The 71879-nt window shown below is 46.8% G+C and overlaps 1 protein-coding gene across 2 annotated transcripts; it reads left to right on the top strand.

Annotated features, from left to right (window-relative positions):
- The first annotated feature begins 15004 nt into the window (after positions 1-15004).
- dapk3 (death-associated protein kinase 3) lies at positions 15005-64064 on the top strand. Of its 2 annotated transcripts, none has more exons than XM_086004953.1 (9): positions 15005-15122; positions 23894-24048; positions 42447-42807; positions 47049-47178; positions 51240-51288; positions 52262-52288; positions 54869-55021; positions 55618-55663; positions 56568-64064. In XM_086004953.1, the coding sequence occupies exons 2-9, from the start codon at positions 23963-23965 to the stop codon at positions 57108-57110; spliced, it is 1395 nt and encodes a 464-aa protein (XP_085861079.1). In that variant the 5' UTR covers positions 15005-15122; positions 23894-23962; the 3' UTR covers positions 57111-64064. The 2 variants fall into 2 exon arrangements, with proteins under 2 accessions (XP_085861079.1, XP_085861080.1); XM_086004954.1 differs by lacking the exon at positions 15005-15122 and adding an exon at positions 15127-15214.
- The last annotated feature ends 7815 nt before the right edge of the window (positions 64065-71879 follow it).

Genomic DNA, 71879 nt, shown 5'->3' with positions numbered 1-71879 from the left:
CTGTAAAGCGCTTTGGGATGTCCTGAGGTCGTGAAAGGTGCTGAAGGAATCTTTTTTACTTTTAGAGAGTGGTTAGTCTGTAGAACTTGCTATCACAAGGAGTGGTTGAGTGGTTTTCAACAGCACCTCCCAAACCCGCGACCTCTATCACCTAGAAGGATAAGGGCAGCAGGCGCATGGGAACAACATCACCTCCAAGTTCCCCTCCAAGTCACACACCATCTTGACTTGGAAATATATCGCTGTTCCTTCATTGCTGCTGCAGCGAAATCCTGGAACTCCCTCCCTAACAGCGCGGTGGGAGTACCTTCACCACACGGACTGCAGCGGTTCAAGAAGGCGGCTCACCACCACTTTCTTAAGGGCATTTAGGGATGGGCAATAAATGCTGGCCTTGCCAGTGGCATCCACGTCTCATGAACGAATAAAAAAAGTGAATAGCATAGATTCCTTTAAGGGGAAGCTAGATAAGAACATGAGGGAGAAAGAAATAGAAGGTTGTGCTGAGGGTTTGATGAAGTGGGGTGGAAGGAGGCTCGTGTGGAGTATAAACACCGGCATGGACCAGTTGGGTCAAATTACCTGTTTCTGTGCAGTGAATTATTTGTAATTCTACAACTTTAGGACGTACTGAGGATGTGCAGCTTTTTCCTACTGTGTATTTTACAGAGCTGCAGTACCATCACATTTTTGCCAGAAGTAGGGACTTTGTGGTACTGCAGCTTTTCATAACAACAACAACTTGCATTTATATAGCACCTTTAACGTAGTAAAATGTCCCACGGTGCTTCGCAGGACCGTTATCAAACAAAATTTGACACAGCCACATGAGATATTTGGGCAGATGAACAAAAGCTTGGTCAAAGAGGTAGGTTTTAAGAAACATCTTAAAGGAGGAAAGAGAAGTGGAGAAGCGAAGAGGTTTAGGGAGGGAATTCCAGAGCTTAGGGCCTCGGCAGCTGAAGGCACGGCCGCCAATGGTGGAGCAATTAAAATCGGAGATGCACAAGAGGCCAGAATTGGAGGAGCACAGATATCTTGGAGGGTTGTCGGGCTGGAGGAGGTTACAGAGATAGGGAGGGATGAGGCCATGGAGGGATTTGAAAACGAGTAGAATTTTAAAAGCGAGGTGTTGCTTAACCGGGAGCCAATGTAGGTCAGCGAGCACAGGGGTGATGGGTGAATGGGACTTGGTGCGAGTTAGGATACGGGCAGCAGAGTTTTGGATGATGGGTAACATAGAATCATACAGTGCAGAGGGCCATTCGGCCCATCGTGTCTGTGCTGGCTCTTTGAAAGAGCCATTCAATTAGTTCCACTCCCCTGTTCTTTCCTCATAGCCCTGCAAATTTTTCCTTTTCAAGTATTTATCCAATTCCCTTTTGAAAGTTACTATTGAATCTGCTTCCACCACACTTCAGGTAGTGCATTCCAGATCAACTTCTCACCTCTCTCCTGGCTCTTTTGTCAATTATCTTAAATGATTTAACAACAGAAAATGCTGGAAATACTCAGCAGGCCAGGCAGCATCCGTGGAGAGAGAAACAGAGTTAACGTTTCAGGTCTGGGACACTGTTAACTCTGTTTCTCTCTCCACGGATGCTGCCTGGCCTGCTGAGTATTTCCAGCATTTTCTGTTGTTATTTCAGATTTCCAGCATCCGCAGTATTTTGCTATTATCTTAAATGATTTTCTTGTTTCAGGAACAATATTACATTATTGTGAATTATCAATTGCATATCGTTTACTCTGAACATTTATTTACAAGAGTAATAATTGCAATTATCATTAAACTGAATAACACAGTATAACACCGTGCTGTTTTCTGCCTTTTGGAGATGGTAGGTAGACTATGTAACCTCTGATACAACGTATGTTGTTAAAAGGGAATTGGTAATCTTGTGCCATGAAACTGCCATTAATGGCACGCATAAAGGAAACTGCATTTTGTAATGAACATGTATAAAGAGAGCTGATAAAAGCCCAAATTATAACAGTCACATCTTAAGGTGTCACACTTCCAGTATTACACAGTTGTAGGGCAAAAAAATCTAACTCTGTAACCTCCAGCACTACATTACAACACTAACTACATTTCAAAAGTACTTCATTGACTGTAAAGCACTTTGGGATGTCCTGAGGTCATGAAAGGCGCTATATAAACATATAAGAAATAGGAGCAGGAATAGGCCACTTGGCCCCTTGAGCCTGCTCCGCCATTCAATAAGATCATGGCTGATCTTGGGCTCAAAGCCACTTCCCCGCCCGCTCCCCATAACCCTTCACTCCCTTATCTTGCAAAAAGCTGTCTATCTCCACCTTAAATGTATTAATGACCCAGCCTCTGCAGCTCTCTGGGGCAGAGAATTCCACAAATTTACGACCCTCTGAGAGAAGAAGTTCCTCCTCATCTCAGTTCTAAAAGGGCGACTTTTTATTCTGAGGCTGTGTCCCCGAGTTCTAGATTTCCCCACGAGGGGAAACATCCTCTCTGCATCTTACATGTTTCAATAAGATCACCTCTCATTCTTCTAAATTCCAATGAGTATAGGCCCAACCTGCTCAACCTTTCTTCATAAGTCAACCCCCTTATCTCAGGAATCAACCGTGTGAATAGTCTCTGAACTGTCTCCAATGCAAGTATATCCTTCCTTAAATAAGGAGACCAAAACTGTACGCAGTACTCAAGGTGTGGTCTCACCAATATCCTGTACAGTTGTAGCTGGACTTCCCTGCTTTTATACTCCAACCCCCTTGCAATAAAGGCCATTTGCCTTTTTGATTACTTGCTGTACCTGCATGCTAATTTTTTGTGTTTCATGCACAAGGACCCCCCAGGTCCCTCTGAACTGTAGCATTTTGTAATCTCTCCATTTAAATAATAATTTGCTTTTTTATTTTTCCTGCCAAAGTGGATAACCTCGCCCTTTCCCACATTATACTCCATCTGCCAAATGTTTTCCCACTCACTTAGCCTGTCTATATCCCTTTGCAGATTCTTTGAGTCCTCTGCACAACTTGCTTTCCCACCCATCTTTGTATCATCCGCAAACTTGGCTACATTACACTCGGTCCCAGCACCGATCCCTGTGGCACCCCACTAGTTACCCTTTGCCAACCGGAAAATTACCCATTTATCCCGACTCTCTGCTTTCTGTTAGTTAGCCAATTCTCTATCCATGCTTATATATTACCCCCAACTCCGTGAGCTCCTATGCAGTAACCTTTTATGTGGCACCTTATCGAATGCACCAAATACACCACATCCACTGGCTCACCCTTATCCACCCTGCTTGTTACATCCTCAAAGAACTCCAGCAAATTTGTTAAACATGATTTTCCTTTCATAAAACCATGCTGACTCTGCTTGACTGCATTATGATTTTCCAAATGCCCTGCTACTGCTTCCTTAATGAAAGACTCCAGCATTTTCCCAACAACAGATATTAGGCTAACTGGTCTTAAATAGGGGTGTTACATTTGCAGTTTTCCAATCCGTTGGGATTTCTCCAGTGTCCAGGGAATTTTGGTATATTGCAACCAATGCATCCACTATCTCTGCAGCCACTTCTTTTAAGACCCTGGGATGCAGGCCATCTAGTCCAGGGGACTTGTTGTCTTTTAGTCCCATTATTTTACCAAGTACTTTTCCTTGGTGATAGTGATTGTCTTTAGTTCCCCCCTCCCTGTGGCCCCTTGATTATCCATTATTGGGATGTTGTTAGTGTCTTCTACTGTGAAGACAGATACAAAATATTTGTTCAGAGTCTTTGCCATTTCCCCGTTCCCCATTATTAATTCCCCAGTCTCATCCTCTAAGGGACCAATGTTTACTTTAGCTACGCTCTTCCTTTTTATATACCCGTAGAAGCGCTTACTTTCGGTTTTAATATTTCTTGCCAGTTTACTCTCATAATTCATCTTTTTTTTTTAGTCATCCTTTGCTGGTTTAAAAATTTTTTCCAATCCTCTGGCCTCCCACCAATCTTGGCAACATTGTATGCCTTTGTTTTCAATTTGATACCATCCTTTACTTCCTTAGTTAGCCACGGATAGTGCTCCCTTCTCTTAAAATCTTTCTTTCTCACTGGAATATATTTTTGTTGAGAGTTATAAAATGTCTCCTTAAATGTCCGCCACTGCATTTCAACTGTCTTACCTTTTAATTTATTTTTCCAGTCCACTTTAGCCAGTTCTGCCCTCATGCCATTGTAATTGCCTTTGTTTAAGATCAGGACACTGGTTTGGGATACAACTCTCTCACCCTCCAACTGAATTTGAAATTCAACCATGTTATGATCACTCTTTCCTAGAGGATCCTTTACTATGAGATAATTTATTAATTTTGCCTCATTACACAGAACCAGATCCAAGATAGCCTGCTCCTTGGTTGGTTCCATTACATACTGTTCTTGGAAACCATCCCAAATGCACTCTATGAACTCTTCCTCAGGGCTACCATGGCCAATTTGATTTGTCCATTCAATATGGAGATTAAAATCACCCATGATTATTACCGTACCTTTTTTACAGGCCTCCATTATTTGTTGATTTATACTCTGTCCAACAGTATTGCTACTGTTCAGGGGCCTGTAGACTATGCCCACCAGAGACTTTTTCCCCTTATTATTTTTTATCTCCACCCAAACCAATTCTACATCTTGATCTTCTGAGCCAATATCACTTCTCACCATTGCACTGATCCCATCCTTTATCAACAAAGCCACCCCACCTCCCTTTCCTTTCTTGTCTATCCTTCTGAATTGTCAAATACCCTGCAATATTCAGTTCCCAGCCCTGGTCACCTTGCAACCACATCTCTGTAATGACGATCAGATCATACCCATTTGTATCTATTTGTGCCGTCAACCCATCTATCTTGTTACAAATAGAAAAATAGAAGATAGGAGCAGGAGTAGGCCATTCGGCCCCTCGAGCCTGCTCCGCCATTCAATGAGATCATGGCTGATCATCCAAATTCAGTACCCTGTCCCTGCTTTCTCCCCATATCCCTTGATCCCCTTAGCCTTAAGAAATATATCTAACTCCTTCTTGAATATATTTAATGAATTGGCCTCAACTGTCTTCTGTGGCAGCGAATTCCACAGGTTCACCACTCTCTGGGTGAAGAAATTCCTCCTCATCTCAGTCCTAAATGGCTTACCCCTTATCCTTAGACTGTGACCCCTGGTTGTGGACTCCCCCGCCATCGGGAACAGCCTTCCTGCATCTAATCTGTCTAGTCCCGTTAGAATTTTATGTTTCAATGAGATCCCCTCTCATTCTTCTAAACTCTAGCGAATATAAGCCTAATCGACCCAATCTCTCTTCATACGTCATTCCTGCCATCCCAGGTATCAGTCTGGTGAATCTTCGCTGCACTCCCTCCATGGCAAGAACATCCTTCCTCAGATAAGGCGACCAAAACTGCACACAATAGTCAAAGGTGTGGTCTCACCAAGGCCCTGTACCACTGCAGCAAGACATCCTTGCTCCTGTACTTGAATCCTCTCGCTATGAAGGCCAACATACCATTTGCCTTCTTAACCGCCTGCTGCACCTGCATGCTTACCTTCAGCGACTGGTGCACAAGGACACCCAGGTCTCGTTGCACTTCCCCTTTTCCCAATCTATTGCTGTTCAGATAATAATCTGCCTTCCTGTTTTTGTCACCAAAGTGGATAACCTCGCATTTATCCACATTATACTGCATCTGCCATGCATCTGCCCAATCGCCCAACCTGTCCAAATCATACTGGAGTTTCTCTGCATCCTCCTCACAGCACACACACCCACCCAGCTTTGTGTCGTCTGCAAACTTGGAGATATTACATCTAGTTCCCTCATCTAAATCATTAATATATATTGTGAATAGCTGGGGTCCTAGCACCGATCCCTGCGGTATCCCACTAGTCACTGCTTTCCACTCGGAAAAAGACCTGTTTATTCCAACCCTTTGCTTCCTGTCTGCCAACCAGTTTTCTATCCAAGTCAGTGCCTTACCCCCAATCCCACGTGCTTTAACTTTGCACGCTAGTCTCTTATGCGGGCCCTTATCGAAAGCCTTCTGAAAGTCCAAATACAGCACAGCCACTGGTTCTCCCTTATCTATTCTACCAGTTACATCCTCAAAAAATTCCAGTAGATTAGTCAAGCATGATTTACCTTTTGTAAATCCATGTTGACTTTGTCCGATCCTGTCACTGTTTTCCAAGTGCTCTGCTATTACATCTTTTATAATGGACTCTAGCATTTTCCCCACTACCGATGTCAGGCTTACCGGTCTGTAATTTCCCGTTTTCTCTCTACCACCTTTTTTAAATAGTGGGGTTACATTAGCTACCCTCCAATCCATGGGAACTGTAGAATTTTGGAAGATGACCAGCAATGCATCTACTATTTCTAGGGCCACTTCCTTAAGTACCCTAGGACGTAGATTATTGGACCCTGGGGATTTCAATCCCGTCAATTTCCCTAACACCATTTCCCTACAAATACTGATTTCATTCAGTTTCTCCCTCTCGTTTGACCTTATGTTCCCTGACATCTCTGGGAGTTTATTTGTGTCCTCCTTTGTGAAGACAGAACCAAAGTATGTATTTAATTGGTCTGCCATGTCTTTGTTCCCCATTATAAATTCCCCTGATTCTGACTGTAAGGGACCTACGCTTGACTTTACCAATCTTTTTCTCTTCACATATCTATAGAAGATTTTACAGTCAGTTTTTATGTTCCCTGCAAGCTTACTCTCATACTCTATTTTCCCCCTCTTAATTAATCCCTTTGTCCTCCTTTGCTGAATCCTAAACTGCTCCCAATCCTCAGGTTTGCTGCTTTTTCTGGCCAATTTATATGTCCTCTCCTTGGATCTTATGTTATCCCTAATTTCCCTTGTTAGCCAATGTTGAGTTACCTTTTTTGTTTTATTTTTATGCCAAACAAATTCTGTAGTTCATCCATGCGATCTTTAAATGTTTGCCATTGCCTATTCACCGTCAACCCTTAAAGTAACATTCCCCAATCCATCCTAGCCAACTTGCGCCTCATACCATCGTAGTTTCCTTTATTTAAATTCAGTACCCAATCTCTGAATCAACTACTTCACTCTCCATCTTAATGAAGAATTCTATCATATTATGATCGCTCCGCCCCAAGGGGCCTCGCACTACAAGATTGCTAATTAATCCTTTCTCATTACATAATTCCCAGCCTAAGATGGCCTGCTCTCTAGTTGGTTCCTCGATATATTGGTCCAGGAAACCATCCCGTTTATACTCTAGGAATTCCTCTTCCACAGTATTGTTACTAATTTGGTTAGACCAATCTATATGTAGATTAAAGTCAACCATGATAACTGCTGTGCCCTTATTGCACGCATCTCTAATTTCCCATTTAATGCCATCCCTAACCTCAGCATTATTGTTTGGGGGTCTGTATACAACTCCCACTAACGTTTTCTGCCCCTTGGTGTTTCTCAGCTCTACCCATACAGATTCCACATCATCAGAGCTAATATCCTTCCTTACTATTGTGTTAATCTCTTTAACCAGCAATGCTACCCCACCGCCTTTTCCTTTTTGCCTGTCCTTCCGAATATCGAATACCCCTGGATGTTGAATTCCCAGCCTTGGTCATCCTGGAGCCATGTCTCCGTAATCCCAATTATATCATCTCCGTTTACATCTATTTGTGCAGCTAATTCATCCACCTTATTACGAATGCTCCTCGCATTAAGACACAAAGCCTTCAGGCTTGTTTTTTTAACACTCTTTGACCTTTTAGAATTACTGTTTACTGCAGCCATGTTTGATTTACACCCTTGATTTCTCTGTCTTCCACTTTTGCTTTTCTCCTTCCTGTCTTTTGCTTCTATCCTTGCTTCCCTTTCCTCTGTCTCCCTGCACAGGTTCCCAACCCCCTGCCATTTTAGTTTAAACCCTCCCCAACAGCACTAGCAAACACTCCCCCTAGGACATCGGTCCCGGTCCTGCCCAGGTGCAAACCGTCCAGTTTGTACTGGTCCCACCTCCCCCAGAACCGGTTCCAATGTCCCAGGAATTTGAATCCCTCCCCCTTGCACCATTCTTCTAGCCACGTATTCATCTGAAATATCCTTCTATTTCTACTCTGACTAGCACGTGGCACTGGTAGCAATCCTGAGATTACTACCTTTGAGGTCCTATTTTTTAATTTACCTCCTAACTCCCTATATTCAGCTTTTAGGACCTCATCCCGTTTTTTACCTATATCGTTGGTACCACGACAACTGGATGTTTGCCCTCCCCCTCCAGAATACCCTGCAGCCGCTCCAAGACACCCTTGACCCTTGCACCAGGGAGGAAACATACCATCCTGGAGTCTCGTTTGCGGCCGCAGAAACGCGTATCTATTCCCCTTACAATAGAATCCCCTATCACTATAGCTCTCCCGCTCTTTTTCCTCCCGTCCCGTGCAGCAGAACCACCCATGGTGCCAGGAAGTTGGTTGCTGCTGCCTTCCCCCGATAAGCCATCCTCCCCAACAATATCCAAAGGGGTATATCTGTTTGAGAGGGGGATGGCCACAGGGGACCCCTGCACTACCTGCCTGCGCCTACTACTCTACCTGGCTGTCACCCATTCCCTTCCTGCCTGTGCAGCCTTTACCTGCGGTGTGACCAACTGATTAAATGTGATATCCACGACGTCCTCAGCATCCCGAATGCTCCAGTATGTATCCATTCGCAGCTCCAGCGCCGCAATGCGGTCTGCCAGTAGCTGCAACTGGCTACACTTCCCGCACACATGGTCGTCAGGGATTTCCCACATAGTGCAGGAGGAGCATGCCACGGGGCCAAGCTGTCCTGCCATGACTTACCCTTTTATTAATTTAACTTAAATCAATACCACCAATTATACTACAATTAAATGATATACTCAAGGGCCCTTGTTTCCTAGCACTCCCCGCTGCACAACAGAGACCTTAGAAAATATAACTACAAAAGTAAGACCTTCTAAACTTTATAAACTAAAAACCTTAACTGTCAAACTATAGAGTAGTATAAGTACTCACCCAATCAGCTGCTTCCTCCTGCCCGTGTCATGTTTTGAATCGTGATGTGGCTGTGGAACCACGCCCCCGGTCTGCAAGATTGGTAAGCCTGTGAAAGAAAGCCCGCAAAAGTGAGTTTAAATACTCACTGAGTCTCCGCTCTCACCGCTCCCGACACCAGCCTGTGAAAGAAAGCCCACGAAAGTGAGTTTAAATACTCACTGAACCTCCGCTCTCACCACTCCCGACAATGGCCTGTGAAAGAAAGCCCGCGAAAGTGAGTTTAAATACTCACTGAGTCTCCGCTCTCACCGCTCCCAACAATGGCCTGTGAAAGAAAGCCCGCGAAAGTGAGTTTAAATACTAACTGAGTCTCTGCTCTCACCGCTCCCAACAATGGCCTGTGAAAGAAAGCTCGCGAAAGTGAGTTTAAATACTCACTGAGTCTCCGCTCTCACCGCTCCCGACACTGGCCTCTGTAAAAAAAAAAAAAAAAGCCCACGAAAGTGAGTTTAAATACTCACTGAGTCTCCGCTCTCACCACTCCTGACAATGGCCTGTGAAAAAAAGCCCGCGAAAGTGAGTTTAAATACTCATTGAGTCTCCGCTCCCAACAATGGCCTGTGAAAAAAAGCCAGCGAAAGTGAGTTTAAATACTCACTGAGTCTCCGCTCTCACCGCTCATCTAGAGAGAAAACGGGGAATTATAGACCGGTAAGCCTGACATCGGTAGTGGGGAAAATGCTAAAGTCCATTATAAAAGATGTAATAGCAGAGCACTTGGAAAACAGTGACAGGATCGGACAAAGTCAACATGGATTTACAAAAGGTAAATCATGCTTGACTAATCTACTGGAATTTTTTGAGGATATAACTGGTAGAATAGATAAGGGAGAACCAGTGGATGTGGTGTATTTGGACTTTCAGAAGGCTTTCGATAAGGTCCCGCATAAGAGATTAGTGTGTAAAGTTAAGGCACATGGGATTGGGGGCAAGGTACTGGCTTGGATAGAGAACTAGTTGGCAGACAGGAAGCAAAGTGACTAGTGGGGTGCCGCAGGGATTGGTCCTAGGACCCCAGCTATTCACAATATATATTAATGATCTAGACGAGGGAACTAGATGTAATATCTCCCAGTTTGCAGACGACACAAAGCTGGGTGAGCGTGTGTGCTGTGAGGGGGATGCCAAGAAACTCCAGTATGATTTGGACAGGTTGAGTGATTGGGCAGATGCAGTATAATGTGGATAAATGCGAGGTTATCCACTTTGGTGGCAAAAACAGGAAGGCAGATTATTATCTGAACGGCAATAGATTGGGAGAAGGGGAAGTGCAACGAGTCCTTCTGCACTAGTTGCTGAAGGTAAGTATGCAGGTGCAGCAGGTGGTTAAGAAGGCAAATGGTATGTTGGCCTTCGTAGCGAGAGGGTTCGAGTACAGGAGCAAGGATGTCTTGCTGCAGTTGTACAGGGCTTTGGTGAGACCACACCTTGAGTATTGTGTGCAATTTTGGTCGCCTTATCTCAGGAAGGATGTTCTTGCCATGGAGGGAGTGCTGCAAAGATTCACCAGACTGATACCTGGGATGGCAGGAATGACGTATGAGGAGAGATTGTGTCGATTGGGCTTATACTTGCTGGAGTTTAGAAGAATGAGAGGGGATCTCATTGGAACTTATAAAATTCTAACAGGACTAGACAGACTAGATGCAGGAAGGATGTTCCCGATCGCAGGGGAGTCCAGAACCAGGGGTCACAGTCTAAGGATAAGGGGTAAGCCATTTAGGACAGGGATGAGGAGGAATTTCTTCACCTAGAGAGTGGTGAACCTGTGGAATTCTCTACCACAGAAGGCAGTAGAGGCCAATACATTAAATATATTCAAGAAGGAGTTACATATATTTCTTAAGGCTAAAGCGATCAAGGGATATGGGGAGAAGGCAGGGACAGGGTACTGAGTTTGGATGATCAGCCATGATCTCATTGAATGGCGGAGCAGGCTCGAGGGGCCGAATAGCCTACTCCTGCTCCTATCTTCTATGCTCCCGACAATGGCCTGTGAAAGAAAGCCCGCGAAAGTGAGTTTAAATACTCACTGAGTCTCCGCTCTCACCGCTCCCGACACCAGCCTGTGAAAGAAAGCCCGCGAAAGTGAGTTTAAATACTCACTGAACCTCCGCTCTCACCGCTCCCGACACCAGCCTATGAAAGAAAGCCCGCGAAAGTGAGTTTAAATACTCACTGAGTCTCTGCTCTCACCGCTCCCGACAATGGCCTGTGAAAGAAAGCCCGCGAAAGTGAGTTTAAATACTCACTGAGTCTCTGCTCTCACCGCTCCCGACAATGGCCTGTGAAAGAAAGCCCGCGAAAGTGAGTTTAAATACTCACTGAACCTCCGCTCTCACCGCTCCCGACACTGGACTCTGCATGCATTCAGATATAGAGCTTTTAACTTTGTCTTTTTACCATTTCTCCTTGTTTTGGCCCCATTTTCTGTTGCACTCTTATTTTTAAACATTCTGTCCCTTCCTGTCACACTCTGGTTATTATTTCCCCCATCTCTATCCTGCTCTATTGTTTTCTCATTTCTCATTGACTTTTTTAATTCCCGCTCACCTGGACCCTCACCCCCACTATTTAAAGACAAGTCTTTCTTTTTACAACCCTCCCCCCAACTCTCTTTTCCTCTGACTGACCACTTGTGCATTCCCCCTCCCTTTGCCCGCTATTGCCCCTGCCTTTCAGATGCCCAGATCGCATGCTCTACAATTCCTCCGTAAACCCTTCCCCCCGTCTCTCACCTCCTTCAAGACCCTCCTTAAAATCCACCTTTTTAACCAAGCTTTTGGTCACCCCTCCTTCTTTGGCTCAGCATTCATTTTTACTCCTTTTGCCTCTGTGAAGTACCTTGGAAGCTTTTTTTCTACATTTTTCTAGGTTCCTTGCTTTTTATGGTATATATCAATGATTTAGACTTCAATGTAGGGGCCATGATTAAGAAGTTTGCAGATGATACAAAAATTGGCCATGTGGTTGATAGTGAGGACGAAGGTTGTAGACCTGAGGAAGGGATCAATGGACTGGTCAGGTGACAAATGGGATTCAATCTGGAGAAGTGTGAGAAGTGCATTTGGGGAGGGCTAACAAGACAAGGGAATACACAATAAATGGTAGGACACTGAGAAGTGCAGAGGAACAGAGAGACCTTGGAATGCATATCCACAGATCCCTGAAGGTAGCAGAATAGGTAGATAAGGTAGATATGGGGAGCACGGTGGCATAGTGGTTAGCACTGTTGCCTCACAGCGCCAGGGACCCGGGTTCGAATCCGGCCTCGGGTGACTGTCTGTGTGGAGTTTGCACATTCTCCCCGTGTTTGCGTGGGTTTCCTCCGGGTGCTCCGGTTTCCTCCCACAGTCCAAAGATGTGCGGGTTAGGTTGATTGGCTATGATAAATTGACCCTTAGTGTTAGGGGGATTAAATACACGGGGATAGGGTGGGATATGTGTTGGTGTAGGGGTTACGGGGATAGGGTGGGATATGTGTTGGTGTAGGGGTTACGGGGATCGGGTGGGATATGTGTCGGTGCAGGCTCGATGGGCCGAAATGGCCTCTATCTGCACTGTGGGGTTTCTGTGATCTGTGATAAGAAGGCATACGGGATACTTTCTTTTATTAGCTGAGACACAGAATATAAGAGCAGGGAGGGTATGTTTGAACTGTATAAAACACTAGTTAGGCCACAGCTAGTGTACTGCGTACAGTTCTGGTCACCACATTACGGGAAAGATGTGATTGCACTGGAGAGGGTACAGAGAAGATTTACGAGGATGTTGCTAGGACTGGTGAATTCTAGCTATGAGGAAAAATTGGATAGACTGGGGTAGTTTTCTTTGGAACATAGGAGGCTGAGGGGAGGTTTAATTGAGTATATAAAATTATGAGGGCCTAGATAAAGTGGATAGGAAGGACCTATTTCCCTTAGCAGTGAGATCAATAACCATGGGGCAAAGATTTAAAGTAATTGGTAGAAGGATTAGAGGGGAGTTGAGGAGAAGTTTTTTTACCCAGGGGGTTGTGGGGGTCTGGAACTCATTGCCTGAAAGGGTGGTAGAGGCAGAAACCCTCATCGCATTTAAAAGTACTTGGATATGCACTTTAAGTGCCGTAACCTACAAGGCTACGGACCAAGAGTTGGAAAGTGTGATTCGTCTGGATAGCTCTTTTTCGGCCGGCACAGACACGATGGGTCGAATGGCCTCCTTCTGTGCTGCAAACTTTTATGATTCTATGATTAAAGGCACTGTATAAATGCAAACTGTTATCATATAATTTAAGCTATTAAGTGAAAATTGTGAGCTAGCTGCATTTGGAATTTATTTTGTCGCTGAAGGGGACAAGTGTTTGGGTCAGGGCAAGGAGGAGGAAGAGGTATTTATGAGGTGCTTGGATATTGTAGTCAGTCAGCCATGGCAAATGGCCACCTGTCCAGAATCATAGCAAATGAGCAGCAAGGTGTTGGTCATTGGATACTCAACAGTGGCAAAAGGCTTCCTAGGATCGTCCAAGGTAAGTAAGCGGAACAAAAGATACCTTTTATAATTATGTAAATTGTAAAAAAAGGAAATTTTTAGGGAGGGAGAAGAATAAATTAACAAATAAAGTACATACATCTTAAGTAAATACTACAAATCCATTGTAGCAGGCAGAATTTTAGAATGTAAAAGACTGGGCGCATGAAGTTTTAGGGAGGAAGGAATAAGTAGCTATTGACATTGAGCAAGTTTTAAAGAAAGAAAAGCCTTGCATTTCTATAGCGCCTTTCACGGCCATCGGACGTCCCAAAGTGCTTTACAGCCAATGAAGTACTTTTTTAAAAGTGTATTCACTGTTGTAAAGTAGGCAACGTGGCAGCCAATTTGTGCACAGCAAGCTCCCACAAGCAGCAATGTGACAATGACCAGATGATTTGTTTCAGTGATGTGGATTGAGGGATAACTCCCCTGCTCTTCAAAATAGTGCCCTGGGATCTTTTATGTCCACCTGAGGGGACAGGCGGGGCCTGAGCTTAATGTCTCATCCGAAAGACGGCACCTCCGACAGTGCAGCGCTCCCTCAGTACTGCACTGGAGTTCAGCCTAGATTTTTGTGCTCAAGTTTCTGGAGTGGAGCTCGAACCCACAACCTACTGGCTCAGAGGCGAGTGTGCTACCTCACAATTGTAAAACAGTGGGTAAATGGTCTTAAAAGATAGCACTGTTTTTGGTATCAGTGAGGTACATAATACTTTTACCTCCAATGTGATATGTTGCTTCAGTAGCACGACACCAGATCTAAATAAAAAGCAAAAAAGATCTGAAAATGCTGGGAATCTGGAACAAAAACAGAATGTTGGCGATACTTTTCCCCTTCCCTCCACTGTGTTCTGATCCTATCTGAAAGCTTGTCCATGTTTCCAGTTCACACTTCAGCCTCTCTCTTCTCCCCACAGAGGTTGACCAGCCTGGGTGTCTGCAGCTTTTTAGAACAGATCCCCTGGTTTATGAATTTACTACACTGCCTACCCCGAAGCAAACGCCCAGAGACCGCTTTAAAGCAGAACTTATATTGAGGTCTCAGGCCCCAAGCTTCTTTCTTGACATAATTCACGCCCTTGAACTACAGGGTGACATCATAATCGACCAATCACAGAGCATAATTTCCCCCCTTGCGGCCAATTAGAAGAGAGATGCTCAGTTAACGCCTTACGTCATTTCGCTCGATGATTGGCTTGAAAGCCGTCCTATCAGAAATGCGTGAGAGGCGGGGTCTGAGTTAACTGCTGTACGTCATGCTGCCGGAAGGCCGACTACATGATTGACGCACAGCGCAGCCAATCAAACGGGTATCTGTCGGGTGAGGAGGCGGGGCCTGAGTTAATTGCCTTACGTCATGCAGCCGGAACGCCGGCTACTTGATTGACGCGCGGCACAGCCAATTAGGCGGGCGTCGAGCGTCGAGCGTGTGACGTCAGTTCCTGCCGGTTGCTGTGGCCGGTCTGGGAGTGTGAGAATGGCGAGTGAGAGCTGAGTAATCTGGTGCTGAGTCTGGGGTAAGGCCATTGATCATCTTCCCTCCCCGACACCACACCGCACATGGACGGACAGGCACCAGGGAAGCGCTGAGTGACCCATTCCTCTCCTGGTAAAGCAGTGGTTTTCTCCTCCTTTGGGTGAGCAGTGAGTGTGGAGGCAGTGAGGATGGGGCTGAGCAGGAGCCCAGGGCTCCCAGCTCCTCAACCCTCCCCTCCTGGGCAGTTTTCAGTACTCAACCCTCTGTGAATGTCATAAACTGCAAGTGTCTCAGAGGAAGTGTGGACATTGTGCTGTTTGTTAAATATAATTTCAAATTTAGTTATTAATTTATATTGGAAAAATACCAACCTCCGGACTACAGAATTGGAATGGGGAGAATTCTGACTTGAGTTACTCGAGGGGAAAGGGGAGAGAAAGGGGCTGTGCTTTTGTAGAGTAAATTTTAAATTGCCATTGGAATGTGTGGTATGTGGGGACCTAAAATGCTTCTAGAGCCTGTGATGTGATGCACACATGGGCTGGGCTTTATTCATGGAACAGTGTATATCTATAATGGATGTTTCATTGTCCTCAAAGTTCATAGTTATGTCTTAAATGCTTCAAAATAATCTAGGCTTGGCCCAGATTAATTTATTTTAAAATAATGGCAAAAATGTAACTATATTAAAAAAAAAAAAAATCAGTGATTTTGTTGAAGCTGGTTAGGTTTTATTTAGAGATTCATTTTAAATCCAGGGTGTGCTAATATTATGTATGGTGTGAAGGCTTTTGTTAATGGATACCATGGACTGTTTGTGTGCTGTATTATACAGTGTAACAAGCTGTTGTAGCTATAGACATTGTGGCGTGATGAAAATTGGGGATGCGCAAGAGGCCTAACCTGGAGGTGGCCAGAGATCTCTGAGGGTTGTAGAGCTGGAGTAAGTTACAGAGATAGGGAGGGGTGAGGCCATGGAGGGATGAGATTTTAAAATTGAGGCGTTGGTCAACCTGGAGCCACTGTAGGTCAGCAAGCACAGGGGTGAACGTGATCCTGACCAACGGATCCACCACAGACCCAATTCACGTACGGACCGGGGTCAAGCAAGGCTGTGTCATCGCACCAGTGCTCTTCTCGATCTCCTTGGCTGCAATGCTCCATCTCACCCTCAATAAGCTCCCCGCTGGAGTAGAGCTTCTCTATAGAACAAACGGGAAACTGTTCAACTGTCGCTTCCAGTCCTGATCCAAGGTTGTCCCATCCTCTGTTATTGAATTACAGTATGCAGACGATGCTTGCGTCTGCGCACACTCGGAGGTCGAACTCCAAACCATTGTCAACGCCTTCACCAAAGCATATGAGAACATGGGCCTTACACTAAACATCCGTAAGACAAAAGTCCTCTACCAACCTGCCCCCGCCACCCAATCCTGCTCCCCGATTATCAAAATCCATAACGAGGCCTTGGACAACGTGGACCACTTTCCATACCTCGGGAGCCTACTGTCAACAAGGGCAGACGTTGATGACTAAGTCCAACACCGCCTTCAGTGTGCCAGTGCAGCCTTCGGTCGCCTGAGGAAGAGAGTGTTTGAAGACCAGGACCTCAAACCCAGCACCAAGCTCATGGTCTACAGAGCAGCAGTGATACCCACCCTGCTGTATGCCTCAGAGACATGGACCATGTACAGCAGGCACCTCATAGCACTGGAGAGGTACCACCAACGCTGCTTCCGCAAGATCCTGCAATCCATTGGCAGGATAGGCGCACCAACGTCGGTGTTCTCGCTCAGGCCAACATCCCCAGCATCGAAGCTCTGACCACGTTCGATCAGCTCCGATGGATGGGTCTCGTCGTCCGCATGCCTGATACGAGATTCCCAAAGCAAGCGCTCTACTCTGAGCTCTGACACGGCAAGAGAGCCTCAGGTGGGCAGAGGAAACGCTTCAAGGACACCCTCAAAGCCTCCTTGAAAAAGTGCAACATCCCCACTGACACCTGGGAATCCCTGGCCCAAGACCGCACAAAGTGGAGGAGAAGCATCTGGGAAGGTGCCGAACACCAAGTCTTTTCGCCGGGAGCAAGCGGAAGCCAAGCGCAAACAGCGGCAGGAGCGCACGTCAACCCAAGCACCCCACCCACCCGCCCCTTCAACCACTGTCTGCCCCACCTGTGACAGAGACTAGGTCCCGCATTGGACTCATCAGTCACCTGAGAGCTCATTTTTAATGTGGAAGCAAGTCATCCTCGGTTCCGAGGGACTGCCTAAGAAGAAGATGATGGGTGAACGGGACTTGCTGCGAGTTAGGATGCGGGCAGCAGAGTTTTGGATGAGCTCAAGTTTATGGATTGTGAGAGGCCGACCAGGAGAGCATTGGAATAGTCAAGTTTAGAGGTAACAAAGGCATGAGGGTTTTGGCAGCAGGTGAGCTGATGCAGGGGCAGAGAGGGGTGTTAACCAGATGGAAGTAGGTGGTCTTGATGGAGTGGATATGGGGTTGGAAGCTCATCTTGGGGTCTAATAGGACGCTACGGTTGCAAGCGGTCTGGTTCAGCCTCATAGTGGCCAGGGAGAGGGAGGGAGTCGTGGCTAGGGAATGAAGTTTGTGGCAGCGAACTAAGACAATGGCTTTGATCTTCCCAGTATTTAGTTGGAGGAAATTTCAATCATCCAGCACTGGATGTCAGACAAGCAGCGTGACAGTTCAGAGGCAGTGGAGGGGTCGAGAGAGGTGGTGGTGAGGTAGCCCCACTGCAAGTCACCATTTTCAGCAAAGGAGACTAAAATAAAAATGGTTGTAACTCATAGCTCAAAATGCTAACACAACACCAATAAGCGTACGGTTACCTTCCCTTATAACACTGAGGTAATGTTGAGCAGTCAAGTAGATAATGCTCCCCTTTTAATTCTTCCAGGAATGGTGTATTGAAAATGAAAAGACAGTGTTACTAAAGCTGCAACCTTGCTGTGCTACTCTGTTGCAAGCTGAGTTTATGCATGTTGAGGAAAAATTTAGACAGAGTTACAAGATATTTCATGGGCCAGAGGAAGTACTTTTAATCTTTAGACTGTTTGCTGGCCAGACTGTGACCCTGAGCTCATTAAACCATGGCCTATTCTACCTGTTCTGCTTCAGGTAGCTGTTAAAGATCCCATGCCACAGTTTGAAGAAGGGCAGGGGAGTTCCCCCATGTCTTGGCCAACACTCAACTGGTCATTTAAAGATGTGATGAGGCAAGCCTTTTCTTTTACAGTTTATTTTGGAGGTGTCATAAAATTGAATAGAATTCAATATTGAATTGATGAGCTTCAGCCTGGATGTGTAAAAACAGTGAGCTAGCAAGGAGCTCCACCGAGAGTATATGGTGTCCACCCCAGGAACCCTGCAGTACCTGTCAGTAAAATTCATCCACAGTTGATGCATAATACTCTTCCTTCCCACGCCCCTCATCTCCCTATTGAGAGAAATTTATAATTAGACTGTAACTTGGGGCTGTTAGAAGATGAGAATTTGAGGTGCCGTTGAACCTCCCGAGACACTCAGTTAGTACTGGCTCTGGCTTGAGCTTCCAGATTGGGGATCTGTGCACATTTTCTGGGTTTTTTTTTCTGGCTAATTTCTCCACCTCCCCTGGCTGAGGGGTGCTGTCCCTGTCAGTGCTGCTCTGGCTAAGATCACCTAACCCAGCACAGATTGAGGAATGAAACGTTCTGGTCTGGCTGACTTAGCACAACATCAGCTGGCAATTGGGTGAACGTCTATGCTTTTTTTATTTGTACACGCACATCTGCAATTGCCATTCCCATCCTGGACCAGCACTGGGTGCTTCAGTTTTTTATTAAACGGTGAATTATCTGAACTGTATACCAATATGTAGCAAAAGCATTTGCAAAACTGATGGAGTTGTGTATCTGAGTTTTATTTAACATAGTCAGACTTGATCTCCACATTTTTGAGGCTGACAGAACCTGAAGCTGTCATTAAGTGCAGTTAATTAGGTAAATCTTTAGGTTAAACTGTAAAAGGATGATGGGTTTTTAAGGGTGCATTGTGTTCTTTATGGTTATGGCTTGTGACTGGGATGTGGTATTGTGATTCTGCATTGGAATGTGTTTACTTTGAACATCCTCTCTAAATGAGTTATCGAAGGGAAAATAATTCCAGTGTTGTCGTTGGAATGTGATAGGTCAGTACTGTGAGATGTGATGGAGTGTACTGGAATACTCTCCACTTGCCTGGATGAGTGCAACTCCAACAACACTCAAGAAGCTCAACACTATCCAGGACAAAGCAGCCCGCTTGATTGGCACCCCATCTACCACCTTAAACATTCACTCCCTCCACCACCGGCGTGGCTGCAGTGTGTACCATCTGCAAGATGCACTGCAGCACCTCCCAAACCCGCGACCTCTTCCACCTAGAAGGACAAGGACAAGGGCAGCAGGCGCATGGGAACACCAGCACCTCCAAGTCACACACCATCCTGACTTAGAAGTATATCGCTGATCCTTCATCGTTGCTGGGTCAAAATCCTGGAACTCCCTCCCTAACAGCACTGTGGGAGTACCTTCACCACACGGACTGCAGCGGTTCAAGAAGGCGGCACACCACCATCTTCTCAAGGGCAATTAGGGATGGGCAATAAATGCTGGCCTTGCCAGCGACGCACACATCCCGTAAACAAATTTTTAAAAATATGGGAAGTGTGCAATGAATATATCACCCATAGATGGCACAGACACGTCTTGTGCTGCTATTCAGTGCATGTTTCATTGCAGGTTAGGTTGCTGGGATGCGAAACTGAGTAAAAGTTCTCCCTGAATTAGAGGTGGGTAATAGCAGCGTTTGGCCCTGTTAACATTGTAAGTCACTTGGTGTGCTTAATGAAAACTCTGATCATTTAATTGTTATTTCCATGCATCTTGTGCAACTGGCACTGAGAGCTTAAACTCTGTTCCAAGACTGTAGTTAAAGGTTCAGGTAATTTAAATAACACTGATTTTACCATCGGACACAGCCCTGTCCTGTAAAAGAGGCATCAGTGAAGCTTGTAATTGCCCATAACCATGTCAGAGTGTGGGGATGTTGGGCGCCCGTGAAATTGATACAGGTAATGACTGAAATGTCTTGCCGTCGCAAATTAAATTTGCTATGTTTATCAGTTTAAAGTAAACTTCAGCTCCTTCCTACTTATGAGCCATAGAGGAACAATGTACCTGATTACCTTGCGTTGTGAGCTGTCCTATAGGCTGCTGTAAGCACTCAGACTGCAGTGTGGACAGTGAATGCCCACTGCATCCATTGTGCAGCACAGAGATGCCAGCTGTGATGTATAGGCTTTGCTCTAGATCACGAGAAAACGCCAATTCAGCCTGCAGAAGCTCATCCCTCTACGATCCCATCCCTCCCATTATAGCTTCCAGCTGCATTTGGAATATCCCTAAGGTTTTTGCTTCCATTACTCCACCTGGCAAAGTATTCCAAACATTTATTATCCTTTGAGTAAAGAGCTTCTTCCCAATATCTGTTGTTTTATTTATTTCTCACTCATTTCAATTGTGTCCCCAGTCTTAGTTTCCTACTTTGCTGTAATTAAATCCAGAAGTTTTCTAAAGTTTTAAATTGTTTTAGTCTCTATGCATTGAGGTCCTTGTTGCTTCCAAAACCGAGTACAAAGGACAGGGTATTAATATTTGATAACCTGCTCTGCTGGATTCCTCTCGTGGTTCTACTCTGTACCAGATATAATGCTGCACAGCCACAACCTAAGGAGCTGCTCCCACTTGTAATCTTTATATAACTTTTTTCTAATGTGTTCAGAATCTGGGACTAATTTTCAAAGCTCATCAAGGGAGACCATCTCCAGGGGTTAAAATAACAACTGAACAACAGCTTGCATTTATATAGCACCTTTAACAGCCCTAGAATGTCCCAAGGTGCTTCACAGGACCATAAACAGTCAAAATTTGATATTGAGCCACAGAAGGTGATATTAGAGTAGGTGGCCAAAAGCTTGGTCAAAGAGGTAGAGAGGAGTGTCTTAAAGGAGGAGAGAGATGGAGAGGTTTAGGGAGGGAATTCCAAAGCTGAGGACCGCAGAGCTCTCTGGAGGGTTCTAGGGCTGGAGGAGGTTAGAGATATGGGGAGGAGCAAAGCCATGGAGAGATTTGAGCACAAAAATGAGAATTTTAAATTTGAGTTGCTGAACCGGGAGTCAGTGTAGATCACCGAGCACAGGGGACTAGCATTTCTGGCTGCAAGCGAGTAGCAGGACTGTTCCGTCTGATGGACTTCATTCTGGACACCGCACCTTAGAAAGGATATATTGGCCTTGGAAGCAGTGCAGCGCAGATTCACCAGAATGTTACCAGGGCTTCAAGGGTTAGATTATGAGGAGAGATTACATAAACTAGGCTTGTATTCCCTGGAATACAGAGGGTTAAGGGGTGATTTGATTAAGGTTTTTAGGATTTTGAAAGAAATTGATAGGTTAGATAGAAACCTTTTCTCATGGTGGGGAGTCGAGGATAAGGGGACATAACCTTAAACTCAGAGCCAGCCATTCAGCAGAGAAGTTAGGAAACGCTTCTTCATGCAAAGGATGGTAGAAGTTAGGAACACTTTCCTGCAAAAAGCAGTAGATGCTAACTCAATTAATTTTAAATCTGAGATTGATAGACTTATGTTTGGTAACAGTATGGAACCAAGGTGGTTAAATGGAGTTAAGATACAGATCAGCCATGATCTAATTGAATGGTGGAACAGGCTCAAGGGGCCAAATGGCCTCCTCCTGTTCCTATTCTACAAGTCCCTCAGTGCTTGCAATCTGACACAGTAGCCTTTTAACATACCACTTCCAGCAAAGGTGTGGAGATGCCGGAGTTGGACTGGGGTGGACAAATGTAAGAAGTCACACAACACCAGGTTATAGTCCAACAGCTTTATTTGAAATCACAAGCTTTCGGAGCGCTGCTCCTTCTTCAGGTGAAGTGGAGAAATGCATAAAGACACAGCTTATATAGTCAGAGAATCATGTCAGATGTTTACAGGTAACCTTTCCAACTGCCATTTATCACACCTTGGCAGGGAGATAATCACAGCAGTCAAAGGTGTGAATGGTGTCCAAACAGGTCAGTCAGGGAAACATTACATCAAAGAACAATGAGGTGGGGTCACAAGGGGTCAAATATTGCAGATGCTGGGGTCTGTATGAAAAACAAAAAAACAGACAAAAAAACATTTTTTTTGGCTGGAAATCACAGCAGGTCCAGCCGCATCTGTGTAGAGAACAAGCCAATGTCGACTCGAGTCTGGATGACCCTGCATCAGGTGGGGTTACATGTAGCGTGACATGAACCCAAGATCTCGGTTAAGGCCGTCCTCATGGGTGCGGAACTTGGCTTCCAGCAAAGACCTGTGTGCGCGCGCGAGAAACGGCAAATTGTTCCCTTTACATTAGCGTCAGTGTCTGGTCCTGCTGCCTCTTGGTTGTATTGTGCACTTCCTTGTGTAGTGTTTGTAACATGCTCATTGACCTCACACCAAGCCTGAAGAATAGAGCTATTCAAGTTCCTACAAATCAGAACTATATCGATAGTGTATTATTGTCAAAGGGGAACAAATGGCTGTGACTTTAATTCCGGTTGCAGGGAATGTGAGTACATTGTCTTTTTGTTGCATGCATTCATGCCAAGCACACCCCTATACTGTGCAAGACCCTTTTACCTATTCTGTGCATTGCCAATTATAGAATATAGTACAGCACAGAAGGAGGCCATTTGGCACATCGAGGACTCGTTGTGTAAAAATGTTTTTCCTCTGGTTCCTTTTGCCAATCACCTTAAATCTGTGCCCTCTGGTTATCAACCCTTCAGCCTTCAGAAACAGTTTCTCTTTATTTACTCTATCTAAACCCTTCATGATTTTAAACATCTCTATCAAATCTGCCCTTGGCCTTCCCTGCTCCAAGGAGAACAACCCCAGCTTCTCCAGTCTCGCCATCTAACTCCATTCCCTCATCCCTGAAACCAATCTAGTACATCTCTTCTATACCCTCTCTAAAGCCTTCACGTCCTTCCCAAAGTGTGGTGCCCATAATTGGACACACTACTCCAGCTGGAGCTGAACTAGTGTTTTATAAAGGTTCAGCATAACTTCCTGGCTTTTGTACTCTTTGTCTCTATTTATAAATCCCAGGCTCCCGTAGGCTTTGTTAACTATTACTTCTAAAACCAAATAATTTTCCATCAAAAACCCAATATAAATTCACCTTCTGCTTATATTTTTATAGTTAAATGATTGAAGTGACTTGCAAAATTTTGAAGAATACAGTGCATTTATGAAATTAAAGCAGCCTTTATCTCAAGCACCCTCTGTGCATCTTTCAGCAGTTTTATAAAGGCTGCGTAAGTTCACTTTAGATCATTGGGTATGTGTTTAAGCAGCCTGTTTAAGTGGAGCCACTTGCTCTTGACAGAAGTATAGTGGTGTAGAAGTGATTGGAGGACAAGTAGCAGTACATGCACTGTGCTTGTTCCAGTCACACGCTGTTCACAAACACGAGCTGTGCAGTGAAAGGTTTGTCGTGCCCTGTTCGCAGCTGCTCACAGATTTGAATTGCAACAGAGGCAAGCCGTCCTTCGATCCTTGACCTCTTAAAAACGATGAATCCCTAAAAGTTAGGTGCATTATGTAAGTGGAAAGCGATGTTTTTAATTCCCAGTAAGTTATCAGTTGGGCTGTTTTTAATGTTTCTTTCAACTGTTAAATTTAAGTGATGGTGTTTTGTGTATGTTTGTGTTCTAGACCTGCTGTTGAAATGGGAGGGATTTTCCTGGGCAGCAGCATCTCCAGTTGATATTTCTCAAGTGGATAATGACATTGGATCTGACCTGCTCAATGGCGGTTTTCAAGCAAGATAATGTGGAGAAGTACTATGAGATGGGCGAAGAGCTGGGGAGGTGAGATAACATGGCCTGCTGATTGTGTTGACTTTGTCACTATCTTTACAACCTTGACATCTGTGGTTATGACTTGTCTCCCTGAAATTATCGCATCCTTTTACGCACTGAATTTCAGACAAACCAGGTGCTAAACAAAGTTGAGAGAAATTGTGTGGAATTGATGAGATCTGAATCGTCCAGTAGGATCGACTTCAGCCTGTATTCCCTTTTTTCTTCCCCACTTCAGAATTGCGTGGCAACCAGTCTAATACACGTGGATACATGATCCCAAAAATATTTCAGATGTACCTTGGGAATATTAATCAGCACTTGCTGGGTTTGTGTTACATGAAAGAGATGAATAGTTAACCGCATTGGCTTAAAGAGCACAATCCCTTTGTAAACCTTTGCTGCTAATTTCGGCTGTGGCTCAGTTGATAGCACTCTTGCCTCAGAGTCAGAAGGTTGTGGATTCAAGTCCCACTCCAGAGACTTGAGCACAAAAAGCTAGGCTGACACTCTAGTGCAGTGCTGAGGGAGTGCTGCACTGTCTGAAGTGCAGTCTTTTGGATGAGATGTTAAACTGAGGCCCCATCTGCTCTGAAATAGACGTAAAATATCCCACGGCACCATTTCGAAGAAGATCAAGAGAGTTATCCCCAATATTTATCCCTCAATCAACATCGCAAAAAAACCCAGATTATCTGGTCATTATCACATTGCTGTTTGTGGGAGCTTGCTGTGTGCAAATTGGCTGCCGTATTTCCTACATTGCAACAGTGACTACACTTCAAAAAGTACTTCATTGGCTGTTAAGTGCTTTGGGACATCTGGTGGTTGTGAAAGGTGCTATATAAATGGAAGATTTTCTAATTCTGGTATGATATCTTTTTCCCATCTGAAGCTAAAAATACAAATATTAAAATGGTTCCATATTTAAGCAGCATGGTCATTGACGCGGGTTTGATAGGCTTTCTCCTCCTGAGTTTGATTGTTTTGGGGTTTCTTTTCGTACTTTAACTTGATCTTGCGTTAAATGTGCGACTGCAAATGTATAGGGCACTGCAGCTGAATGTAGTTTTTTATGTGCTGGTTTCTTGGCTCTGTCGAGAGGTGATAGCCGTGGCTCAGTGATAGCATTCTTGCCTCTGAGTCAGAAGGTTGTAGGTTCAAGTCCCACTCCAGAGACTTGAGCACATAATCTAGGCTGACACTCCAGTGCAGTGCTGAGGGGGAGTGCTGTCTTTCAGATGAGACATTAAACCTAAGCCACGTCTGTCCTCTTGGGTGGATATAAAAGATCCCAAAGCACTATTTGCAGAAGAGCAGGGGAGTTCTCCCCGGGCCAATATTTATCCCTCTACCAACATTATCTGGTCATTATCTTGTCCATGCTATTGCGGTGTTGTCACAAGCACAGCTATCCACAGAGAGCGAAAGAAAATCGGTGACTCGACTCCTGTCAGGTACCGTTATAAAGTTTGGTCGAGTGCACTGTTGGTTGAGGAGCAGATTGCCCCTCTTGGGCTGAGATTACTGCCCAAAATGAAAGCATTGCAAAGTAAGTAACTGACTAAAAGCTTCTATAGATATTAGAAGAGAAAAAGATTGGTGAAGTCAAGCGTAGGTTCCTTGCAGTCAGAATCAGGGGAATTTATAATGGGGAACAAAGAAATGGCTGACCAATTAAATACATACTTTGGTTCCCAAGGGAGGACACAAATAATCTCCCAGAGATGTCGGGGAAGATAGGGTCCAATGAGAGGGAGGAACTGAATGAAATCAGTATTTGTAGGGAAATGGTGTTAGGGAAATTGACGGGATTGAAGGCCGATAAATCCCCAGGGCCTGATAATCCACATCCTAGGGTACTTAAGGAAGTGGCCCTAGAATTAGTAGATGCATTGCTGGTCATCTTCCAAAATTCTATAGACTCTGGAGCAGTTCCCATGGATTAGAGGGTAGCTAATGTAACCCCACTATTTAAAAAAAGGTGGTAGAGAGAAAACGGGGAATTATAGACCGGTAAGCCTGACATCGGTAGTGGGAAAAATGCTAGAGTCCATTATAAAAGATGTAATAGCAGAGCACTTGGAAGACAGTGACAGGATCGGACAAAGTCAACATGGATTTACAAAAGGTAAATCATGCTTGACTAATCTACTGGAATTTTTTGAGGAAGTAACTGGTAGAATAGATAAGGGAGAACCAGTGGATGTGGTGTATTTGGACTTTCAGAAGGCTTTTGATAAGGTCCCGCATAAGAGATTGGCATGCAAAGTTAAAGCACATGGGATTGGGGGTAAGGTACTGACTTGGATAGAGAACTGGTTGGCAGACAGGAAGCAAAGAGTTGGAATAAATGGGTCTTTTTCCGAGTGGCAGGCAGTGACTAGTGGGGTATCGCAGGGTTCGGTGCTAGGACCCCAGTTATTCACTATATATTAATGATCTAGACGAGGGAACTAGATGTAATATCTCCAAATTTGCAGACGACTCAAAGCTGGGTGGGCGTGTGTGCTGTGAGGAGGATGCAGAGAAACTCCAGTATGATTTGGACAGGTTGGGCGATTGGGCAGATGCAGTATAATGTGGATAAATGCGAGGTTATCCACTTTGGTGGCAAAAACAGGAAGGCAGATTATTATCTGAACGGCAATAGATTGGGAAAAGGGAAAACAAGACCTGGGTGTCCTTGTGCACCAGTCGCTGAAGGTAAGCATGCAGGTGCAGCAGGCGGCTAAGAAGGCAAATGGTATGTTGGCTTTCATAGCGAGAGGATTAGAGTACAGGAGCAAGGATGTCTTGCTGCAGTTGTACAGGGCCTTGGTGAGACCACACCTTGAATATTGTGTGCAGTTTTGGTCGCCTTATCTGAGGAAGGATGTTCTTGCCATAGAGGGAGTGCAGCGAAGATTCACCAGACTGATACCTGGGATGGCAGGAATGACGTATGAAGAGAGATTGGGTCGATTAGGCTTATATTTGCTAGAGTTTAGAAGAATGAGAGGGGATCTCATTGAAACATAAAATTCTAACAGGACTAGACAGATTAGATGCAGGAAGGTTGTTCCCGATGGAGGGGGTGTCCACAACCAGGGGTCACAGTCTAAGGATAAGGGGTAAGCCATTTAGGACTGAGATGAGGAGGAATTTCTTCACCCAGAGAGTGGTGAACCTGTGGAATTCTCTACCCCAGAAGGCAGTTGAGGCCAATTCATTAAATATATTCAAGAAGGAGTTGGATATATTTCTTAAAACTAAAAGGATCAAGGGGTAAGGGGAGAAAGCAGGGACCGGGTACTGAATTTGGATGATCAGCCATGATCTCATTAAATGGTGGAACAGGCTCAAGGGGCCGAATGGCCTACTCCTGCTCCTATCTTCTATGTTTCTAAGTAGCAAGCTTCAGTCATCGTGACAACCAAGTGGTGATCTTCACGTGAAACGTGTTCCATTGGATCAGTGGTGCTGTGTGGTTTCACTGTTGCGATGATCGTTGCACGCTTGTGTCTGCTAGGAGTTTTAAATGTTCTAGTATGCAGTGTGAAAATGTGAATACTCTGTTAATGTTGAGCTTGCATTAGTGGGTGAATAAATACTTGTTCCCATTGGGCCAAAGTGCACCTTTAGGAACGTGCACTTCTGAAATTTCAGTTTTATTCAATAATGTGGGAATCTACTTATCCTACCCCCAACCCACCCTGGTCACCACCCCCCAAAAACTTTCACCCCCACCTTTACAGTTGTCTAGCAGCACACTATTATTGAGCTGAGAGGGAGGTGGTGAGCTGCTTCTTTGGGCTCTGGCAATGCTGCTGTTGATCCATTCACTTGGTGCTGCTGGTGTTCTTCTAACTGCACAACCGGGATTGGGAGCTTGTCTGAATGGAAGTATTATCTCGTCACTCTGGCACAGTGCGCCACAGATCCAACATTGTACTCCTATTGGGAATGGATATCTGGCGTGTAGATGGCAATCGGATTATATTCTCATAAATTAGCTATTAGCGATATCTTGACTACCCCGGAGATGACAAAGATTTGAAGCTCTTTAAAAATGCTGCAGCTTCAAAATTTCAGCTGAAACTTTGAAGTTTTTTTAAGGAGTTGACGTCATTCCAATTCTGGTGTTGAGCCTTCAAGCGTAAGAAGTGTCCAACGAACACCATCTGGCTTACTCATCTTGTGCAAACTGACTGTGTGAGAGATTATTGAAGGGTTTGAATCATTCTTAGTCAGTGAGTCATTGTTGTCTTGTAGACTGAAGGGCAGACCAGTGCCTTTATAAGGATATAAGTATTTCCTGTAGCACGTATTTGTTATGATTAGCTCATTACTTTAGTATTTGCATTACAGACCCATATCTAGGAGCCTTTACATAAGACGGATGTTTTCTGGAAGACCAAAACATTTTCAAACCACAAACCAATACTTCAGATTTTTTCTTCTAGGCTCCTCTCTTCCCCACCTAGGCTTAAATTGGAACTCTCCCTACAATCTGCCACTGTGTGGAATGGCATATTAATATGCCAACATAAGGTGGCTGTGCCGAGCGACAGATGTTTTGTATCTTTTCACAACTTTTGTTTTGAAATTTGAGGAGGATTTTATGTTCTGTATCCCTCTGATTTTCTTTTTAGCTGCATGATTTTGCTTTGTTTGATTTGTGTTTTCAAAGCTGGCCTAGGCGTGTAAATGTTACACTTCAGTGATTTACAGTTTTGATTTCTGCTTGACTTTTTTTCATAAGTTCTTGGAACTTGCAGTTTGCCATGTCCTCCGAGGTGAACTGCTGTAAATAAAGGATGTCTGATTTCCTCCTCCAGTGAATGAGCTCATGATTTTTTTTTCTCCATTTCCACTCCCTTCTCAGCAATGCGCATGTGTCAGTCAGGAGGGTTGTACAGTGCAGCCTGGCATCATCGGCAGGGTTGTACAGTGCAGCCTGGCATCATTGGGAGGGTTGTACAGTGCAGTCTGGAGGGTTGTACCCTGACCCCATCTGCTAGTTTTGGTGGTTTAGGTGGGTGACCAATATTATTCCTCAAACAGATTAACTCATCACATTGCTGCTGTGGAAAGTTGAAGTGCTCTGTCACTGCATTTTGAGTAATTATGTGAAGGGCATTGAATCATTTTAATGGGTTAAGATCCTGAATAGAAGCTGATTTAGAAGCAGTGTAGATGGAAGCATAAAATTATAAAGAGACTAGCAGGGGAGCCCCGTGGTACATGGGCAATTTTGGGCTGCGCGGTCTCCTTGCCCCTGTCTGTTATCCCTCTCGGGCCTGGTCGATGTGTGGGCCGGGAGCCTGGGACTGGATTTGGGTTGTCAGCAGTTTCCAGGGCTCTTTTGGGCCTGGGGGATGTGTGGGCCGGAAGCCTGGGACTGGATTTGGGCTGTCGGCAGTTGGAGAAGCCTAGGCCCGTTTTGCACTTTTTTTAAGCTAAACATTTCTAGCTTTTAATACCTTCAAAGATGAAAGTTAAAGTACTTATAAAACATTTTTGGTAAATCTTATTTTTAAAAAAAAAGAAACTGACCTGGATTATGAAAGTTTTGAGCTGCCCTGGCTGATGTATAATGGCTGACAGATCCCTGAGATGAAAATGATTAGTCCCGCCCCCACACACACTGATTGGTCAACCATCAGGTGACTGAACTGTAGGATTGGTCAATCATGACGGCACAGGATTGGTGGACCTTGACGTCAGTCAATGCTAATGAGTGAATAATGAGTGGAATTTTGAAGGTTTTTTGTATAATGTGCGAACAATTTTTGTCCGACCGAAAAGTAAATACGCTTATGACCGTTCTGGAATTGTAAGCTTTCTTTGGATGTAACGCACGTGTAGGTACGCTCTATAACTTGAGAGTGTATAGCCGGACAGACAAACGGAACACAGACAGACGAACCGCTTTATATATACTAGCTAGAGTGCCCGGCGGTGCCGAGGCTTTTTTGAGGGCATGTTGTTGGAAGAGAGAGAGCGAGCGACTGGGGGGGGGGGGGGGGGAAGAGCGAGCGACTGGGGGGGGGGGAAGAGCGAGCGAGCGACTGGGGGGGAAGAGCGAGCGAGCGACTGGGGGGGAAGAGCGAGCGAGCGACTGGGGGGGAAGAGCGAGCGAGCGACTGGGGGGGAAGAGCGAGCGAGCGACTGGGGGGGAAGAGCGAGCGACGGGGGGGGAAGAGCGAGCGAGCGACTGGGGGGGGGAAGAGCGAGCGAGCGACTGGGGGGGGGAAGAGCGAGCGAGCGACTGGGGGGGGGAAGAGCGAGCGAGCGACTGGGGGGGGAAGAGCGAGCGAGCGACTGGGGGGGAAGAGCGAGCGAGCGACTGGGGGGGGAAGAGCGAGCGAGCGACTGGGGGGGAAGAGCGAGCGAGCGACTGGGGGGGGAAGAGCGAGCGAGCGACTGGGGGGGAAGAGCGAGCGAGCGACTGGGGGGGAAGAGCGAGCGAGCGACTGGGGGGGAAGAGCGAGCGAGCGACTGGGGGGGAAGAGCGAGCGAGCGACTGGGGGGGAAGAGCGAGCGACTGGGGTGGGAAGAGCGAGCGAGCGACGGGGGGGAAGAGCGAGCGAGCGACTGGGGGGGGAAGAGCGAGCGAGCGACTGGGGGGGGAAGAGCGAGCGAGCGACTGGGGGGGGAAGAGAGCGACGGGGGGGGAAGAGAGAGAGAGAGAGACTGGGGGGGGGAAGAGAGAGAGAGACTGGGGGGGGAAGAGAGAGAGAGACTGGGGGGGGAAGAGAGAGAGAGAGAGACTGGGGGGGGAAGAGAGAGAGAGAGAGACTGGGGGGGGAAGAGAGAGAGAGAGAGACTGGGGGGGGAAGAGAGAGAGAGAGAGACTGGGGGGGGAAGAGAGAGAGAGAGAGACTGGGGGGGAAGGGGGGGAAGAGAGAGAGAGAGAGACTGGGGGGGGAAGAGAGAGAGAGAGAGACTGGGGGGGGAGAGAGAGAGAGAGAGACTGGGGGGGAAGAGAGAGAGAGAGAGACTGGGGGGGAAGAGAGAGAGAGAGACTGGGGGGGGAAGAGAGAGAGAGAGAGACTGGGGGGGGAAGAGAGAGAGAGCGCGACTGGGGGAAGAGAGGGAGAGAGCGACTGGGGGGAGAGAGCGACTGGGGGAAGGGAGAGAGAGAGAGAGAGCGACTGGGGGAAGAGAGAGAGAGAGCGACGGGGGGAGAGAGGGAGAGAGAGAGCGACGGGGGGAGAGAGAGAGCGACTGGGGGGAGAGAGAGAGCGACTGGGGGGAGAGAGAGAGCGACTGGGGGGAGAGAGAGCGACTGGGGGAAGAGAGAGAGCGACTGGGGGAAGAGAGAGCGCGCGCGACTGGGGGAAGAGAGAGCGCGCGCGACTGGGGGAAGAGAGCGCGCGCGACTGGGGGAAGAGAGAGAGAGCGCGACTGGGGGAAGAGAGAGAGCGCGACTGGGGGGAGAGATAGAGAGCGACTGGGGGAAGAGAGAGCGCGCGCGACTGGGGGAAGAGAGCACGCGCGACTGGGCGGAGAGAGAGAGCGCGACTGGGGGAAGAGAGAGAGCGCGACTGGGGGGAGAGAGAGAGACTGGGGGAAGAGAGAGAGAGAGAGCGCGCGACTGGGGGAAGAGAGAGAGAGCGCAACTGGGGGAAGAGAGCGCGCGCGCGACTGGGGGAAGAGAGAGAGAGCGCGACCGGGGGGGAAGGGAGAGAGAGAGAGAGCGCGACCGGGGGGGGGAAGGGAGAGAGAGCGCGACCGGGGGGGAAGGGAGAGAGAGCGCGACCGGGGGGGGAAGGGAGAGAGAGCGCGACCGGGGGGGGGAAGGGAGAGAGAGCGCGACCGGGGGGGGAAGGGAAGGGAGAGAGAGCGCGACCGGGGGGGGAAGGGAGAGAGAGCGCGACCGGGGGGGGAAGGGAGAGAGAGCGCGACCGGGGGGGAAGGGAGAGAGAGGGGGAAGGGGGGAGAGAGCGCGACCAGGGGGGAAGGGAGAGAGAGCGCGACCGGGGGGGGGAAGGGAGAGAGAGCGCGACCGGGGGGGGGAAGGGAGAGAGAGCGCGACCGGGGGGGGAAGGGAGAGAGAGCGCGACCGGGGGGGGAAGGGAGAGAGAGCGCGACCGGGGGGGGAAGGGAGAGAGAGCGCGACCGGGGGGGAAGGGAGAGAGAGCGCGACCGGGGGGGAAGGGAGAGAGAGCGCGACCGGGGGGGAAGGGAGAGAGAGCGCGACCGGGGGGGAAGGGAGAGAGAGAGCGACCGGGGGGGAAGGGAGAGAGAGAGAGCGCGACCGGGGGGGAAGGGAGAGAGAGAGAGAGAGAGCGAGCGACTGGGGGGTGTGGTAAACCACTGTTGTTAGTATTGTTGTTCACCACTGTTGTTCACTGTTAGTACTGTTGTTCACTCTTGCATATTGTTGTACTTGTCTGTGCATGCCTCAGCTGACTCCGCCCCTGGCTCCACCCTCATGGCTGGGTATAAAGGTCGCTGCTCGGCAGGCCTCGGCCCTTTTGGATACCAGGCAACCACAAGAGGCATGCTCTGTTCTTTGGTAATAAAAGCCTGTTTATTACTTTATCAACTTCCAGTCTTTTGTAGCAATTGATAGTGCATCAATTTTATTACCAAAGTTAAATGTTGGCTGCGGATGCTGATCAACCGATGGCGCAAAATGCTGAGCAGCAGGCGCTGCTGCGAGCCCTCAGACCAACATGCCTGGACCTAGACCCCCCAAGAAGCGGGTTCATCGACTAAATTCGCACAATGGCTGCGTTGCTTTGAGGCGTATCTGGAAGCCTCGACCGTGACTCTTGATGAAAATAAACTGAAAATCCTGGCCTCGAAGGTGAGCCACCAAGTCTATACTTTAATCCAAGATGCGACGACCTACGCGGCGGCTATCGACCTACTGAAAGGGCAGTATGCACGCCCGGTTAACACGGTCTATGCCCGGCACCTTTTAAGATCTCGCAGACAGCAGCCCGGGGAATCGGTGGAGGCCTTCCTACGGGCACTGCGGGTACTTGGACGCGGCTGCGACTGCAAGGAAGTATCGGCCGCGGCACATGCGGAGGGACTGATACGAGACGCTTTCGTTGCGGGTCTAAGGTCCGACTACTCCCGGCAGAGGCTGCTGGAGAAGGGTGAAATAGACCTGACAAAGGCAGTGTCCCTCGCGCTCTCGCTCGACGCGGCCCACAGAAATATGGACGCTTTCTCCCCTAATCGTCCCGCGCCGTGGACGCCGCAATCTTGGGCCATGGGATCGCCACCTCTGAATGCTGCAGCGATGTCCAAGGCACAAAAATGCTATTTGTGGCCAAGCTAAACACCCTAGAGCACGCTGCCCCGCGAAGAATGCTACCTGCTCCGGCTGCGGGAAGAAAGGTCACTACGTTAGCGCCTGCAAAGGGAAGACCGCTAACGCCAGCAGCGCCGCGTGCGAACTGTGGGCGCAGCCATCTTGCCCGCCATCTTGGGCTCCCCCAGCCGCGTGGGGATCGGGACCGTGGGCGCCGCCATTTTGTCCTCCATCTTGGACGCCTCCGACTTCGGTTATGGGGGACCCGGACTCCACCACCGCCTCATCGGACGACCGCATCGACGCGCTTGAACATACGCTGGCTTCCGTGACGCTGGATCAATCTCTGCCGCATCAACTGTCCAGGTCCATGATGGACATTATGGTAAACAGCCACGCCACTACCTGCCTTTTTGACAGCGGGAGCACGGAGAGTTTTATACACCCCAACACGGTGCGCAGTTACTCTCTCCCGGTCCTGCCGACGCGTCATCGCATCTCTATGGCTTCCAAAGCCCAGTCAGCAGAAGTCGGTGGCTACTGTATGGTGACTCTTTCAGTGCGGGGTACTGAATACAAAAATTTTAAACTTCTGGTCCTGCCCGATCTCTGCGCTGCCGTCCTACTGGGGTTGGATTTTCAGTGCCACCTTAAGAGTGTCACTTTAGCGTACGGTGGACCCCTCCCCCCTCTCTCGGTCTGCAGCCAGCAGTTTTTAAATCGCCCGCCGTGCGCCATTTGCAGCCTCTCCACCCTTAAAGTCTCTCCCCCCCCACCCTCGTTCGCTAACCTCCCCCGCGACTGTAAGCCCATCGCTACCAAAAGTAGGCGTTACAGTGCCGGGGATAGGGGTTTCATTAAATCCGAGGTAGCGAGACTCCTGAAGGAAGGGATTATCGAGAGCAGCAATAGCCCATGGCGAGCACAAGTGGTGGTGGTGGTGAAGACTGGCGGAAAACAGCGCCTAGTTATTGACTACAGCCAGACGATCAATCGCTACACCCAGTTGGATGCATACCCACTCCCCCGCATATCTGACATGGTCAATCAGATAGCACAATACCAGGTGTTCTCGACGATTGATCTGAAGTCTGCATACCACCAGCTCCCCATCAGGGCTGAGGACCGCCAGTACACAGCTTTTGAAGCTGACGGTCGGCTCTATCACTTTCTCAGAGTTCCCTTCGGCGTCACCAACGGAGTTTCTGTCTTCCAACGGGAGATGGACCGGATGGTTGACCAGAACGCGCTCCAGGCCACTTTCCCATATCTAGACAACGTCACCATCTGCGGCCACGACCAGCAGGACCACGACGTTAATCTAGGGAAATTCCTCCGGACGGCCCAGCGGCTGAATCTCACATACAACAAAGACAAATGTATGTTTCGTACTAAGCGCCTTGCTATTCTTGGCTGCGTAGTGGAGAACGGAGTCATCGGCCCAGACCCCGATAGAATGCGCCCTCTTATGGAGCTCCCCCTCCCCCACTGCCAGAAAGCACTGAAGAGATGCCTGGGGTTTTTCTCTTACTATGCTCAGTGGGTGCCCAACTATGTGGATAAAGCCCGACCCCTCATCAAGTCCGCCTCCTTCCCCCTGACAGCAGAGGCCTGTGCCGCCTTCACTCTCATAAAAAGCGATATTGCGAAGGCCACAATGCACGCTGTGGATGAGTCCCTCCCTTTTCAAGTGGAGAGCGACGCATCCGACTTTGCCCTAGCTGCAACCCTTAACCAGGCAGGGAGACCCGTGGCCTTTTTCTCAAGGACCCTCCAGGGCCCCGAGATTCGACACTCCTCTGTCGAAAAGGAGGCCCAGGCCATTGTGGAAGCCGTGCGACATTGGCGGCATTACCTGGCCGGAAAACGATTTACCCTGCTCACTGACCAGCGTTCAGTAGCTTTTATGTTTCATAATAAGCAGCGGGGCAAAATCAAGAATGACAAGATATTAAGGTGGAGAATCGAACTCTCCACCTACAATTACGATATCTTGTACCGGCCCGGGAAACTCAATGAGCCCCCAGATGCCCTATCACGTGGTACGTGCGCCAACGCGCAGGTTGATAGATTACAGACCCTCCACAATGACCTCTGCCACCCGGGGATCACCAGGTTCTTCCATTTTATCAAATCCCGTAACCTGCCCTACTCCATCGAGGAGGTCAGGACCATGACCAGGAACTGCCAGATCTGTGCCGAGTGCAAGCCGCATTTTTATAGGCCAGACAGAGCGAGCCTGATCAAAGCCACGCGCCCCTTCGAGCGGCTGAGCATCGATTTTTAAAGGGCCCCTCCCCTCCTCTGACCGCAATGTGTACTTCCTCAATATAATTGAGTACTCCCGTTTCCCGTTTGCCATCCCTTGCTCGGCCATGACCAGTACCACAGTCATTAAATGTCTGAATGACCTCTTCGCATTGTTCGGTTTCCCTAGCTATATCCATAGCGACAGGGGCTCATCTTTTATGAGCGACGAACTTCGGTAGTACCTGCTCGCGAGAGGCATTGCTACAAGCAGGACCACCAGCTATAACCCCCGGGGTAACGGCCAGGTGGAAAGGGAGAATGCGACAGTCTGGAAGGCAGTCCTTTTAAACTTAAAATCTAAGGGCCTTCCGACCTCCCGCTGGCAGGAGGTCCTCCCTGCGGCGCTCCATTCCATTCGGTCGCTGCTCTGTACACCCACCAATGCCACTCCTCACGAGAGAATGTTCTCCTTCCCCAGGAAGTCCACGTCGGGGATGTCGCTACCAACATGGCTGACTTCTCCAGGACCCGTCCTACTGCGGAAGCACGTGAGGACCCATAAGGCGGACCCCCCTGGTCGAGAGGGTGAGCCTCCTCCACGCCAACCCGCAGTATGCTTACGTGGTGTACCCGGACGGGCGGGAGGACACAGTCTCCATTCGAGACCTCGCACCTGCGGGTGCTCCTGAAACACCCTCTTCGCCACCCACCGCTACTCCTGCCTACCCCCAGGACACAGTCCCCGCACGAGACCTCGCACCTTCGGGTGCCTCTGAGAGACCACCATCGCTACCTCCCATTACCCATGCTCTGACCCCTGTAGACGGCATGCAGCAGCCCCAGGGTCCGCCACCTGCTACACCTCCTCTGAACGAGACATCGGGTTCAACGTTCTGAGAGTGAAGGCTGCACATGCCTCTGCTGTCAGGGGGAAGGAGGTGGACTTGATGAGGGGTCTGGCTTTGTCCGCATAGTTGGGCACCCACTGAGCATAGTAAGAGAAAAACCCTAGGCATCTCTTCGGTGCTTTTTGGCAGTGGGGGAGGGGGAGCTCCATAAGGGGGCGCATTCTGTCGGGGTCGGGGCCGATGACTCCGTTCTCCACTACGCAGCCAAGAATGGCGAGGCGCGTGGTGCGAAACATACATTTGTCCTTGTATGTTAGATTCAGCCGCTGGGCCGTACGGAGGAATTTCTCTAGGTTAACGTCATGGTCCTGCTGGTCGTGGCCGCAGATGGTGACGTTGTCTAGATAGGGGAAGGTGGCCTGCAGTGTGTTCTGGTCAACCATTCGGCCCATCTCCCTTTGGAAGACCGAAACCCCGTTGGTGACGCCAAAGGGGACTCGGAGGAAGTGGTAGAGACGACCGTCAGCTTCAAAAGCTGTGTACTGGCGGTCCTCCGCCCTGATGGGGAGCTGGTGGTATGCCGACTTCAGATCAATCGTCGAGAACACCCGGTATTGTGTTATCTGATTGACCATGTCAGATATGCGGGGGAGTGGGTATGCATCTAACTGGGTGTAGCGATTGATCGTCTGGCTGTAGTCAATAACTAGGCGCTGTTTTTCGCCAGTCTTCACTACCACCACTTGTGCTCGCCATGGGCTAGTGCTACCCTCAATAATCCCTTCCTTCAGGAGTCTTGCGACTTTTTGTCTCCAAGCTCGCTGGCCGCTCAGGCTCTGTATTGAAATCATCTTGGCGCCGGTGCCCGATTTGCTACTCCAGGCCCCGCCGTCCGCCCGCTCTCCGGGCCAAGGTAAGAGCCGGGCTCCGGCCCCACACCCACACCGCCAGGGATCAGCACCCGGGGAACCCGCCCGCCGCCCAACGTGAACAACAAACACCCTCCTCACCTGTCACGGAGTTGAAGTCTCCGAAAGCGGCCACGGTGCCCCGGGCCTCTTCCCCCCGCGCACTCAGGCCGCGCGGGGAAAAGAAAGAGAGGGGGTGGGGGGGAGAGAGTGAGCCGCCGCCCCCGCGCACCTGCTCTGCGGAGCTCTGTGCCACCACCGCCACACCAGCCTTTACTAAGATGGCGGGTAGCGACGCTCGGCTCAGGCCCGCCCCTCCAGCCTTCACAAAGATGGCGGCGATCGTGGGCCGCTTGTTGACCAGGATGGGAGGTGCCTAGCTCGGGCGTGGGTGCGGAGGAGGGGCCCAGGCTTCGAGGCCTACAAAAACGGTGAAAGGTAGGAAAATTAGAGGTTAGAGAAAAGATGTACAAATTAATTTACTTTTTTAAAAAACAATTTGTGTTTTAAAAGCAACTTTTTTTTTTGCTGGAAATGTATATTTGAAAAGAAACACGCAGAAAGCAGGAAAAAGAAATGAAGAGTTTGGAATCAAGATGGCGGCCACTCACCTCATTTCAGAACGATAAGGCCCACCCACACACGCCATGTCACTGAAGCGTAGGATTGGTCAATCGTCCTGTCACTCGACTGTAGGAGGGCCCGCCTGCACGCGCGACGAACCCACCCCCGCGACGCAGCGATTGGTCGACCGTCGGGTCGCTCGACCGTACGATTGGTCGACCTCGACGTCACTCGATGATAATGAGCGGAATTTTGAACGTTTTTTGGATATGGCGGGCGCAATTTTTGTCTCTCCAAAACGTAAATACGCTTATGACCGTTCTGGAATCGTAAGCTTTCTTTTGATGTAACGCACGTGTAGGTACGCTCTATAACTTGAGAGTGTATAGCCAGCCAGACAGACAGATCGACCGCTTTTAGATAGATAGATAGATATTAATAGATTATGAATGGGCAAAACTGTGACAAATGGATTTCAATATAAGCAAATGTGAGGTCATCCACATTGGACCTAAAAAGGATAAATCAGAGTACTTTCTCAATGGTGAAAATCTAGAAGTAGAGGAGGTCCAAAGAGACTTGGGGGTCCATGTACATAGATCATTAAAATGTCATGGACAGGTACAAAAAATAATTAAAAAAGGCTAAAGGAATGCTGGCCTTTTATATCTAGAGGACTAGAATACAAGGGATTAAAAGTCATGCTACAGCTGTATAAAGCCCTGGTTAGACCACACCTGTGTTCAATTCTGGGCACCACACCGTAGGAAGGATATATGGCCTTGGAGGGAGTGCAGTGTAGATTTACTAGAATGTGACCTGCACGCCAAGGGTTAAATTATGAGCGATTACACAAAGTAGGATTGTATTCCCTGGAATTTAGAAGATTATGGTGATTTGATCAAAGTTTTCAAGATATTAAGGCAAGTTGATAGGGTAGATGGAGAGAAACCATTTCCGCTGGTTGGGGAATCTAGGACTAGGGACATAGCCTAAAAATTAGAACCAGACCTTTCAGGAGTGAAGTTAGGAAACACTTCTACACGCAAGAGGTAGTAGAAGTTTGGAACTCTCTTCTGCAAATAGCAGTTGATGCTAGGTCGTAAGAATGGTTACAGCACGGAAGACGACCATTTGGCCCGTTGAGTCCATGCCGGCTCTCTGCAAGAGCACCTCAGCTAGTCCCACTCCCTCGCCCTTTCCCTGTAGCCCTGCCAAGTTTTGTGTCCTCTGCAAATTTTGAAATTGTGCCCTGTACGCCCACTTCCAAGTCATTAATATATATCAAGAAAAGCAGTGGTCCTAGAACCGACCCTTGGGGAACACCACTGAATACCTTTCTCCAGTCCGAAAAACAACCGTTCACCACTACTCTGATTCCTGTCACTTAGCCAATTTCATATCCATGCTGCCACTGTCCCTTTTATTCCATTGGCTTCAGCTTTGCTGGCAAGCCTATTATGTGGCACTTTGTCGAACGCCTTTTGGAAATCTATGTACACCACGTCAACCACATTGCCCTCATCAACCCTCTCTGTTACCTCATCCAAAAAACACAATCAAGTTGGTTAAACATGATTTGCCTTTAACACATCCGTGCTGCCTTTCCTTAATTAATCTACACGTCCACGTGACTGTTAATTTTGTCCCTGTTTATTGTTTCTAAAAGCTTTCCCACTACTGAGGTTAAACTGACCGGCCTGTCGTTGCTGGGTTTATCCTAATGCCCTTTTTTGAACAAGGGTGTAACATTTGAAATTCACCAGTCCTCTGGCACCACCCCTGTTTCTAAGGAGGATTGGAAGATTATGGCCAGTACCTCCGCGATTTCATCCTTCACTTCTCTCAGCGTCCTAGGATGCATCCCATCTGGTCCTGGTGACTTATCTACTTTAAGTACAGCCAGTCTTTCTAGTACTGCGTCTTTATCAATTTTTATCCCATCCTGTACCTCCTCCTTCACTGTCTGTGGCAACAGCATCTTCCTTGGTGAAGACAGATACAAAGAACTAATTTAGCACCTCTGCCGCCATGCATAGGTCTCCTTTTTGGTCCCTAATCAGCCCCACCCCTCCTCTTACTACCCGTTTACTATTTATATGCCTATAGAAGACTTTTGGATTACCTTTTATGTTAGCTGTTATTCTGTTCTCCTACCCTCTCTTTGCCCCTCTTATTTTCTTTTTCATTTCTCTGAACGTTCTATATTTAGCCTGATTCTCAGATGTATTCTCGACCTGACATCTGTCATACGCGCTCTTTTTTTTGCTTCATCTTACTTTCTATCTCCTTCGTCATCCAGGGAACTCTGACTTTAGTTGCCTTACTTTTCCCCCTCATGGGAATGTACCTTGACTGTACCCAAACTATTTCCTCTTTAAAGGCAGCCCATTGTTCGATTTACAGTTTTACCTGCCAATCTTTGATTCCAATTTACCCAGGCCAGATCCGTTGTCATCCCACTGAAATTGGCCTTCCTCCAATTAAGTATTTTTGCTCTAGATTGATCCCTGTCCTTTTCCATATCTAATCTAAACCTTATGATGCTATGATCACTGTTCCCTAAATGGTCACCTACCTCATTTCCCAGAACCAGATCCAGCAATGCCTCCATCCTTGTTGGGCCAGAAACATACTGATCAAGGAAGTTCTCCTGAACACACTTCAGAAATTCTTCTCCCTCTCTGCCCTTTACACTATTACTATTTAACAGGAATGGTAGCATAGTGGTTATGTTACTGAGTTCAAATCCCACCACGGCAGCTGGGGCATTTAAAATTCAGTTAATTAAATAAATCTGGAATAAAAAGCTAGTATTAAATTCCCTGATGGTAGCAAGCCATGTTGGAGGTGACTAGGGAGATTGACAGTATCGAGAGAGATCTGGACAAATGAAGTAGATAGGCTAAATCATAATGAGTATGAGCTTAATATGTAAAATGAAGGGTGACACATTAGTATAACAAATGCAAAATTGTATGTGTACGAGGTATACATGTGTGGTTGAAGCTGGGTACATGTGTGTGTTCTCGGAGGGTGTGGATGCCTTTTAGGTTGGAGTAAAAGATCGGTTAATGTTTCAGGTTGTGGATCAAATATAGGAACATAACGAACAGGAATAGGCCATTCAGTTCCTCGAGCCTGTTCTGCATTCAGTTAGATCATGGCTAACCTGTATCTTAAACTCCATCTACCCGCCTTGGTTCCATATCCCTTAATACCCTTGCCTAACAAAAATCTATCTATCTCTGTTTTGAAATTTTCAGTTCACCCCCAGCCTTTTTTTAATGTGTTCCTGGGATGTGGGTGTCGCTGACAAGGCCAGCATTTATTGCCCATCCCTAATTGTCCTTGAGAAGGTGGTGGTGAGCCACCTTCTTGAACTGCTGCAGTCCGTGTGGTGAAGGTACTCCTGTTAGGGAGGGAGTTCCAGGATTTTGATCCAGCGACGATGAAGCAACGGCGATATATTTCCAAGTCAGGATGGCTTGTAACTTGGAGAGGAACTTGCAGGTGGTGATGTTCCCATGCGCCAGCTGCCCTTGTCCTTCTAGGTTGTAGAGGTCGTGGCTTTGGGAAGTGCTGCCGAAGAAGCCTTGGCGAGTTGCTGCAGTGCATCTTCTAGATGGTACACACTGCAGCCACGGTACGCTGGTGGTGGAGGGAGTGAATGTTTAAGGTGGTGGATGGGGTGCCAATCAAGCGGGCTGCTTTGTCCTGGATGGTGTCAAGCTTCTTCAGTGTTGTTGGAGCTGCACTCATCCAGGCAAGTGGAGAATATTCCATCACACTCCTGACTTGTGCCTTGTAGATGGTGAAAAGGCTTTGGGGAGTTGGGAGGTGAGACACTTGCTGCAGAATACCCAGCCTCTGACCTCTTATTTATGTGGCTGGTCCAGTTAAGTTTCTGGTCATTGGTGACCCCCCAGGATGTTGATGGCGGGGGATTAAGCAATGGTAATGCCATTGAATGTCCAGGGGTGGTGGTTAACCTCTCGCTTTTTGGAGATAGTCTTTGCCTGGCACTTGTGTGGTGCGAATGTTACTTGCCACTTATCAGCCCAAGCCTGAATGTCGTCCAGGTCTTGCTGCATCTGGGCATAGACTGCTTCATTATCTGAGGAGTTGTGAATGGCACTGAACACTGCAGTCATCAGCGAACATCCCCACTTCTGACCTTATGATGGAGGGAAGGTCATTGATGAAGCAACTGAAGATGGTTGGCCCTAGGGCACTGCCCTGCGGAACTCCTGCAGTGATGTCCTGGGGTGGAGATGATTGACCTCCAACTACCACAACCATCTTCCTTTGTGCTAGGTATGACTCCAGCCAGTGGAGAGTTTTTCCTCAACAGCATTTTGGGGGGAGAGAATTCCAGATTTCCACTAGCTTTTGCATGATGAAGTGCTTGCTGACATCAATCTGGAAAGCTAACCTGCCCTTTCTGTTAACAGGTGCTGATGGACCTACCGTGTATTTCTAGTGTTTTCTGCTGGTCCCTGGAATACTGATTGCGTTCTGATGAATTCTTGTGTGTCGCAGTTTAATCACCACCCTACCCTCCTCTGTTTATTCCCTCAGTGGCCAGTTTGCTATTGTGAAGAAATGCCGTGAGAAAAGCACCAACGTCGAGTACGCAGCCAAGTTCATCAAGAAGCGACGCCTGTCTTCCAGCCGCCGAGGGGTGAGCCTCGAGGAGATTGAGCGGGAGGTGAACATTCTGCGGGAGATCCAGCACCCAAACATCATCACTTTGCATGATATCTTTGAGAACAAGACGGATGTTATTCTCATCCTCGAGCTGGTGTCGGGAGGGGAGCTCTTTGACTTCCTAGCCGAGAAAGAGTCGTTGACTGAGGAGGAGGCAACTGAATTTCTCAAACAGATTTTGGATGGCGTCCACTACCTACATTCGAAGAAGATTGCTCACTTTGATCTCAAGGTACGGTTTGAGTGGCTCGGTGCTATTGAACAAAGACACGAGGTGTACTGTATGAATAATTCAACCATACAGTCAATAGACTTTTAAAACCCAAGACTGTCGTCACCTATTCACTATTTCTCAAGTTACTGTGTCTTCTCTCCTTTTCAGCTTTGGTCATGTCCTATACTATGGCCTTGGTTTTTCATGTAGGTAGCTTAATTTTTTTTTTTTTTTTTTAAGTGATTAGTATTTTGTTTTTTGATCAACTGCACATTAAACCTCAACCGAGGAAGCTTTCATGAAGTGTTCAGATATACAATAGGGTGTTGATCACTGTCTTAAGCTTGTCAGCTGTTTCCTGCTCCTATACAACCTTCTGGACTGATTTATTATGATTGAACTAAGCATTGCTTTCTAACAATAATTATCACAGTCACCACAAAAATAATGAATTAAATTAGGTACCTTAAAGCAGAGTACCGTGGATGCTGGAAATCTGAAATAAAAACAGAAAATGTTGGAAATACTCAGCAGGTCAGGCAGCATCTGTGGAGAGAGAAACAGTTAAAGTTAGCTCTGTTTCTCTCTCTACAGATGCTGCCTGACCTGAGCATTTCCAGCATTTTCTGTTTTTATTTCAGGTACCTTAAAGGAACAGACTTGAGGCTCCATCTGGTACTTGCAACTATTGGCCTGCAAACTACATCATACAGCTGGATGCAGAAATATTGAAACTAATATCTCGCCTCTATCTATCTTCAGTCCTCCTCCTCCTTCCTGTCGGGCAGTAAGTGATTTCTTTGCCTTTTTGCCCTAAAGTAGACCATGTGACTAAGCAGCAAAAGGGATGATGTCAGGTGGACCAAGTTTTCATATTGTCTTTATTACTTTTGAAATCATGTACAAGATGTTAGCCGTGGCTCAGTGGTAACACTCGCGTCCTGAGTTAGAAGGTTTATGGGTTCAAGCTGCACTCCAGGATTTAAGCACGTAATCTAGGCTGATGCTCCAGTGCAGAACTGAGGGAGTTCTGCACTATTGGAGGTGCCGTCATTCAGATGAGCCATTAAACTGAGGCTCTGCCTGCTCACGTGGACGTGAAAGAGGTGCAGGGGCGTTCTGAGTGTCCTGCCAATACTTAGCTCTCAATCAACACCAGCAAAAGAAGATTATCTGGCCTAACAACAGAAAATGCTGGAAAAACTCAGCAGGCCAGGCAAAATCTGTGGAGAGAAATTAGAATCGACGTTTCGGGTCGAACCTTTTTTCAAAACTGGAAAGGAAATGAAATAGATCGAAAGGAGGGCTGGGAGAGAACAAAAGAAGTGAATAGACATTAAGAGGTATTCAAAACGAGACGAGATGGTGATCGGACTAGTAAAGAGACAAAAGATGGCTCAGATTAGGTGTGAAATGTACTGGCAGAATGAGAGACAGCTGTCATGTAAAAAAAGAGGAAGGGGGGGAGGGAAAACCCAAAACAAAGGGGTGGAAAAAATTTTTTTAAGTAAAAATGTGATAGGGGCTGAGGTTATGATCTGAAATTGTTGAACTCGATATTGAGTCCGGAAGGCTGCAAAGTGCCTAATTGGAAGATTATCTGGCCATTTGTCCACATGGGTCACTGTGACTAAAGTGGGAATACTGGCTGATTTTCTCCACTGTAAGCAGGGAGTGCTAAGGATAGTTGTGCTCCGATCGGCTAACTTGGTCCAGATCGCTTTTGAACAGGACCTTTATGGCCTGTGTGGCTTGGCTACCTACTGGATAAACTCTCAGCCATGAGAGGAGCACCGTATCAGGTTTTCCTCGCATGAGCAAGCAGATTCCCCAGACACAACCTGGAGGGCCACCACTCCACGTCGCAGTAAATGGCTGTGTAAGCACACTGTGTCAGAGGATGTATGAACTTTGCCGTGTAAACTGGAGTACTGTGGAGGCTGGGCAGCCAGTGCTATGACTTGCACTTAAAAGGATTAAAAATCACACACATGGTTCTGCTATCTTGAGGAAGGATGGGCGTAGTGTTAATTATATATTTTTTTAATGGGTTGCAGTCGTTCCCTTGTGATTCAATTCTGGGTCGTGTACAGCATTGTTGTCAATCATTTACGGTGGATGTATCGAGGATCATGTGACTCTACCCAGGGTGGTTTCATTAACTGTCAGTGCGGTGGGATTACAGAAAGTTGTGGTATGCATTTCTGTTGATACACTGAGTTTTATTTTGTATCGTGCAAAGCTGGCGTTCCACCTTTACTTCGTATCTCTGACCTTGCTCTGCATTACACAACATAGCGTTGAATATCACATTGCGCCGCATTCACTATAGTTAGGGCAAGTGATTTGCTGCCCAAGTACCATAAATTGTGCAGAAGAAGTCGCAGAGGCAGTAAAGGTGCTGAGGAATAACAAATTAATCACCACAGCAAATGTAGGTGCTAGAATCTTCCAGGAAGTGTCATGAGCTGTAGCATAGTTACAGCACAGAAGGAGGTCACTTGGCCCATTCTGTGCATATTAGCTCTTCACTAAAGCAATCCTAAACTAAGTCCCCCACGCTGCTGTCTCCCCAAAGCCCTGTGTCTCCCTCTCCTTCAAATATTTATTCAGCTCTTAAGATGCAGTGGTGTCTGCCTCAGCTATACTTTGTGGCAAAGCATTCCATACTTGAGCACCTCTCTCTGTGTAACGACATTGCTCCTAACCCCGCTCTCCTTCCACTCAATGACCATTTTAAATTGGTGATCCCTCATCACTAACTCCCCAACCAGAGGAAATAGTATTTCCCTATTCACCATCAAAACTTCATAATTTTAAATACCTCTATTAAATCTTCACTTAGCATTCAGTGGAAATAGTCCCACTCTCTCAATTCTCCAGCTAACTATAGTTTTCCAGCCTTGGCATCTACGTTATGCACTCTCTCTGGCTTTAATGCAATTTCTATAATAGGGTGTCCAAAATCGTACACAGTACTCTAGCCTAACCAGTGCCTTGTGCAAATTTATTATAACTGATTTGTTCTTGCACTCATAGAAAATGAAAGGGATAGGAAAAGAAACAAATGGTTAATAGTGGGTGACATCTGAGGAGGCCAAGCCATGTATTACAGTGTAATCCTTTTTTTAAATTCATTCACGGGATGTGGGCATCGCTGGCATGGCCTGCATTTATTGCCCATCCCTAATTGCCCTTGAGAAGGTGGTAGTGAGCCGCCGCCGCCTTGACCTGCTGCAGTGTGCGTGGTGAAGGTACTCCCACAGTGCTGTTAGGGAGGGATTTTGACCCAGCGAACATGAAGGAACGGAAATATATTTACAAGTCAGGATGGTGTGTGACTTGGAGGGGGACTTGGAGGTGGTGGTGTTCCCATGCGCCTGCTGCCCTTGTCCTTCTAGGTGGTAGAGGTCGCAGGTTTAGGAGGTGCTGTTGAAGAAGCCTTGATGAGTTGCTGCAGTGCATCGTGTAGATGGTACACACTGCAGCCACGGTATGCCGGTGGTGGAGGCAGTGAATGTTTAAGGTGGTGGATGGGGTGCCAGTCAAGTGGGCTGCTTTATTCTGGATGGTGTTGAGCCTTGAGTGTTGTTGGAGCTACACACACCCAGGCAAGTGGAGAGTATTCCATCACACTCCTGACTTCCTTGTAGATGGTGGAAAGGCTTTGGGGAGTCAGGAGGTGAGTCGCCTGTCGCAGAATACCTAGCCTCTGGCCTCTTGTAGCCACAGTATTTATGTGGCTGGTCCAGTTAAGTTTCTGGTTAATGTTGATGGTGAGGGATTCGACGATGGTAATGCCATCGAATGTCAATGGGAGGTGGTTATACTTTCTCCTAGCTTGCTTGCCCATTGTTTGTGATGTGCAAAGGACTCACTGCCCTATTAGAGAAATTCACAGGGTTTTGAAGGTTTTATGTAGTCTGTGGTTAAAAGTTAGCCGCCTCCTTAAATCATGCCTTAAACTTATCTGTGCATTACCCAGTGTGTGTGGTACTGTAAGTCTAGACCCTGACTAATGGTAATCAAGGTGTGGAAGTGATCTAAAGAATCAGGATTTCAAAGAAAAATTTCAGATGGATGAAAGGAAAATAATAATGATGTCATTCGAATGTGTTCATTATACCTGGTGTTGCATAAGGATGAGCCTGAGTTGACTAATATGTTATCAATCAGGAATCTGCTTTCAAGTTTTTACACCCTATGTACAAAGTAAATCTTCTCAGTGCCTTAATCCTCCTTTTGTTTCTCTTTCCTAGCCTGAAAATATTATGCTTCTGGATAAAAATGTCCCCAATCCCCGCATCAAGTTGATCGATTTTGGTATTGCACACAAGATTGAGGATGGGAATGAATTCAAAAACATCTTTGGAACCCCTGAGTTTGTTGGTCAGTACATGTTACTCAGGTACTCTGTGATTTTTAGCTATTCAAGGCTGTCTGTTCTAATGTTCATGTAATTCGGCAACTCTAGCTCTGAGGTGAGGAGTTAGTTGTCTAATGACTGACTATACTGGAAGTAGCAGCAGGAACAAATGTAAGACAGTATTTAGTATCAATACCAAATAGCTCCTCACCTAATACTCTATCGCATGCAACTCTTAAATCTTAATCTTACACTGGTACTCGAAGGCTGTGAATGCATAATACATATACAAGCACTTAATGTGCGTCTGGAGCCCCACTTTGGCTTTAAACATCAGGGAGTATCCTCTAGTTTTGCGTTAAGTGCAAGCAGGTTAGTAGCTAAGTGGGACTTGACATTAAATTGCGTGATCCTACCAAAGAGCTTCTTGTACCTAGCTTCTACCTCAAGACTGTTTCAGTCCAGCTCCTGCATGTGGACTCTCACTGGATCCTTTAGCTTAGTCTTTGTTAGGCATAACACTGAAACATTCCTGGAGAGGGGAGGAGAGTGCTCTATCCAAGTCTATCCTGTCTTTCTCTAATTATTGTTTTTGGGGATGGAACAGTTGCGCTTCATACAAGGTTCTGTTAGAGGAGGGGTCATTTTAAATAACTGTTGAACAATACACCACGGGTCTCGCAATATTTGTGTTTGTTAGAGGGCATAGCCTTAAAATTAGAGCTAAAAGTCATCGCAAGAATCCTCCTCAATCGCCTTCTCCCAGTGGCCGAAGAGCTCCTCCCAGAGTCACAATGCGGATTCCGCCCACTAAGGGGCACAATGGACATGATCTTCACCGCACATCAATTACAAGAGAAATGCAGGATACAGCACCATGGCCGCCTTTGATTTCACAAAAGGCCTTCGACACTGTCAACTGTGAGGAATTATGGCGTGTCCTCCTCAAATTTGGCTGCCCTCAAAAGTTTGTCACCATCCTCCGCCTGCTTCACAACGATATGCAAGCCGTGATCCTGACCAACGGTTCCACCACAGACCCAATTCACATACGAACCGGGGTCAAGCAAAACTCGATCTTCCTTGCTGCAATGCTCCATCTCGCCCTCAGTAAGCTCCCCACTGGAGTGGAGCTAATTTACAGAACAAACGGGAAACTGTTCAACCTTCGTCGCCTCCAGTCCAGATCCAAGGTCATCCCATCCTCTGTCGTCGAATTACAGTATGCGGACGACGCTTGCATTTGCGCTCACTCGGAGGTCGAACTCCAAACCATCGTCAACAGCTTCACCGAAGCGTACGAGAGCATAGGCCTTACACTAAACATCCGTACGACAAAGGTCCGCTACCAACCTGCCCCCGCCACACACTACTGCCCCCCGATTACCAACGTCCACGACAAGGCCTTTGACAACGTGGACCATTTTCCATACCTCGGGAGCCTACTGTCAACAAGGGCAGACATCGATGACGAAGTCCAACACCACCTTCAGTGTGCCAGTGCAGCCTTCGGTCGCCTGAGGAAGAGTGTTTGAAGACCAGGACCTCAAACCTCGCACTAAGCTCATGGTCTGCAGAGCAGCAGTGATACCCGCCCTGCTTTATGCCTCAGAGGCATGGACCATGTACAGCAGGCACCTCATGGCACTGGAGAGGTACCACCAACGCTGCCTCCGCAAGATCCTGCAAATCCATTGGCAGGATAGGTGCACCAATTTCAGTGTTCTCGCTCATCCCCAGCATCGAAGCTTTGACCACGTTCGATCAGCTCCGATGGACGGGTCACCTCGTCCGCATGCCCGATACGAGACTCCCAAAACAAGTGCTCTACTCGGTGCTCCGACACGGCAAGAGAGCCCAAGGTGGGCAGAGGAAAAGCTTCAAGGACATCCTCAAAGCCTCCTTGAAAAAGTGTCACATCCCCACCGACACCTGGGAATCCCTAGCCCAAGACCGCACAAAGTGGAGAAGCATCCGGGAAGGTGCTGAACACCTAGAGTCTCTTCGCCGGGAGCAAGCGCAGGCCACGCAAGGAGCGCACGTCAACCCAAGCACCCCACCCACCGTCTGCCTCACCTGTGACAGAGACTGTAGGACTCATTGGACTCATCAGTCACCTGAGAACTCATTTTTAATGTGGAAGCAAGTCATCCTCGGTTCCCGAGAGACTGCATAAGAATAAGAATAAGAATCCTTAAAATTAGAGCTAGGCCATTCAGGGGTGATGTCAGGAAACACTTCTTCACGCAGGGTAACGGAAATTTGGAGTGCTGTTCCCAAAAATGGAGTTGAGGCTAGGTCAATTGAAAGTTTCAAAACTGAGATTGATAGATTTTTGTTAGATAAGGGTCACGGAACCAAGGTGGGAAGATGGAGTTAAGATACAGATCAGTCATGATCTAAATGAATGGCGGAACAGGCTCGAGGGGCTGAATGGCCTCCTCCTGTTCCTATATTCCTATGTCTCCCCATGCAGCAATACATAACAACTTGCATTTATATAGCGCCTTTAACGTAGTAAAATGTCCCAAGGCACTTCACAGGAGCGCTATCAAACAAAATTTGACAACGAGCCACATGAGATATTGGGGCAGATGAGAGGTCGGTTTTAAGGAGCGTCTTAAAGGAGGAAAGAAAGGTGTAGAGATGGAGGGAGGGAATTCCAGAGCTTAGGGCCTTGGCAACTGAAGGCACGGCTGCCAATGGTGGAGCGATTAAAATCGGGGATGTGCAAGAGGCTAGAATTAGAAGAGCGCAGATATCTGAGGTTTGTCGGGCTGGAGGAGGATACAGAGATACGGAGGAGTGAGGCCATGGAGGCATCTGAAAACAAGAATGAGAATTTTAAAATTGAGGCATTGCTTAACCAGGAGCCAATGTAGGTTGGTGAGCGGGACTTGGTGCGAATTAGGATATGGGCAGCAGAGTTTTGGATTACCTTAAGTTTATGGAGGGTGGAAGATGGTCAGGAGTGCATTGGAAGAGTCAAATCTAGAGGTAACAAAGGCATGGATAAGGGTTTCCGCAGCAGATGAGCTGAGGCAGGGGTGGAGTCAGGCAATGTTACTGAGGTGGAAACAGTTGTTAGTGATGGCGCGGATATGTGGTCGGTACTCCTCTCCGGGCCAAATACGACACTAAGGTTACGAACAGTCTGGTTCAGCCTCGGACAGTTGCCAGGGAGAGGGATGGAGTCGGCTACGGAACGGAGTTTGTGGCGGGGACCGAAGCCAATGGCTTCGGTCTTCCCAATATTTAGTTGGAGGAAATTTCTGTTCATCCAGTATTGGATGTTGGACAAGCAGTGTGGCAATTTTAGAGACAGTGGAGGGGTCGAGAGAGGTGGTGGTGAGGTAGAGCTGGATGTTGGCGTACATGTGGAATCTGACGCTGTGTTTTCAGATGATTTCATCAAGGGGCAGCATGCTCCATCTTGACTTATGCTCTCTCTCCTGAGTTCACTGCCCTCCTATCCTCCTGTAATCTCTCCCTCCATATGTACTCCCCTATCCATCTTCATGGCCTCCCGCTTGATTAGAACATTACACCCTATTAATTTGATCAACCTGCATCAGACTGTTCAATAGGCAGCATGCCTGCGAGCAGGTTTGATTTTTATCGTTAAACTTGTTGGATTTGTGGAGCAGTTTGCTGTTTTGCAATCAGACTAAAAGCGAGGGCACAATTGGCCTCATCATTTCTTTTCCCCATCAATTTTTCTCCTTCCTGCCTTTATCTACAGGTCAGGGTTGTGAGGGCCCACAGACATGTAAGCTCCCATTAAACTAACCAAAATATCTGGGACGTATCCTGGTTTCAGTGATTGAAATATTTTTCTTTGCTTATAGGGAGGGGTGAGAAACGTAACAACACTACCGCACACAAAACTCAACGACTGTATTCATGCAAAGGAACCGTCACGCTGTAGTTATCAACCGTGCAATTTTCATTATTATTTGTTTCTCTCTCTCTTACTCCCTCCCCTCCCCTCCCCTCCCTGCTCTTGCAGCTCTTGAATGAAGTTGCTGTGGAATGTTCTTTGTGCTAATAGCACATTCAACACCTTTTTTCCTTTTTCTTTTAGCTCCTGAAATAGTCAATTATGAGCCTTTGGCTTTGGAAGCAGACATGTGGTAAGTTCACCCCACTCTTGTGATGAAATGAGCTATTTAAAAAAAAAAAGTAGATATATCCTTTCCTCTTTCTTCCCCTGCTCTTCAGTTTCCCTCCTCTCCCGAAGACATCCCAAAGATGTGCGGGTTAGGTTGATTGGCCATGATAAAAAAATTGGCCCTTAGGGTTAGGGGGGATTAAATATGTGGGGTTACGGGGATAGGGCTTGGGTGGGATGGCTGTCGGTGTAGGGACCGGGTGCTAGGGTTTGGATGATCAGCCATGATCTCGTTGAATGGCGGAGCAGGCTTGAAGGGCCGAATGGCCTACTCCTGCTCCTAGTTTCTGTTTCTATGTTTTCTATGACACCAACCCATGCTGCAATACGGTTCCATGGGTACTGACTGCCTTCCAGTACACCTCGCAACTAGCCGTTCTTCATGTGCACCTGGGGCAGAAAGTCTCAGCAGGCTATCCAACTGTGAGGGGCATCATAGCTGAGCCTGGTCAGGTCCTCACCTGAAGCACCTTCCAACAATGCCAGTCTGTCTGCAAACAGGTTGCAAGGAGAAGAACGAGGGCAACTCCTTAGTACGTCCTGTATTGCACTGCAGTAACCTATGTTTCCAGGTTAATGCGTGTAAGGGTTTCAGAAATAGATTGAACTGTACCTAGGTCATATTTATAGCGCATTGCTTTAAATCTTTGCCTTGATCTAGGTATTGCTTCTCTTTATTGGTTGCTAGAACCCAGTAAATTGATCTACCCAGTGTGTTCTCATTTTTCTGCTCTCCTTGGAAAGAGAAGTATACTGTCACTTTAATTTTTTATGATGCTATTTGTAGGGACTTGGCTTGCATTTGAATTGATTTTGTCTTACTGATTTAACCTTGAGCTTCACACTAGCCTAGTGCTGACTATGCCAGTGTATTGAGAGTTATAGTTTGCAAAGTCTGCCTAAAACTCACCAATATCTTTTTCCTTCAATTGCAGGAGCATTGGTGTGATCACCTATATTCTGTAAGTACATCAGTGCTGCTTTGTCATGTCTGAACTCCTGAAGAGTATTGTGAATTTCGGTCTATAATTCCTGATCATTACAAGCGATTTAGTTGCGTCTTGTCAAAGCACTTTCCTTGCAGGCTTGAAATAATTACAGATTCCGTTCTGATCATGGAGTATTTTAGGAGCTCCTGATCGTGACTGAGGTGGCATCTACCCTGTAGTAAGGTGAATGTTGTCTTGGTTTTGTGCTGATTTTTTTTTCTCCCCTCATCCTCCCCTGAAAGGCATTCGCTCTTTAGGCTCCGGCAACCCCCTCGTACTTTGGCTAAGTCACCATTCTTAAAAATATATAAATACAAGTTCTCTTTTTTTCCTCTTTCCCTCTTTTTTCTCCCCTCCTTCACACCCTCTTCTCTCCCCTCCCCCTTCTCTCCCCCCACCCCCCTCTTCTCTCCACCACCCCCCCGGCCCCTCTCTTCTCCTCCTCCCCCCCTCGGGATGTTTTTGCTTTGTCTTCCGTGAAAACAGACACCAAGTATTTGTTTAATTTCTTTGCCATTTCCTTATTCCACATTATAATTTCTCCTGTCTCAGCCTGTAAGGGACCCACATTTACTTTAGCTAATCTTTTCCTTTTTATATACCTAAAAAACCCGATCTCGCACCCACACCCCCTCTGTCCTTGCAAACTACCGCCCCCATCTCCAACCTCCCTTTCCTTTCCAAGTCCTTGAACATGAAGCTGTTGGAAAGATGGGCAGCATGTTTGAACCTCTCCAATCAGGTTTCCGTCCAGCACCGAAAAGGCCCTAATCAAAGTCGCATATGACATCCTCTGTGACTGTGGTGCGCTATCCTTTCTCATCCTTCTCGATCTCCCGGCAGTCTTTGACGCAGTTGACCACCCCAGGGTACCTGGTAACTATTTCAGCAGTAAAATGTCATAAGGAATCCAACACGATAGAATTAACGTTGCTTGACCTTGGTGCCAGCAGGCTTGAACTGGAGTCTAAAAGAGACCGAGAAGAAACAAAAAACTTTTGTATGTCTTTTCTGAACAGAAGTGCCCAAGTCCTTGTGTCAACTTTCTTGATAATCAAAAGTAATAAGGTACATGCTAAGTGGAGAGTCTCCTGAGATGCAGTTGGTTGGACAGCCTATTAAGAGATTTGTGTGCTTTAGGTGCAACATAATCATCAGTTAACCATAGCGAGACCCTGTTCAAGGGCAAGTGGGTCAGGGAAAGAACTCTACTTGCCTACTCTCAATAACAAGCTGTCGTATCTAGGTTCTTGGACACATTATACATTCTCAGTTGTCTAATTTAATCCAAGTTGTGAATTGGAAGGCTGGCCTTAATGAAGTGATCAATTGCTTAGACTGCCTGGGGTAACTTCAGATAAGTGAAAGTACTCAAAAAGGAGGTTTTTGCCTTGTTTTTCATAGAATCATACAGCACAGAAGGAGGTCATTTAACCCTTCGTGTCTGTGCCAGCTCTTTGAAAGAGCTATCCAATTAGTCCTACTCCCTTGCTCTTTCCCCATAGCCCTGCAAATTTTTCCTTTCAAGTATATATCCAGTTTCCTTTGAAAGTTACTATTGAATCTGCTTCCACCACACTTTCAGGCAGTGCATTCCAGATTGCAACAACTTGCTGCATTAAAAAAAAGTTTCTCCTCATCTCCCCCTGGATTTTTTGCTAATGACTTTAAATCTGTCTCCTCTGGTTACTGACCCTCCTACCACTGGAAAATGTTTCTCCCTATCTACTTTATCAAAACCCCTCATAATTTTGAACACCTATTAAACCTCCTCTTAACATTCTCTGTTCGAAGGAGAACAGTCCCAGCTTCTCCAGTCGCTCCAGATAACTGAATCTTTAATAATAATTTCCACATAATTTTCAGAACTCAAATGTGTTGAGATGTATGAATAATTTGTAGATTGAAATTCAAAGTGTCTAACCGGGTGACCCAACAGTTAACTCATAATAAAGTAGGGGAGAGATAGTTTAATAATATAAGCATGTGTTAGCTAGATGTCGGTGGGGGGGGGGGGGGAAAGAAAGTGTGCTGACAAACCAAGGAAGATTACAGGTGACTTGTGCTGGTTCAAGATGAACTTAAAGGAAAAGCACGTTTGCTACTTGTTGCTTTGCCACACAAATTAGGAAGGCTATATTTGCCAACCCTGTCTTGTAATCCTTAATTAGCAAGTGTATTATCCTTGCCTGTGTAGAATATAGTTGTTAGTGATGCATCTCCTTGTCTCCTATTCAGTCCTTGATACAAGAGGTGAGCTAAATGCTACTTCAACCATTGTTGTACTATATTCCATTTCTGCTGATTGATGAATTGTGGCGTATGTATGACATCACAAAATTTTAGACAGAAATGTAATTCCTGATTCATGTATCTTACAAAAATAGCACTTAATATGAAAAATCCCCCCCTTTTCAGATTAGTTGAGTTAATTAGGGTCCGAAGTTGCACCGTCACTTAAGAATCTATATTTTCTGCTGACTAACCAGCCAGTTAATTATATTTGTAGCTGGTAAATACTTAGTGACAGGAATGTCTTTTTCCCATCACCAGTTTGAGCGGTGCTTCTCCATTCCTTGGTGAAACCAAACAAGAAACATTAACAAACATTTCTGCTGTGAACTACGACTTTGATGAGGAGTATTTCAGTAACACCAGTGAGCTGGCGAAGGACTTCATCCGCAGGCTTCTGGTGAAAGACCCAAAGTAAGAATTGCCTTTGTCAAAGTAACAGTAGTTAGAAGATGTAAGAATCAACTGAGTTGAAGGAACACTTGTTTACCATTAAGAGTTTATTTTAAGGTTTAGGGTTTACTTCAAAAATTATTTTATTCAAAATTGTCTATCTCCCACTTCTAGTCTGGGAGTGATGCAGTCCAAAAGTGGAAGTGAATATTGTCACCTTGTCCCCTGCCAGCTCAGAGCAGGTCAGGTGCTCAAGCAGTTGAGCACTTGGCTTAGTTCGAGTCCAGAGACTCTGGTTGCTTAAATTCACCTTCATTACACGACCTTTATTAGTTGTGAGCTGTGCCAATAGTTGGAATTCAGGCAAAACTTGACAGCCCTGTTCACCTGGACTGAATCAAATGTTGTGCTGACCAATGCAGGGGTTGACATTGACAGCGCCCAAGAAACCGCTGGTAGTACAGCCTGACCCCCTCCAGCCGACTGGGGGAGAAACCCTGATGGGAAAACAGCCTGTGAGCAAAGAGAAATAGGGGAGGAAAAAATAAATCTGGGGGTCTTGACCATCCAACAATACTTGTTCTGCAATTTCATATCTTTGCTTTCTTTTCTTTTAGGAAGAGAATGACCATTTGTGACAGTCTAGAACACCCATGGATTAAGGTAACCTTTTTTTATTTTATGCTGCCGGTCTACAACAGTTTAATAATCCCCTTTTAACATAGATGTGTGACATCGTCTGTAGAACAGGTAGCCTACTCCCCCTGCTTGTGCTGCTGTTAACCAGCTACCATAAGGTGCTTGTAAGCAATAAGGGGCTAATGGCTCCCACCCTCCCTGTGGTGAAGTGCTCAATCTTTGCTCAAGCAATGTGACTCCCCCTGTAACACCATATTGTGTCTACTTTGTGGCTCCAAAAAAGGCTCCACCATGCAGTGGTGCCAGTTAGGTACAACAACAACAAATTGCATTTATATACCAACTTTTAATGTAGCAAAATGTCCCAAGGCGCTTCATAAGATTGTTATTAATCAAAATTCGACACCAAGCCACAGAAGGAGATGGCCAAAGCTTGGTCAAAAAGGTAGGTTTTAAGGAGCATATTAAAGTAGGTAGAGCGGTTTAGGGAGGGAATTTCAGAGCTTAGGGTCTAGTGAGCTGAAGTGTATATATAAATATGGGATGCGCAAGATGCCAGAATTGGAGGAGCGCAGAGATCTCAAAGGCTTTTAGGGCTGGAGGAGGCCCTGGAGGGATTTTAAAAGTGAAGTGTTGCTGGACCGGGAGCCAATGTTGGTCAGCGAGCATGGGGTGATAGGCGAATGGGACTCGGTGCGAGTTAAGATATGGGCAGCAGAACTTTGGATGAGCTGAAGTTTATGTAGGGAGAAAGATGAGACCGGCCAGGAGAGTATTGGAGTAGTCAAGCCTAAAGGTATGTATGTATGCAGTGTGTGCCAGGTAAGTTCAGTACTGTTGAGTACATTACCTGCAGCAGTACAGGTCTTATCTAACTCTGAAGCAGACAGAATAACATCTTATTCCTTTTATCTCCACCCCTCTAAAGGTGATCAAGAGAAGGAATGTGAGACGCGAGGATAATGGCAAGAAGCCAGAGCGCCGTAGACTAAAGACAACGCGCCTCAAGGAGTACACAATCAAGTCGCACTCGAGCATGCCACCAAACAATACCTATGTCAACTTTGAGAGATTCTCAAAAGTCTTAGAAGAAATCAATGCTGTGGAAGAAAGCATTCAGGAGCTGGTGAAAAACAAGAAGTCCTTCAAGGAGGACATTGATGCACTCGTTTCCATTTATGACGAGAAGGAATCTTGGTACAAGGAAGAGAACGATAGCATCAGCCAGGACCTCGGGCACATTAAGAATGAGATGCGTAAGACAGAAGCCCTGAGAAAACAAGCGCAGGATGAAGTCAAATCCACTATGCTGTCCACCAACATCCTGAAGCGGAAGTATACCAAGCTAGAAAATGGTTACGATGCACTGGCTGCAGAACTGAAATGGGTGGAGGAGCTCCTGAAGTCCGTCGAGCAGGAGGGAATGCAAGGAGGAGTTGGCAATGATGGGCGTCTCGGAGGAATGCGCTAGGTACCATTCCGTTGAACTTTGAGAAACTCTGTACAAGCCAGTTCAGTAATTGGAAGCCAGCCAAATTGGACTTGGTTTCGGAATTTCTTCAGCCATTGTCCACAAACTCCAGTGTTTTCAGACCGATTCCATTTTTTTTCCAGTCATGTATCTAAGTTTGGATTTATTGCCAAATGTAAATGAAATTCCAGTTTGAAAACGCCATGAAAAGATGATGAATTCCCAGTGGATTATCTATCCCACAAACTCTGCATGCTGCTGTTGGCATTGTCTCTGCTACAGTTGTTGCCTCCAATCACCAGAGGCCATTGTGATTCCAGGGGGCATTGCCATGCTTGATTGGGCAGGTGGGGGGAAGGGAGGTGCGGGGGGGCGTTGAGTTCTGAAGGATGTCCTTTGCTTTGTTGTGGGCAAGCCCCCCCACTTTATAATTTATCTATTGGGATTAGAGAACAAACAAGTTTTTTTAAAACACATTCTTAGCTCTTAAAGGGAAATGATTTCCCCACTTTTACTCTTGCTGTGAGTATTCGAGTCTTTTGATGAAGGGAACATGTGGGTGACTGGGTTTCACCGTTGGGTCTGAAGCTTGTGAAGTGCAGCCCCTTCCCAGTAACAGTGTAATTCACTTAATGTGAAACAGTTGCTTGTAAAAACAGACAAGAGAATATTCTATTTAACATGAGTTGTCAGATTAGAAAAATTGTGAAATTTCACCAGTATCTTTTTTTAAAAAAAAACCTTCCACCTAATTTACGACTAAAGTTAATGGAGCTGAAATACGACCAAATGCACTGTCCTTTATCCTTGCTTGTTGAAGGAGTATTCCCTTATCTAATAATGTCAGTCAGCTCAGTTGCCCTTGTCTTATACATGGGTAAATGGATCACTATTCCATTGAGAGAGTAAGGCTTCAGTTAGAAATTCTCAATTGACTTATTGCTACCTCCACGATTACAGATGGATGTGGGAGGAGAGAGTACAAATGCATGAATTGTACTTCAGATTACCTCTGAGCAACTTGTTTTGTTTTTGAGCGAGGGGAGGGGTTTGTGGGGGGTGGGGTGGAATCTCAAATGTTTCCTCTACTTTAAACTGTAAATTAGGGTCCGATTCTCAATGAAGGGTCCAAGCACAAATCCAATTCAAAGGGCAGCTCCCCTTCATTTTCTTTATTGAGACATGCTGCCAAAATAGGAGCTCAGTGTTCGGGTATATTTAGATGGTGCAGCCCATTTTTGTTACTTGCAGGCAGCTCCATTGAATCTCTGATTTAGATGCTGTAATGAAAACATGGAGTTGGTGTTCTGGAAGAATGAGATTAAATGGGCCTTCATTTGAAACTGGCTTGTGAAATGCTTGTTTTTGTTTTAAAGGCTGCCCATAGGCATCATGGGATCGTACATGTTAGTTATTTGCATGCCTATGAACATTGTTGTTGTATTTTAGGTCGAGGAGGTTATAAATGTTGAATGTGCTGGGGATTGAATTGCAAGTCCAGCTGCCTTTATACTAGCAGAAGTTGTGTGACAGAATTGGCACCAGTGTGATACCTTACTCTCTGAAAGTAAAGTGGCAAGTGGCTGTCTGATTTCAGGCAAACAGTCCTCCCATTTGTGCTGTTAATAAACATTCCACAAACTGTTGAACCAGACTTGGTACCTCTTGAAAAATGGTTGTTAAGGTCCCTAAACTATTTCTGTAATTCATTTTTATTGTAAGCCCAATAGAAAAATTCATATCTCAAAATCAGTCATCCATTGCTTATTGGCAGATCTGTTCGGTGTACTGACAGAAACCATGAGTCACAGACTCCAGTAATTGTTGGGACTTCAGCTCCTGGAGTTCCCCAGAATCTGACTGACATCTTGGGTTCAATTGTAGCTGCACCTGCCCCTTGAAATCCTCCCCCCCCCCCTACCCCCCCCCCACAAAAGGTAGATACACATATAGAAAATAGCCACTGGCTCTTCAGGAAGTAACTGCAACATCACTAGCTGAGTACCAGAAGATCATGTCCCCCTGTGTAATAGGGCTTCAAATAGAAGATTTTTAAAAACATTTCTACTGAAGTTTTTTTTGCTCCAGCTCGCAGCTGCAGGTGTATATTGGAAGTTCATGGAGTGCAGTTTTTCTCTTCACTAGATGAGCACACCAACTAAACTTGAATAGTTTGACACTTGCATGTCATCTGGTAACTTGGCTGAAGTTCTGTTATAAGGAACGGAATTAGAATGACCTCCCCCTGTAAATGGAATATGAGGCTTGACTGACTCTACCTATCGTGTACTAGAGGATCACTGCAGGCAGTGGTGGCTACTGCATACATTTCTCTGAAACTACTATGAGTAGCATGGCCTGCCCCTGCTGCTCTTTCCCCTCTTTCCGCCCCCCCCCAACCCCCAGGAGCATTTGGGGCTAAGTACTTCGGTGGATATTCACAACAATTATATTGTTAATGTTTGAATTTTATTGCCTGCTAAAATGGCGCAAACTCATTTTGGTTCATTTTTTGTTTAATTTGAACTAATTTGTTAAAATGTCGGGTTTCAGACAGGTTTATTAATTATGGTAACAAAGATTTATTTAATTCAGTGTGTCACGTAAAGAACTCCAGCACAGCACACAGTGCAAGTTTTACTTGATCTAGTCCTAATATAAAGCTTTAAAACGCCCAGTTAACATCAGTGACCTGTTAATTACTGCACTTTCTTACATGCAATGATGAGCTTTAAATGATTTCAATTTAGGAAATTGGTTAGTTTTGTAATTGGGTTTAATTTGCGGGGATGAATATCCAATCGGAATATTAATTGCTGGACTGTTTGTATAAAACACATTTGGATGCCCTGAGGTTATCGGCGCACAGTGTCAAGCTGCATGGAAGCAATAATGAGTAAAATGTCCATTGAGGAATTGGTTACGATGTCATTCAGACGGTGTAATGCTAGGACCGCTTTAATTGTGTGTGATTTGTTTGTGTTGTGCAGATAATTTTGTATCGCATCATTTTGTTGCACAGTCCAATTGTTTGTGCATGATGCTGATCTGCATCGTGTCAAATTTCATTAATATCGACTGGAACTTGGTTGGGCTTTAATCAGGAGTGAGGGCATTCCATTTGCTGCTTGTTTAAGCTGTGGTGTGTGTTTAAAATGTCTGAGTGGAATTGCAATTCCTTTCCATTCCCAGAATATATTCAGCAAAATATTAACTTAATCTTTGAGCTAACTCGCTATACATTCCACAAATCAATTAACCTTTTGTTTTAACAAAACCTAAACCTTAAACGTTGGTATAGAGCACTGCTGTTTGAAGGTCCATTAGAACATTACGAACACGTGAAACCTGTGTTATACCAGATTTATGTTGTACTCGTAGGTTAAACCATGCCATTACATCTAACTGTTTTAGATCCCCGGTGTGTGTGTACACACTGCAAAATCCATATTTGTTAAACTGAGCACTAAATGCACCTTTCAAACCTCTTGTTTATTCTGTTTTATATCACTGGACATATTGTAAATCAGTGACTTAGTGGCGATTCTTAATGCATAATGTGTTTCTAGCATGTGTACAAAAGGGATTGGGAATAGGTGGGCCTGATAGCACAGTTAAACATACGTAGAGCTTAAAGCTACAGTAACACAGGCTTGAGCGAGTTCGTCAGTTGCTAACCTATCCTTTCAGAACAGGAGAGACGTAGAGTAACACTCAATATTGAGTGTTTAATCCCAGAATATAGAGATTTGATGAGCCCCCTCCCCCAAGATCACCCAGTGGCTAAAGGCTGTAGTGCCAAGCCAGACAGATGAGAAGCTCGCCTGATTAATTTCTGATCGGTGCTGAGTTAATCGTTCTTGAGCAGTTGTGCTTGCTATGCTATAGTTCGCATTAGCAGCCTTTGTTATAGAGGAGAAAAATCAGAGGAGGGTTCCTGCTCCTTCCAACTATCCAGTGACTCCTATGCCAAAGGTTATACCTATCTGGACATTGGGAGAGACCAGGTTGGGGTCAATTTGCTGCACTGCACAGTCAAATAAACTGCCTACTCGCTACCCAGGCTCGCACACGAAGAATGGTTAGATGGTTGAGGTGCTATGCTGGGCCCTAACTCTCGAGTCCAGGCTTTCAGGAGAGGAGGGGGGGGGAGAAAATTGGGGACTGAGTGGGGTGGGAGGGGGTGAATACTGTGATAGCGCCTCTGAAGGGCAAACTGTTTGATGCTCCAATCTTGCATCTTTTTCTGTCGTTTTGTGTCTAAAATAAAATCGCGTCAGTTTCATCCCCTCTAGTTTAAAAAAAAAAGTTAATTGGGATGGGGGTGCAGAGGGGCAGTGTCTCGCCATGCTTCAGACTAGGGTGTTGAAATCTTCAGTCGATACGGAGAAGACGAGGGACTAAAATGAACTCATGAACTTTACAAAACCGACAAGCAAAGGAGCAATGGGCTGTCCTGGTGCTTCGAATAAGAAGGCAGCTTCACTTCAACTTTGAAGTAGGTAAATATCTGTAGATACTCAGTATTTTACCCCTCCTCAAACACTTTATGCCTTAATACTCGCCATAGTGAGTTAATTTGCAAACGAGCTAATTATGCTCAAAGGAGCTGGAGTAAAGTTACCATCTGGTCTCTGATATTGATCACTGTCCCATGTAGTACAATTAATCAGACTTTTACATCTCTGCAATAAAATGGAGTACAATTGCAGACTGTTTGCTCATCAGCCTACAGGTGGGTGAGCACTGTTGCACGTTGTTTAAAATGATTGGAATTTGGAGGAAAGGTACTTTAATTGTGTATAAGTTTAGTCCCAGCAGATGGCTGTAACTGCGGCAAGTGACACCTTGCATCATGACACCCTGTGACAAATCCCAACAGTTTCTGCAGTTACTGTGTGCAGCCAGATTTGCTGCAGTTTCACATTAAAAAGTCCTGGATTCTGTGAAATTATCAAATTGCTTAACCTAGCCATTAGTTGCAGGCGGTAGTCTCACTGGGTTAGTGTCAAACATACTCTGTAACCAGTCCAGTTGTTCATCCTGTTGATCTATATTGAACTGACATTTCAGTATGACAAAAGAAGTACTTTTCAGAATTATGTTTTTTTAACCAGCATTGCCTGGTGTCCCCTGTGGAGAACTATGCAGAGCTGGTGAGAATTGGGAGGTCACAAAACAAGTCAGAAGACTTTTGTTGGCCTGTAGTGTGGCTGTGGGTGTTCCACTGAATATGCCTCATGTCCACAACTCTCCACATGGTAAGGACCCAGCAAAGAGGCGTAGTTGTTTATCAGAGTGAATAGGCAGCCTTCCACCAATAGTTGCTCAAAAGTAACATTGACAGGCCTGGTAGAAATGTTGCTGCCCTCTTCACAGCTGAGGAGGGTTCGACCCAAAAGAAGGGGAAGAAATGAAAAAGCCAAGTGAGGCACCACTCCCCTGAAATCTTCATATTTGGCCCCTTTTTTCACTCTTAAGTGAGGGTTGACGCCACTTTAATTTTTTTTATAGCAATCCAGCTGTAACCTTCTATTTATCTTAAAGCTGTTGACTTGAGCTCATAAGTGAAGCATGGCTACTTGGGTGAGGGTAGCAGCATTCACCAAATGGCCCTCGTCTGAGCCAGTACCTTCAGGAGCGCATGACCGGAGAATTGGAAATAAAACCATTAGCCTCGGAGAAGGCCTGTACCTCTCCATTGAACAATGTGATTATTTCACACACAAGCTCTGTACAGTTGCAGAATGTAATCTGAATTGGTTAGAAGCACAGTTCACTGTCCCGAGGAATGGATGATACTCATAATGGCTAAATGATGGGGATGGAAAGAATCGGGATTTCGTAAATTTGGTCTTTTACTTGGCCGGCCAGTGCAAGAGGGCAAAGGAGCAATCTAATAAATTAGTGCACTGACTAAACCTTGTGCTTGCCCTGTCTCTCAGGTACTGTAAACTGAAGAGCTGGAGCCTTTCAGAACAGCACAAACTATATACGTAATATCTACAGCACAGAAACAGGCCATTCAGCCCAACAGGTCTATGCTGGTGTTTATGCTCCACACAAGCCTCCTCACACCTTCATCTAACCCTATCAACATATCCTTCTATTCCTTTCTCCCTTGTGTACTTATCGAGCTTCTCTTTATGCTACTCGCCTCAGCCATTCCACGTGGTAGCGAGTTCCACTTGCTGAGCTTAGAAACTGAGCTTCTAACCAAAGGGTTTAAGTCCTGTTGGTTTGTATTTATATTTGAAAAAGCATCATTAGAGGAAAAAATTAAAAACCTTTGCCACTTATATAATACGTGCTACAAATGGGTGCGTGGTCCCCACTGTGATGGGGAGCAGCTACAGTACAGCCCTGTGTCTGGCTGCTTGTTGCTAGCTGGGTTCCTCACTTGGTTATTGGTTCCTGTGAATTACTGGTATGGTGCAGCTAAACGCACCAGCACATTATTTAAAGCAATACTCGAGTTCTCTAGGTAAAACCATTTTATAGTATGTTTTTAATATAATTAAGCCTTAAACACACCCAGCACTTGTTTAATGCAAAGAAAGTTGGAATATTGTCTGATAAATGAAAGACACCATATTGGAAGTTGTGGGCGGTGGGGGGACGATGATTTAGGTCTGGTTTCTATTTATCAAGTATTTAGGGTCCACCGAAACATCGCTGTGGTTCCGCTCCTGTTTGCCTGTGCATTTAGTGAACATTTACTATGCTACCACACCTTTATACACAAGGTGCATGTATTTAAAAACACTTTCCCAATATGCATTTTCCTTTTTTTTTTATAAACTGTGGCTGTTTGTATTATTTGTCTTCATACACTAATATGTAATGGTGGTATCAGAGAAAGTATTGACATTTTATAACCATGCTGTTTAAAGTGATCAATAAGGTCTGTTTCATATTTTAACATTTATAATAAACTTTTTAAGTAAAACAAAATGGTGGTAATTTTACTTACTGGTTCCGTTTGTGTGTGTGTGTGTGTGTGTGTGTGTATAATGTTCTACCAGTGACCTATTAAATGTCAGCGGATATTCTTGGTTTCCACATCAATGATCCCTCCCAGATGTGGACCTTGCATCCCCTACAATCTGGGGCTTTGACATTGATTCCCTGTTGCATATACTGGTCACCATGATCTTGCATGTGTTGTCCTGCCTTTTTGGAAGGTGGACTGATCACTCGAGTGAGAAGACTGATTCAACAAACTGGTTTATTTTACATGAAATATATGAATGAACAGAATACAGGTTTGACAGTGAGATGCACCTATTTCCCATCACTTTACCATAACAATAAAATACTTGTGGGGGTGGGGGGGGGAAATTCGGTTGGTTAGTGATTTTAGCGCCGCCCGTGAAATTGAATTGGCAGTTTGCGGTGGCGCTAAATGCTACCACCATGACCTCCTGCGCCCGGCGATCGTGACGTCATTCAAGCCCGTAGCGCCCCGGACCGGAAATTGATTCTCGCCCCCTGCCTCAGCGCCTGGCGCCAGGAACGACAGGTAGAGGGGGACAGTTTGCAGTCAGCTGGGAGAGCACTATTTAAAGGCGTGCGCTTCCTGCTTTTTCCTGTCTGCAATCAATTTTGCATTCGCAGGTTGAGAGGCGTCTGGAGACATTTAATGCTATCCGACTTGAAGGAGTTTTGTTCGTCAGCAAGACTTTTCAGGTTCCCATTTCTGTAAGCTTTAATACTACCAATTTAGAAGATTTAATGGGGGCTGCACTAGCACAGGGCCTCATCCTCCAGTTTCACCGGTGGAGGCAGAGAGAGTGGAAAACGTGGCCAGAGGGAGGAGGGCCAACAGGGCTCTGCACAGGAGACCTTGCCCTCCCAGGATATTCCGTGAGCAATTCTCATAGATTCATCTGTCCGAGGAGCAGTGTTTTAGAAGGCTCAGCTTCAGCAAGGAGGTGGTCCTGCAGCCAGAAATCCATCCTCCGCTCAGGACCAGGACACGTCTGTCGGTGGCAGTGAAGGTGACAGTGGCTCTCCATTTCTACACCAGCGGCTCCTTCCAGGCTTCAACAGGGAACATTGCGAACATCTCTCAGGAGGAGGCGGAGGAGGAGGATGAAGCGAAGGATGAGCAGCAACAACGTGGGAGGGAGGCGCTCAATGTTGCTTCTGCAAGGGCCGTTTGTCAACGCCTCATAAGACAGCACTTCCGATGAATGACGGAGAAGATGGCTTTTGGGATCAACAAGCACATCATTACAGCCATCCCGCAGCCCCTATTACTGGGCAAAGTTCCAATGAGTAACAGGAAATTTGTAACCTTTAAATAAAATTTTTATTTTTCTTAACAACTGTGTCTTATTAAGCACAACCAATAACAAACACAAACAACAATTCATTAACAAACAAAACCGGTTCTTACCACATTGAAATAAGTCTTAACAGAGTGAACAATATATTTACATACACATCCAACTTTGTTACAAACACTCCCCCCATATGTTAGAAAGATTTTAGTTACTCGGTCTTCTTCAATGATCTTTTCCCCCCTTCCAACCCTACTGCTCCTCTGTAATGTGGCCCCAGTGGCTGCAGCAATACTGGTGGAAGGCTGCTGAATCTCAGATCCAGAGACTGCAGATAGCCTTGAAGAACGCCCTCGACCAGCTCTGGGCCTGGAGGGCCCGGCTGCAGACATCACCAACTCTGCATAGGCAGCAGCAGTCTGGGCTGGCTGGGTTACAGGCTGTGGCAGGTGCAATGGCGGAGTGGCAGTGGTGGCAGCAGGAATGCTGTCAGCCTGAGAGAGGACAGCACCTTCCTGCTCGACCAACAAACTGCCACTCCCCCGGGACAGAACCTCAGCATCCGGAGCAATCTGCTCGAGCACAGATTGCTGGCCTGCTGCGGCACGTGAGATCCCCAGTGGACAACCCAGCTACGATGGCAGCAGTCAGCGCTTGTGTGACATCAATCTGAGACTGCAACAGAGCAGTCTGAGATTGGATGGTATCAACCAATGACTCGATTCCAGTACTAAGCCGTTGCGTTGCTCGGCCTGTGCTGCAATAGATGCTGCCACCTCCCCCATTACACGCGGCATGGGCTCTGGGTCCCCACAGTCTCTCTGCAATTCAACTATCCTCTGCAATGAGGCAAGGATGGGTTCGAGGGTTCACACACATGACAGCTGTGCTGGCGGCGGACTCCTCCACGCTCCTAGCCAGTGCATCCATGCTCTCGGGCACCCTTGCTATTGCACCCATGAGCTCAGTATGCATGCTCATCGCCTGAGTATTTATCGTCGCGATATCGAGGTCCTCATTCTAGTCCTGTGCAGCAGAACCTGTGTACGCACTCACTCTCCGGGGTGATGGCCCCCCCCGAGCTTCCCTTCCCCCATGGCTTGCTGCAGCCTGTTGGGTCCCACAAGTTCACCCACATCAGATCCAAATCTCCTGCTCCCCTCCAATGAACGCGTGCCCCCAGTATCGGATGTCTCGCCCTTGGGAGTCGCAAGCGGTGAGGCTCTGCCTTTTGTTTCTCCTCCTCTCCCGCATCGCTGCCACTGGGAGGCTAAGGGACAGGCTGGTCAGATGGTGGCTCACTATCTGAAAGCAGCAAGATACAAGAGTGGCTTTAATGTGAGGGCAGGGGGTCAGGAAGGGAGCAAGGAATGGAGGCAGTATAGTCAGATGGAAAAGGGGAAAGGCTGGTGTTGTGAGGGGAAGTGGCATGAGAGAGGAGAGAGAGATGATGAACATACCGTCATTGTCCCCAAGGGGGTCGACCTCTCCAACTGCCATAGCACCCATGACATGGCTCGTGATTAGCCTGTGATCTCTCTCCTCCTGCTGTGTGAGGGGGTGCAGCTCTGCCTGACCACCTCCCGTGCATTGTTGCTCCCTCCTGTTATGAGAGAGCTTGGCCTGCAAGAAAAAGGACAGCGTGAGTGAGTGTGCAGCCATGTGTTTGGCAGATGTGCCTACCATAGTTGAATAGCCGTTAATGTCTGCAAGGTGTGGGATGTGGATGTGACTTTTAGTAGATGTGCATAGTTGTTGGGTGAATGTTTGGGATTTGACACTTTATACCGTCAGTGCACAGAGTGAGGTTGAGATGGTGGGATGTAGAGGTAAAGCATCTACTCATCCTGACCACTTGAGTGAAGTCTTTGAACTTCTTGCGGCACGGCGTGTGAGTACTTTGGACCAGGCTCCTGGACGATAAGTAATGGGCAACCTTCCTCCACACCCTTGTGAACTCCCGGGGTAATGGCCTCCTGCCAGTGTCTGGAAACAGCACTGCCTGTCGGCATTCCACAGCCACAACCAGAGTTACCAATGCCTGGTCGCTAAACCGGCGAGCTCTCTCCCTGGGCCTCTGAGCAGCTATGATAATCATTGTTGAAGATTTGCACCTCCTTGCAAGCCCATGTCAAAATCAGCAATGATCAGGGCGAGGCTGTGCAGCATTATGGACCCTCCCCTTTAAGAACTAGAAGACGCCAGTCTGTCTGAGTACAAGGTAATTGACAGCGCATGAGCTTGAGTAGCGCTCTGAGGTAGCGCCCCGTTCCCTGCCGTTGGTGCCCTAAGAGCAGTGTGTAGCACTTGATTTAGCGCTTCAATCAGCTCCAGGGGCGCAGGAGATGAATTTCCCGGTCGCTGGCGATAATTTGTGTCGGGCCGATATTAGCGCTCCAAAATGGTTGATACTGAATTTTTCCCCCTTAATCTTTCCTTTGTATTGGGCTAAACTCACTCAATGTAGCAGTTCCTGAGATCACTACCACTGGCCTTTTCTCTTACAGGGAGTATATGATCATGCCTGGTGTGTCTCAGGCTCCCTCTAGCTGACTAGAAAGTGAAATATCTCTGCCTCAGAGGGAGAGAGAGAGAGATGGAGTGCGAGAGGATTGGATGAGAGGGGGAGAGATGGAGTGCGAGAGGATTGGATGAGAGGGAGAGATGGAGTGCGAGAGGATTGGATGAGAGATGGAGAGATGGAATGCGAGAGGATTGGAGGAGAGATGGAATGCGAGAGGATTGGATGAGAGATGGAATGCGAGAGGATTGGATGAGAGATGGAGTGAGAGGATTGGATGAGCGAGGGAGAGATGGAGTGCGGGAGGATTGGATGAGAGATGGAATGCGAGAGGATTGGATGAGAGATGGAGCGAGAGGATTGGATGAGCGAGGGAGAGATGGAGTGCGTGAGGATTGGATGAGAGAGGGAGAGATGGAGTGCGAGAGGATTGGATGAGAGGGAGAGATGGAGTGCGTGAGGATTGGGGGAGAGATGGAGTGCGGGAGGATTGGATGAGAGAGGGAGAGATGGGGTAAGACATTTCCAGAGAGATAAAGGTTGACCTATGATCCCCCCCCCCCCCCTCCTCCCCAGCTCTCTGTTAGGGATCAGCTCACTAAGATGCAAATCACAGTTATGACCTTGAATGGGAAGTTTCTCCCATTGGTGTGGGAGCTCATACCAACAACATTGTTTAGTAAAGCCCCTTGCTGGGTGTATTGAATGAAAACTGTACAGCTCCTGTATACTGTAGTACCGGCAGTAACCACACCTGTATATAAGCCTTGAGCAGGCATCTGTACTGTTAGTTTTTAGACTACCCTCATCCAGTAAACACCTGTTGATCGTTGATCTGCAGTCTCTGTCTATTTATTGAAGAACACCATACCTTAAGATTCACGGATTCAACAGTGGCGACGAAGTCGATTCGAATCTACCTGCAACTCTGCATTTCCTCCCAGGGATTCGCTCCTGGAGGACAGTGGAAGAAAGTCGAGGCCAGAAGCACGGGCGTCGACCACGAGCAACCGCCCAGTCATCCGGCAGAGTGTGAACATCGCAGGGGAGGCTGTTGAGAGCTGGGCTTGGTTCTCCAGCCACGACGATCCAGCAACAGGTACAGCGCAGACCCTTCCCGGACAGCGGCGGCTGGAGCCGACCGACGGCACAGAAAAGGCCGAGCAGCGTCGACGGGGTAAGAGAGAGGGTAAAGCGCACAGGGCGCAGCCGGGGGTTGAAGACCGAGCGGCGTCGACGGAAAACAAAGAGAGAGAGGGTAAAGCACAGCCGGGGTTCAGGACCGAGTGGCGGCAACGAGAGAGGCGCACAGGAGAACGCGCAGAGTGCAGCCAGGGCTCAAGGGCTGAGCAGCGTCCGCGGGGAAAGAAAAGCGCGGGAGACTCCATTTGAGCCGCGGAGAAGGGAGAGCGTGGGAGACGCCATTTTTGAAGCCGCAGCGGAGAAGGCTGAGCGCGGGAAGAAAGGAAAGCGCGGGAGATGCCATTTTGAGCCAGCGGAGAAGAAGGGAGAGCGCGGGAGACGCCATTTTAGCCAGTCTAACCAAACCCAGGGATGCTGAAGAGTGGCAGTGTCACAGCGTTCGACAATGAAGTCGAAGATTGGGCGACATATGTGGAACGCATTGAGGTGTACTGCATGGCGAATGAAGTGCCAGATGCCAGGAAAGCACTGGTTATGTTGAATTCCATGGGTGCAAAAACGTATGGCTTACTGCGAAACCTAGTAACCCCAGAGAAGCCAGTGGATAAGGATTTCAAAAGCATAGTGGAAATCCTACAGGACCACTTAAACCCCACACCGCTGCTGATAGCAGAAAGATTTAAGTTCCACAAAAGGAACCAGCATAAAGATGAAAGTAATGCTGAGTATTTAACGGAACTGCGCAAGCTATCGAAACACTGCCAGTTTGGAATGGGACTAGCAGATATGTTAAGGGACAAGTTTGTGTGTGGGCTTCAAAGTGAAGGAACCCAGAAACGGCTTCTATCAGAAAAGGATCTTACGCTGGACAAGGTTTTCAGCATAGCAGTATCACACGAAGCAGCCGCACGGGGCGCTGCAGAGATACAACGGAGACCGCAAGAATATGGCACCAATGAAATGTCATATGGAGCAGGGAAGTGTTATCGCTGCGGCAGAACAACACACGACCAGAAGGATTGTTGGTTCAAGGACCAAGTGTGCAGACAGTGTGGAAAAGCAGGACACATAGCAAGAGTCTGCAGGTCAAGGAAGAAAACCAGCAGCAAGAAATCTCCACAGGAGAAGTACAAAAAGGTACACAAGGTGATGGACAGTAGTTCAGACGAACAGAAAAGTGATAGACTCCAGAAGCAAGGAGCTGGGTTGTCTGAAACTACATAATGTAATCAAAATGGAGGATCACCAGACTATCTGGGTCACGCTCAAGATAGATGGAGTCCAAGTGAAAATGGAATTGGACACCGGATCAGCCATAACAGTCATAAACCGAAGGGACTACAAGCAGCTATTCTCACATATACCCTTGAAAGCTACAGAGATTGTCTTGAAGACGTACACGGGGCAAAAAGTCTACCCCAAAGGAAAAATAAGGGTGAAAGTGATATACAAAGGCCAGGAAATACCTAAAATGGACCTATATGTATTGCCAGCTGGAGGACCACCACTACTAGGACGTGAATGGATCTGGAAGATACAATTAGATTGGCATTCCATACAGGCACTGAAGGTTGAGGCCAAAAAGGATGACGACGTCACACCTGGACGACTGTCAAAAATGCTAACTGACACACAAGAAGTGTTCCAGGAGGGACTCGGAACACTAAAAGGCATAACAGCGACGATTAAAATAGAGGAAAATGCAAGCCCAAAGTTTTTTAAGGCCAGACCAATGCCTTATGCGATCCGCCCAGCCGTCGAAGCAGAGCTGGAAGGTTTGGAACGTTCAGGAGTACTGTCCAAAGTGGACTGGAGCGAGTGGGCTACACCCATCGTTCCTGTAATGAAGAGGTCATTGAGTAATACGCCTGGGGAACCAAAGAAGGTTCGCATCTGTGGGGACTTTAAGGTGACAGTGAACCCAGTCCTTCACACGGTACAATATCCGCTTCTGCGGATTGAAGATATTTTCGCCTCGCTATCTGGAGGAAAACGCTTCACTAAGATTGATCTGGCCCAGGCGTACCTGCAAATGGAGGTAGAAGAAACCTCGAAACAATACCTCACGATCAACACTCTCAAAGGTCTCTACCAATACAACCGGCTGGTGTTCGGGGTAGCATCGGCTCCGGCTATTTGGCAAAGGGCAATGGATCAAGCCCTGCAAGGGATTCCAGGGACCCAGTGTTATTTGGACGACATCCTGGTCACGGGCGAAAATGACAGTGATCACCTCGCCAACCTGGAGAAGGTGCTCACTAGATTGAAGGAATATGGGCTACGAGCTAATCACCACAAGTGCGAGTTTTTCCAGAAGCAGATCTCGTATTGTGGCCACGTTATTGATAGAGGGGTTACATAAGTCCCCTGAAAAGATTGAGGCAGTAGTCAAGGCTCCAGCACCGGAAAATGTGTCACAACTGAGGTCGTTCCTCGGGCTGGTGAACTACTACCATAAGTTCTTACCAAATTTGTCTACAGTATTACACCCACTGAACACCCTACTGCAAACGGGGGTACCATGGAAGTGGAATGACGAATGTAAACGAGCTTTCCAGAAGTGCAAAGAATTGATCATATCAAAAGAGGTGTTGGCCCATTTCAACCCAGCACTACCAATTCGGTTGGCGTGTGATGCATCACCCTATGGTATTGGAGCAGTGCTGTCGCACAAATTCCCAGACCGGTTGGAGAGGCCAGTAGCCTTTGCGTCTCGGTCACTAACCTCAGCCGAGCATAACTACGCCCAGATTGACAGGGAGGCCCTCAGCCTAGTATGGGGAGTAAAAAAGTTCAACCACTATCTTCATGGGCAGAAGT

The sequence above is a fragment of the Somniosus microcephalus genome, chromosome 13 (genome assembly GCF_052327205.1).
Source record: "Somniosus microcephalus isolate GS21.2 chromosome 13, FLI_Smic_1.0, whole genome shotgun sequence".
NCBI classification, from domain to species: domain Eukaryota; kingdom Metazoa; phylum Chordata; class Chondrichthyes; order Squaliformes; family Somniosidae; genus Somniosus; species Somniosus microcephalus.
Note: the sequence above shows the minus strand (reverse complement) of the source record. Positions and strands in the feature narration are given on the sequence as shown.

What these genes read in the sequence shown, in the direction of transcription:
- dapk3 (XM_086004953.1), top strand. Translation starts at nt 23,963, where the DNA reads ATGACATTGGATCTGACCTGCTCAATGGCGGTTTTCAAGCAAGATAAT. An exon ending in TTGCTCACTTTGATCTCAAG is followed by an intron (nt 42,808 to 47,048) that starts GTACGGTTTGAG and finishes TCTCTTTCCTAG; the next exon opens with CCTGAAAATATTATGCTTCT. An exon ending in GGTGTGATCACCTATATTCT is followed by an intron (nt 52,289 to 54,868) that starts GTAAGTACATCA and finishes TCCCATCACCAG; the next exon opens with TTTGAGCGGTGCTTCTCCAT.